This window comes from Sceloporus occidentalis, unplaced genomic scaffold (genome assembly GCF_023333645.1).
Source record: "Sceloporus occidentalis isolate IW3139 unplaced genomic scaffold, rSceOcc1.0.p SCAF_18, whole genome shotgun sequence".
In the NCBI taxonomy this organism is placed as follows: Eukaryota; Metazoa; Chordata; class Lepidosauria; order Squamata; family Phrynosomatidae; genus Sceloporus; species Sceloporus occidentalis.
Window position 1 is genome coordinate 16,119,121 of NW_028316998.1, and position 72,089 is coordinate 16,191,209.

Genomic DNA, 72,089 nt, shown 5'->3' on the forward strand with positions numbered 1-72,089 from the left:
ATGCTGTACCATTTCCAATGTCTTTTTCATTATATAACTATGCTCTAAAGTACATCATATGCTGTTCCATACAGTGGCAGAGCTGGGAGACAGAGGCCTTGCACCCCCACCGCAGGACTCCTGAAAGGTAAGTGAACTTCAAAGGGGGGAGAGGGTAGATAGTTAGGAGGGGGTAGATAGGGAGAAAGGTGTGAGATGGGGGGGTAGGGGGTAGATAGGGAGAAGGGAGTGAGAAGGGGTAGATAGGGCAGAAGGGGGTGAGAATGGGGGGAGAAAGGAGGGTAGCAAGAATATTGAAATAAAGAGTCAGAATGAGAGAGCGAAAATGAATGGATTAATGTGTGGATGAATTGTGTGAATGAGTGAGAGAATTAATGAATTTGTGAGAATGCATCAATGAATATGTGTAAATAATTTGTGTGAAAGAATAAATTTTTCACGTTTCACCATGCGCTAGCTGGACTTGTTCAAACTTGTTTTTCCATTTTCACGTTTCCTGCCACTAGTGGCCGCCCTAGCCAATCAGGACATCTCAGACTGATTATCAGGTCCAGCTGCAGTGGCTTACCTGATCAAGTCAGCCTTGATAAACCTGCCCAGCCCTGCAGTCTGGGCCTTGACATTGAAGTTGGAGGACTACCTGTTTGGTTCCTGATTTGTTCCTGTACCTGCCTTGTTCCTGTACCTGCCTTGTTCAAGGACTACCTGTTTAGTTCCTGCCTTGTTCCAGTACCTGCCTTGTTCCAGTACCTGCCTTGTTCCTGTACCTGCCTTGTTTCAGGACCTGTCAGTACCTGCCTTCTTCCAGTACCTGCCTTGTTCCAGTACCTGCCGTGTTCCAGTACCTGCCGTGTTCCTGATTTGCGGCCTGCGCCCCACTAAGTGGACTCCCAATAGGAGTGCCCTGCATCGCGACTCCCAGGATGACTGCCCACTAGCGGACTACCCTGGTTGAGTGCCCTGCAAGTGGGCAACCTGCCGTGTGCCCTGCAAGTGGGCAACCTGCCGTGTGCCCTGGAAGAGGGCTACAAGCCGTGTGCCCCGCAAGTGGGCTTATCTGCCATGTGCCTTGTTCCAGTACCTGCCTTGTTCCAGTACCTGCCTTGTTCCATTACCTGCCGTGTTCCTGAGTTGCGGCCTGCGCCCCACTAAGTGGACTCCCAAGAGGAGTGCCCTGCATCGCGACTCCCAGGATGACTGCCCACTAGCGGACTACCCTGGTTGAGTGCCCTGCAAGTGGGCAACCTGCCGTGTGCCCTGGAAGAGGGCTACAAGCCGTGTGCCCCGCAAGTGGGCTTATCTGCCATGTGCCTTGTTCCAGTACCTGCCTTGTTCCAGTACCTGCCTTGTTCCATTACCTGCCGTGTTCCTGAGTTGCGGCCTGCGCCCCACTAAGTGGACTCCCAAGAGGAGTGCCCTGCATCGCGACTCCCAGGATGACTGCCCACTAGCGGACTACCCTGGTTGAGTGCCCTGCAAGTGGGCAACCTGCCGTGTGCCCTGCAAGTGGGCAACCTGCCGTGTGCCCCGGAAGAGGGCTTCAAGTCGTGTGCCCCGCAAGTGGGCTTATCTGCCGTGTGCCCCGCAAGTGGGCTTATCTGCCGTGTGCCCCGCAAGTGGGCTTATCTGCCGTGTGCCCCGCAAGTGGGCTTATCTGCCGTGTGCCCCGCAAGTGGGCTTATCTGCCGTGTGCCCCGCAAGTGGGCTTCCTGCCAAGTCGCGTGACTCTTTATATATATTGTTGTACCACCTCATTCAATACAACTCTTGATCCAGATCTGTTGTCTGTGGTTTATTCCTGCGCCTGTCTGTAACAACCCCAGACCATAAATCATCGTGGGGTACAGACAGAGCCCCTCGTATCCCCTGCACCTGGGCTCCTTATCAACCTGTGTCCTCGGTTCGTGACAAAATTATTGTGTGAATGAAAGTGAATTAGTGAGTGACTGTAAAAGTGTTTGTGTTAATCATAGGTGTATAGTTGATTTGTCAAAAAGGCAAAGATGGTATAAGCAGGGTGTTTATGGGACAAAGATGGCACAGGTAGCGTGTTTATGGGACAAAGATGGCGTACACTCGGCTGTTTGGGAACAATGCTGACTCATGCTGGGCTGTTTGGGGGCAAAGATGGCACGTCCTATGTGTGTGTAATTTGGGTGCTGGTCAGGTTCTATGTGGGCAATGTGGACGCTGTTTTTTTTGGAGGGTTATTAACCCCTTAAGGACCAGGCTGTGTTTTACCTTTTGTACCATTGGTACCGAGGCTGTTTTAATACTTTTGCGGTGTTCGTGTTTAGATGTAATTTTCTCTTCACTCATTTAGTGAACCCACACAAATTATATGTTGTTTTTTTCAGGACAAGAAGGGCTTTCTTCAGATACCATTGTTTTAATCATATTATCTAATTTCCCATAAAAAAAGTAATAAAATATGATGAAAAATGTAAAAAAAAACCACATTTTCTGACTTTTACCCCAAAAATCTTTTACTCATCCAAAAAAGCTAATGAAAAACCCTACTAAATATATTCTACTATTTGTCCTGAGTTTAGAAATACCCAATGTTTTTGTTTTTTTGCTTTTTTCTGCACGTTATGGAGCATTAAGTACAGGTAGCGTTTTGCTATTTCAAAACCATTTTTTCCAAATCTGGTAATTCTTCCCCCCATGTGCCATTTCGGGTATCTTTGAAGCCGGCCAATGCAATTTACCCCATCAAATCATATATTTTTGAAAACTAGACACCCCAAGGTATTTCAAATGCTAGTATTTTAACCCTTTCCATGCATGAGATTCTACCACCAGCCTTTGCCACACTTTGTGTTAGTATTTTTTTGGTATTTCTTTTTTACACAAATTGTACTTTGGGTATACATTTATAGCTCCAGGTATACGTCCCTATCCAACAACACCCTAATATGTGTTCAATAACATCTCTCGAGTACAGTGATACCACCCATGCATGGGTTTGACTGCTGTTTGGGGTTAAAAGGCCACATTTGGGAAGTGCGCTTTTTTTTCCCCTATTTTGGTTAGTCTGTGCCTATGCCCTATCTTTGAGCCTGGCCACTACAATTTACCTCATAAAACCATATATTTTTGAAAACTAGACACCCCAAGGTACTTAAAATGGTAGTATTTAACCCTTTCCATGCATCAGATTCTACCACCAGCCTTTGCCACACTTTGTGGTAGTATTTTTTTTTTTTTATTTTTTTTTCACACAAATTGTATTTTGGGTATAAATTTATAGCTCCAGGTATACGTCACTATCAAACAACACCCTAATATGTGTTCAGGAACATCTCCCGAGTTCAGTCATACCCCACATGTATGGGTTTGTCTGGTGTTTGAGGTTAAAATGCCACATTTTGGAAGTGCGCTTTTTTTTTTCCCCCATTTCGGTCAGTCTGTGCCTATGCCCTATCTTTGAGCCCGGCCACTCCAATTTACCCCATCAAACCATTCATTTTTTTAAATTAGACACCCCTTGGGTATTTGAAATGCTTTTATTTAAATTTTTCCACGTCAGGATTTTTGGGAAGATACAGCGCTAATTTTAGCACTTGCTCATAATAATAAACTTTATTTTTTTATTTTATTTATTTTACTCCTTTTGGACTTTTTTTTTACATTTTGCTGGAACTGGATAGTTCCTCTAAAGCATAATAATTTTTAAATGTTACCATGTTTTTTTTAAGCTTTTTCTTTTTTTCTTATTTTTTTTTTTAAATATTTTACTAATCACATAGTGATTAGAAAGCTGGCCTCCATTGACTTGTATGGTTGAATGCAGTACCTGTATTCAACCAGCAAGTGGAGCCAGAGTTCTCTAGAAGGTCAGGAGACCGTCTAGCGAACTTTTTCAACTTTATTATTTTTTTTCCCGGGCCGCCGCCATCTTGCGGATGGTGAAGACTGCGTGCAGCTGCGGCTGTGACCGCTCTCCGGAGCGGTCACAGTCCATCAAGAGGTAAGTGTTTGGTGTCGCTGGATGCCTCCTGATCGAGGCATTCCAGCGACACCATTGAAGTTTAGGAGGTGATCGTTGATCGCCTCCTAAACGCTTTTAAAACGGGCGTCCGCCGCCATACAATGTATGGCGGCTGTTGACGCCCCGGGGAGGGGCCAGACATGGCCCATCATGCCGATCTCGGTGTTGCTGAATGCCTCGACATCGAGGCATTACAGCAACACCGTTTAAGCTTAGAAAGTGATCATTGATCACTTTCTAAGCTTGTTTAAGTCTGATGACGTGTCAGGCACGTCATAGGTCGTTAAGTGACCGTTTTGCATGACGTGCCTGACCCGGCAATGGACGTTAAGGGGTTAAAGAAAGCACGATTATATGTTCAGTAAATGTTATTTAAACGTGTTTATTTTATTTATAAGTTATTAATTTATTTTTTCAGATTTCTTGTTGTTTACAGTTGACATACAGTTTACAAATTGGTGCAATAAATATTCTTGCCAACATAATTTTGTAGATGTCTTTATATTTGGGGGGGGGGGTTCCACTTACAGGATCCGCCCCGGGTGCCAAATACTCTAGGTACGCCCCTGATATAAGGCATATGTGAGGAGGGCAGTGTGGGAAGCCTGGGCTCAAATGTGGATAACTGGAGGGGGGGGGCAGGTTGGGAAATAAAAGCAAGAAATGCATTTTTATGAAAGTTTTTATTCTGCTGTTTGTTTTTAACATCCTGTTTCTTTTTTACATTATTTTAAATAAATGAAAAAGTTACATTCATTTTTTTTATCTGATCAATCGATTAATCCAAAAAATAATCGGCCAACTCATCGATTATGAAAACAATAGTTAGTTGCAGCTCTAACTACATCTGGTGGTAAGGGCAGCTATTGCCATGAAGGCATGTCAGCAGCTGAGGGAGAAGCAGGAAAAGGCAGGTCTACCCCACCGCCATCTGCATTAGCAAGTAGTCAGCCTGGACATGATGGAGCGGATCCTAGAGCAGCAGTGGCCTCTTCACCATATCCTCTAAGCAGAACATTGGGATGTCCATACCATTAGACCGAAGGCAATTGGCAAGGGTGGCAGTCCTGAAGCCATTCAGGGTTGTGACTGAGAATTTAGTACCGTCCCTAGAGATGTAAAATTTCCGGAAATTTTGAAGCAGAGGAGAAAAAAAAACAAAAAAAACAGGTTTTTTTCCCGGAAACAATGGAAATTTTCTGAAAATTTGAGGGGAAAAAAAAAGTGGAGTAGTTTTACAAATGTAAAATTATTCTGTTACACTGGGAACATGAAATGCAGTCTATATAAAAATATCATGCTTGAATAAAATTTGCTATTTAAAAGTTTATTCTTTGTTGTAAATTGAACAAGGTCTATATACAGTATGTTAAAAACATTTTAACTATATCAAACGCAACAAATAAATGAAACTATCTCCAAACTATCTCCACAAAAAAACAAAAGATCTCCTCTAAACCTCCTACATAAATTGGACAGGGAGAGCAATCACAATCGCCCGATCAGATTTACACCTTAGCAACAATTGCAAACGAAAAAGTTAACTGGCATTATTTGTGCCTGACGGATGTGAACACATTGCATCTTTCATGCAGTGGCGTCGGCAGGGGGGGGCCAGAGGGGGCCATGGCCCCCCCCTACATCATGCTGTGCCCCCCGGTGTGCCCCCCCAATTGAAACGCCGGCTTTTTTTTTTTTTTTTAATAGACCCGGAGGAGAGAGTGAGAGGCGCCGAGCGGTTGCTGAGGAATAAGTTCTGAGCAACCGTTCGGCGCCTCTCACTCTTCTCCGCGACCGCGAGGCCTCTTCCTGGTTCGCAGTGCCGGCATTTCAAGCCGAGCGCCGGTATATGTCGTCATATCCGGCGCCCAGCAGTGAAGCCGGCAGAACCAGGGATACAGAGACCTCGCGATCTCACCGCTGGACAAGCCCAAGGTAAGTGAACTTCAAAGGGGGGGTTAGAAAGTTAGGAGGGGGTTAGAGAGAAGAGGTAGATAGGAAGTGAGAAGGGGTAGATAAGGATAGATTGGGAGGGAGAGGGGGGTGGATGGGATACATTGGGAGGGAGAGGGGATAGTTAGGATTGATTGGGAGGGAGAGGGGGTAGATAGGATAGATTGGGAGGGAGAGGGGGGTACATAGGATAGATTGGGAGGGAGAGGGGGGTATATAGGATAGATTGGGAGGCAGATGTGGTAGATAGAGAGGCAGATGTGGTAGATAGGATAGATTGGGAGGGAGAGGGGGTAGATAGGATAGATTGGGAGGGAGAGGTCTTTATGGGACAAAAACGGCGTACGTTCAGCTGTTTGGGGACAAAGTTGACATAATGTGTAACTTAGGTGCTGGTCAGGTTCTATATGGGCAGTGTGGACACCAGGGGTGTGTGACCAGTGATCTATGCCTGTAATTTAGGGGGTTTTATCTATACCTTTAATGCAGGGCTTTGGGGTGTGTGACCAGTGATCTATGCCTGTAATTTAGGGGGTTTTATCTATACCTTTAATGCAGAGTTTATATGTAATTTCCAATTGATTTATATCTGCAAAGCTGGGTTTTGTGTCATTCTGTTCATCTGTATCGGCTATATTTCCATACATTATTAATGTTTACCTGCAAATATAGGATTTGCATGTCTTATTCAGTTGATCAATACCTGGAGTGCTGTTTCCATGTGTTGATTATTTGATCTAAACCTTCAGTGCTGAGTGTACATGTGATTTCCAGTTGATATATACCTGCAATGCTGGGTTTGTGTGTTCTGTTGGTTTATACCTGCAATGCTATGTTTCCATACATTATTTATGTATACCTGCAAATACAAGGTTTTTTTTAATCTCATTCAGTTGCATGTGCTGTTTCCATGTGTTGTTTATTTGATCTATACCTGAACTACAGGGTGTAAGTAAAAGAGCGCTATGGTTTAGTGAATGAGGGGACAAAGGGACTCTGGGGATGATTACAGGGGAGAGGACCTCTCAATGTCACGGTGCAGTCAGAAGGAGGGAACACTGCACTGACTCTCACTGTCTTCCCCTGATCTGCAGTCAGTGTGGCAAATATATTGGCAGCAGGGTCTAATATTAATATATATTGGCTGCAGGGGCTAATATTAATATATATCGGAAGCTGGGACTAATGTTTATATATATCGGCTGCAGGGCCTATTATCAATAAATATTGGCTGCAGGGGCTAATATTTATATATATTGGCTGCAGGGACTAATAATATATATCGGCAGTAGGGGCTAATATTAATATATGTTGGCAGCAGGGTATAATTTCTATGTATATCGGCAGCAGGGTATAATATAAGTATGTATCCGCAGCAGGGGCTAATATTAATATATATCTGCAGCAGGGGTTAATATTTATATATATCTGCAGCAGGGTCTAATATTTCTATATATCTGCAGCAGGGTCTAATATTAAAGAATGAAAAATAACTGTCACTTTAGCTGTTATTTTGAAATCATATTTTAATCACAGTCTTTACTTCAAAGAATAAGTGCATATTATGTAGTTAAAAATGCACGTCTAACGTGTGTGTGTGTGTGTGTGTATATATATATATATATATATATATATATATATATATATATATATATATAGTGTATATGTACCGTTTTATAATTGGCCCCCCTACTTTGGTCCCTGGCCCCCCATGTGCCCCCCCTAAATATGAAACCTGGAGACGCCACTGCTTTCATGTAACATAGTTTGGACGCCATGTCATAAAAATATTTCTCTTTAGTACTTCCAATTCCCTTATTCGACCTATCCCTACTACCCCTTCCACTAACCTTAATGCCTCTGACTTTGCCACATACTTCAATAATAAAATCGGAACCTGACTTTGTGCCCTCCTACCCACTGACCTCTTCTTCCTTCACTACATTAAATCAATTCTCCGTTGTCACTGAAGAGAATGTACATGCTTTTCTTTCCTCTTGTCCAAACACATATCCCCTTGACCATCTTACCCAGTCTCTCTCATCTACTCTTGTCCCTACTCTAGCTCACATATTCTACCTCTCCCTGTCCCATCCTCCTCCATAGTTAGTTATATAGGCTGAAAAAAGACATGCGTCCATAAAGTTCAGCCTTTCCCATATCTGTTAATTGCTGTTGATCCAAAGGAAGGCAAACCCCCCACCCCAGAGAATACCACATCCTTATTATCCTTACTGTAAAAAAAAAAACCCTTTCCCTTCCCTTAGGTTAAATCTCCTTTCTTCCAGTCTAAATGCGTGACCACATGTCCTATGCATAATCCTGTTTTCGAATAGGTTTCCATACAATGGTTGGTATTTGGCCCTGGATTTATTTGTATAATACTAGGATATCCCCACCGAGGTGCCGTTTTTCTAAACTAAACAGATTTAAATTAGTTAACCTTTCTTCATAACGAAGTGTTTCTTTCCTCTTATTAATTTTGTAGCCTGCCTCTGCACCTTTTCCAGCGCTATAATATCCTCCTTTAGAACAGGTGCCCCAAATGGCACAGCATATTCAAGGTGTGGTCTTACCCTTGATTTATAAACAATTGTTGTCATCCCTAATTCACTACCATTTAGGGTGTTACTTGTGCATTCCTTACACCGAAGTGCATAACTTTGCATTTATCCCCCAATATGCCACTCTGTCCCGTGATATGCCTTTAACCCCCTATATGCCTCTGCCTCCAGAATTGCAACTCTGGCATAAAGGGGGTTAAAAGACATCATGGGAGAGTGGTATTTAGGGGTATAAGGCATTTCTGGAGCATATAGGGGGTTAAAAGGCATATGATGGGGCACTCTGCTTCCAGAAAAGTCTTATGCCCCCCCCCATGACTTACCAGTGCTTCTGACTCCCTGGTGTCTAATGGGGGCAGCGGGTGGAGGCTGGCGTTCGTTCCACCAGGGTTTCTATCACTGAGCACCGGAAGATCACGTGACGCTGGAGCTCCGTCATAGAATCCCCTGCGGAAGTGCCAGCAGCATAAGGGGTTGTCTTCGTCCATCGCTCAGACCTTCCCCTGTTGCCAGAGAATTCCCCACAGCGCTGCAGGGAATTTTCCTCTGTGGCAGTCGGGGAAGGTCTACGCTATGCACGTTCACCGGCACTCCGTGATAAAAGCCCTGGTGGAAGTGCTGGCAGCAGCTGAGGTTACCACACAGGAGGATCCAGGTGCCCTGCAGCGCTGTGGGGGCTCTGGATCTTAGTCAGACCTCTATTTGAGGTCTCGATTATAAGACGAGGGGTATTTTTCCCCAGAGCATTTGCTCTGAAAAAACCTTATAATCGAGCAAATACGGTAATATCCTGCTCACAGCCTGTTACTTTAGAGTTTAGTGTCATCTGCAGTCACGGAAACATGACTTTCAATGCCTACTGCAAGATCATTTATAAATATGTTGAATAAAACTGGTCTCAGAACAGAACCCTGAGGGACACCACTTACCACGTTTATCCAGCTTGATAATTTACCATTTATAACAACTCTCTGTTCTCTATCTCTAAGCCAATGTTCTACCCAAGAACAAGAATTTGCATCAAGACCTATTTCTTTCAGTTTGAATACTAACCTATTGTGTGGAACCGTGTCAAACTTCTAATTAAATTAGTTTTACATGACAAAGTTTTCACAAAATACCATCTCCAAATGCACAAGTAGAACCTTGAAGCAGATTGACCACAGCAGCAAAAGACCACACCAGATGCCACTCCTGTAAGCTAAGGACAGGAAACCGAGGCTACAATTCGCACAGGCTCACCAAAATTGGACAATGGAAGACTGGAAGAATGTTGCCTGCTCTGATGAGTCAATTCCAGCTGCGATATTCAGATGGCCAGGTCAGACTTTGGTGTAAACATAAAAGCATGGATCTATCCTGCCTTTTATCAAGGGTCCAGGCAGGTGGCGGTGTACTAGCGTGGCGGACGTTTTCTTGGGCACACTTTGGGTCCCTTAGTACCAACTGAGCACCATTTAAATGTGACAGCCTGAATATTGTTGCAGACTATGTCCATCCCTTTATGACCACAGTGTAACCCATTTTTTGATGGCTACTTCGAGCAGGATAATGCACCATGTCACAAAGTTTACATCTCAAACTGGTTACTTGAACGTGACAATGACTTCACTGTACTCCAATGGCCTTCAGTCACCAGATCTCAATCCAGTAGCGTACCTTTGGGATGTGGTGCAACAGGAGAGTCGTATCATGGATGTGCAGCCGACCGGGTGATGCCATCATTGTCCATGTGGACCAAACTCTGAGGAATGTTTCCAGCACCTTGTAGAAAGTGCCACTTAGAATGAAGGCAGTTCTGAAGGCAAAAGTGGGTCCCAACCCGGTACTACAGAAGAAAAGTGATGAAAACCAGTATGAAGAGGGAAATTAAGAGGAAGAAATATATATATATACTTCCCTCTCTTGTTGACCGGATACCCAGCTACAGCCCGTAAAAAACTCTCCAGGTGTTTGAAGTACACAAAAAAGACCACTAGGGGGCACTCGTGTATGCCGGTAGATAGCAATAAAATAAAAAGAAAAAAAACGAACTGATAGTGTAGTAGTACGTACAGGTAATTTAACAGTACATCTATTGTATGCACTCACAATGTTTATCCGTATATTCAAGCCTCATATGTATCAAATCATCCGGAGTGGTGTGGTATCAACGTATGCTGGAACACGCCAGGGTGGATGTGTACTTACAGTATATGTAGGTATATAGTGCCTGTGTACATTGGTGGCTCTCTCTCTGTCCTCCTCCGAATTCCCAGGATGCTTCCCGGCCTTCAGCCGGTGTGGATGCCCACCAGGTAGGTGGGCAGAGAGAAAGCCACCAATGTACACAGGCACTATATACCTACATATACTGTAAGTACACATCCACCCTGGCGTGTTCCAGCATACGTTGATACCACACCATTGTGTTTCTATGTGTTTTGTGCTTTCTCCTATATATACTCCACATACCGATGCGGATGATTTGATACATATGAGGCTTGAATATACGGATAAACATTGTGAGTGCATACAATAGATGCACTGTTAAATTACCTGTACGTACTACTACACTATCAGTTCGTTTTTTTTTCTTTTTATTTTATTGCTATCTACCGGCATACACGAGCGCCCCCTAGTGGTCTTTTTTGTGCCCAACCCGGTACTAGCAAGGTGTACTCAATAAAGTGGCCAGCGATTGTATATTTTATGTAGTCCATTTGAAGAGTAGACAATTTTACAGAATATTAATCCTATTAATAGCAGCCACTAATGAATGAACAGCGAGTCTAAGTGGAAACATAGCTTGTTTGCAATTTCCCTCACTAATCCATGAGTAAAACAAAAAAACGGAACAGCAATAACATATCCAACAAAAATGCCACAAGCCGACTGTGTTTATTAGAGAGGACCACATCAGTAGTATAACATCAATGTAAAGATGATGCTTTCACGTCAGTGTAATAGTTGTAGGAATTCCCAATCCGCTTACCCTACAAAACAAAATGGGAAAAAATGGCTTTTCTTAAACACTTCAGAGCAAAATTCTTCGTAAACTCAGATATTGGCTTCACTTAACTACCTTATTCTTTACCTCTTTAATACCAAATCTGCAACAGAGCAGCAAGTAAAAATAAGGTATACATAGTTTCCATCAATAAGGTTTGCTCACATACAATCGACAATCGCAGAGTTTGCATTTTTTACATCCGAGTTCCTTCTGAAAGATTATTTATATTGGTAAACTATTACATTGTCTACAACTTACAGTGCTTCCAGTACTTAAAATCTTTCAGAAAAGCAAAAACTTGCAGCGAGTGCACAGATGCAGAAATAGATTTGTAGTTCATGCGAATGCACAAAAGAAACTTTAGCTTTGCGACACAATAAATGGTACCTTTTAGCATAAGCACACTATAGCAACTAGATAACTATTACATTCATATTAAAGGTAATATAGCACAGTCTATAGGCAGGCCCGATGCGTATCAAGTAGCCCAAATGCTGGCTTTGTGCAGCCTATTTGTAAAGAGTAAAAAGTGTGTCTTTGGGTATTAGGTTGATCACATTGATTAATATGGAAAGTCATCAAAACCTATTAAATAAAGAATTCCATGATATATAACTCCAAAGTGTAAAAAGGTAGACACTGAAACTATGTTCCCGTTTACTACAGGGCCATGGAGTTTTTAATACATAATTTTCAGATTTCCTAAAATTAAAATTTCTGCCTTCATCAACAAATTTGAAATGCATCCATCTTACTGTAAAAGTAATGAATCCAGTATTTACAATATCGGAATTTAGTATCTAGAACTTGATCGTATCCACTTAATTGCAAGGAAATGCGCGTGTTTTGTTTTTTTCTATTTCATTAACAGAAACCTTGTTTCAGGTCTTCTTTTCATCTTCTTCTTCCAGACTCCATCTAAAACACAAAGAAATGGGTGAACCAGCAACTTTGTTCTTTCAAATGTATTTCCAAAACGCAGAGACTGCAGTTTTAGCTTTTACAATATTAGACATGGTTCCCTATGTGCCCATGGACACCTACTGTTACTCCCAGAGCTTAACTGTTTTTCCCTGTAGCAAAGAAAACCAATGAACATTACAACGCATGTCAACCTTTTCCTGTTCAGAATGGGATCTGCTTAAAATGTGAATTCAAATATTTCACTTGTAAGCACATATTTGTCAAGACAAATTTGTTTGCAGTGTTGTTGGTGAAGGAAGGAATGTCCTTTACAGTGGTCTATAGATAGTGGTACAGATCTACTTTTAGCTTGTACTTTTTGTGAGCATAGTTTTGTTTTTTTTTATTAAATGCTTATTTACACATGCTGTCAAAATGACCTTGTGAGGAAGGTGAAGTTGGTTTCTCAGCAAATCAGCTGTTGGGAGGCCTTGTCTTGCTTTCCTTTTTTCTTTCCGCACCATCAAGAGGAAAAGTGAGAGAACAGCACAAATATTAGTAAAGACCATGTCCCTTAATACATATTCTCTCTACTGTGAACTTGGGAACGGACATGTTTACTGAATACTTTTAATGTCACTAGCCACCTGTCGTAGGCCAAATAGGCACATTTTGGCAATATAGAGCACTAATTACTTACTATAGGAAATATATTCATTACATTTGTGGGTTTATCAGCTCAGAAAAAAAAATAAAAAAATCATAGAAATGGCTACAAATATCTTTTTCACAAAAGACTTTATTATCTAATGATGCATACTGAAAACATACAGATATCTGCATGGTTATCTGTACATGCAGCAGAACAATCTTCATTTTACAATAAGTGAGGCTCAACTGTTTATGCGAAAGAAATTTTTTTTAACATTTTTGTTTAAAGAAAAGATTCATTTACAAATCAAATAAAAAGGTAAAGAAGCAATTACCGCTTATAAAAAGCAGCTGCTTTTGTTCAAGAGTGGAGCGTATATGCCCTGTATTGAAAGACAACATGATCACAAGAAATGAAACAATTAACAAAATCAAAACACATTAACCAGAAACTGCAATTAGTACCAAAACATTTAAAAGCAGTTATAATCAGATGAAGGGAAATCCCCTGGTACTGACTAGATATACACAGAAATACATTTGATACATAGAATGTATATATAAAAAAAACGAAAAGAAAAAAAAAACAAGGAAAATACAAGAACTTGAAGTTTACCCAATTATAACATTAACTGCAACTTGCGCACAAAGTACTGGATTATATTACAGTGGAATCTTTTCAGAGATAAGTCAATTTAAAAAATATATAGGAAATAAAAAGTTTAAACAGTACACTGAAGGCGCTCCTTCCATCAAGTGCGCTTACTCCATCTTAACGAAATGGAGAGATGAAAAGAAAAAAAAACAAACCATGGAATTAAACTGCCACAAATATTGACCAAGTAACATTAAAGTAAAAGCGCAACAGTAGGCCACTTGTGAAACATGCAGGAGAATTACGTTGCCACAACCTGCTCTGATTTTCTGTTCGTCCGCTGACAAAGAAATGTACACACAGACTTCTTAAATGACCAAGATGTTGATGGTTAGCTTACCTTCAGTGTACTGAAAGTTGTACGCAACCTGCTTTAAAAGAGGACACCATCCCTGCAGGAAGGCTCAAGAAGAAATAGGCCCCCTTTCGGCACTGACTACACCAAGGGCATGCTGCTGAGGCCTGTGCACACAACCTAGGAAAACGTGAATATAAACAGCATTTATGCTGGTCATGTTTTCTTGCAAAACATAAAAATAAAAAATATACATCTATATATGAGCCGTGACTGCTAAAAATAAAATAACATCCACGCATTCAATTGAAATTTTGTTTTTAAACAAATATAATTTTTTTTCCTCACACAAACTGCATAAGTGACATTTTATGCAGTTTACAGACAATCACTACTGTGGCGGAAAAGTTGTACAGGTAACAAAATTTGTGTCAGACAACTTTCTTCAGGAAAAAAAAAAAAAAAAAGAAAAAAATTTCATGCTTTCAAAGTTTTCAGGGGAAATATTTATATGTTTATATACATTAACAGGCTGCTGTGAACGTGTCTTCAGTCCTGACGTGTGAACTAGCCAAACCATTTGCCAGATTTCAGATCTTTTCCTGGATAAATGGGTGTTGGAGAGCTTGGTTAATGCTTATTCGTTTGGCTGGATCTAGCATTAGAATCTGATCCAATAAGTCCTTGAGCTGATGGACTTTTTTACGCTGATCTTCTGGAAGCCGCTGGCAACCAATTAAATCTGCCAGTAGATCCTTGGTGGGGTTAATGGTACTCATAACAGTAACTTTTTCCTGAAAGGCAAAAAGAAAAGAAGCGCACATTTTTTTAAATAAAAAAATATTTGTCGTTAAGTCCTTCGCAAACATCTCAAAAGACAAATGTTACCAACCAAAATACACGGAGATTTTCAGAGCACTACAGGTAATGCAGCATTTTGTTTTTCTTTTAAAGGGGTAAAACATGTCTAATATGTACATATGAAGCTTCTGCTTTAATGCATGTCAAGAATGGCTCAATTATGGCTAAATGGGAAAAAGAAACCACCTAGTATATAAAACACACATTATAGTCAAGAAAGCTCCTGTTAAAAGATCTGAATATGGTGTACAGTGGTTCACAGTCTGTTCTCTTTTGAAGCTGACATTTAAAGCCTGCTTCTACTACTAAACAATGGTTAAAGTTTGGATGCTATCCGGTCTATAACTATTTGTTCAGGAAGAGAAAAACAAACAAAGAATATGTTGCTAACCAGCCGTCCTTAAACGAAACAGCATATTTTATTTCTGGGAAAGCCCACAAGCACACAATGGGATTAACCCAACCCTCTCCACCATGTGCTCTTACAGCCAGGGCCTTCCACATTGTCTGTGGGGTTATTTATGCTATTGTTTGCATTACCCAATGTGCAAGGCAGAACCTGTTATACAATAATGTCCCCTGGTGTACATTAAGCAGATGAAAAACTTCTGTTACTAAATGATGGATTCCCTCCCCCCCACACCCCAACTACAAAACTGCATGTTCACAGAAAAAAAAAAAAAAAAAAGATAATGAAAATATAACATACCCTTTCTGTAACTTTATCTACTTCGATGTACATGAAGTTGAGATTTGCATCAAAATGTTGATCTTTAAAGACACCTTTCCGAATCATCTATAAAACAAAATTGCTTTATTCCCCACTTCAAAGAAGCAAACACAGAATTAGCATGCACAATTGATTGTACCTAAAGAATCCATAAAAATTTAAATACATCATTTACTAAATAAATCAAAATACATAAAATCAAATCTCAATTATTAAAGCATCCCACAATACTTTTAATCAGGAGTCAGAACAGATGTTTCTATAATCATAGTAAATTGACCTGAGTGCGGTTTTACAAAATACTTTTTGATAAAATAGTTTAATAAATAACTACATAGCTGAACTGCATTTGATTGGATTATGGATTAAAAAAAAAAAAAAAAACACATCTGGACAACAAAAAAAGTTTTAGCCTTAAAATATTGTCAATTTAAGTATTCCTATTTCAATCAGATCTGGAAGCTGTTTCAAATGACAATTCCCTATTTAGTAAAAAGGGCTATAGGGATGCCACCAATCCATTGGCCGCTAAGGTTATAAGACTAATTTTCTAACTTTGCAATAGAACTAGTTTTTATACAAAACGTGCCTCAGTGGGTTTTTATTAAAGATGGAGAAAATAAGTTACCTTGTTTGGCATTTTTCCTTTAAGGTCCATTGCTAATTTTAGCATGTGATTATTGGTTTTGCCAGGAAACAAGATCTTTCCATTGTAAAGTTCATATAAGGTGCAGCCAACAGACCACATGTCTATACCATAGTCATACAGTTTTCCAATGACTAGAAGAAAAGCGTGACATTGGGGGAAAACATTAAAGAACTGTTAAAGAACAAAAAACAAATACGTAATCCAAACAGCTAATGACTTAAATGAACAGGTGTTTTTTCTCCCGTAAGTCCCTCTCTTTTGCACCCCCCCCAAAAACAAACAAATCAAGTCCTTTTGGAGCTACATTAAACCTGCTTAAATACTTTTACATAAATCACTTTAAAGTTGATAAAGAAAAGTGTTCGTGCTTACAGAGGTCAAATGACAAGTTTTCTTGTGGCAATTTGTCCATTGTAATATACCGTATTTGCTCTGAAAAACACCCTCCGTCTTATATTCAATGTCGTCTTGTTATCAGACCTCAAATAGGAGGTCTGACTAGGACATTAAAATCCAGAACCCCAGCAGTGCTGCAGGGGGCCCGGATCCTCTCTGGTAACCTCCACTGTTGCGGTGGCTTCTATAACTGAGTGCTGGCGTGACATGACCTTCCAGTGATCCATCCATAGAAGCCCCAGCAGAGGTTGTCTGGGTGCATTGTGCAGATGTTCACATGCTGCCAGAGACGAGGATCCCCCTCAGCACTGCAGGGAACCTGGCATCGCGAAGACGTCCACAGGCGCTGTGTGACATTTGGGAAGGTATACGGCAATTTTGGAGGCAGAGTGGCATATAGGTGGGCATAAGGCATTTCTGGGGGGCAGGTTGGCAAAGAAAAACAAAATTTAATTCTCATAGTTTTTACTAAATATGAAAAAATTGTTTATATTAATATTCATCAGTAAAAAAATTCTTATAGGGAAGTTTTATACTGAGGCTTTTTCCCCTAAATTATAAAAATTTTGGAGGGTCGTCTTTAATCGAGCAAATACGGTATTAAACATGCAGCAAGAAATAACATTGAAGGTAGCAAAAACAAGTACCTGTTCTTATGGAATACTTAGAAATGTACCACTGCAAACTTTTCTTGCTTTCAGGGCCGGCCCGACAATGGAGTCAAGTGGGGCAGCCGCTCCAGGCGGCACTTTTGAAGGGGCGGCACTTTGCCGCCCCAAGACTTTTTTTTTTTTTTAAAAAGCGAAAGAGAGAAAGGGGCGCCAAGTGGTTTCCGCTTACCAAGCTGTCAGTAACCGCTCGGCGCCCCTCGCTCTCTCCTCTGCGGCGAGTCTCCCTGTTCGGTCTCGGTGCCGGCTTGTAATGCTGAGTGCCGGAAGATTTCCTCAAACAGGGAGACTCGCAGCAGGACTGCTGAAAGGTAAGTACAAGGGGGGAGAGGAAGGGTAGATAATGGGGGGGGGCGGCAGGGACGGAGGGAGTGGAAGGGTAGATAAGGGGGGGGGCGGCATTTTAAAATTCGCCCCAGGCGGCATTTTGCCTTGGACCGGCCCTGCTTGCTTTACATACAGGTTTAACATTAGTAAAACGACGTATCTTACAAATTAATGACTCCTATCATAAGGATATTTTGACATTGTTAAACTTACCGATTTCGGGAGCTCGATAAAATCTACTGACAAGATATGGTGTTATATCATTATCGGCAACATGAGATGCAGAACCGAAGTCACAAAGTTTCAAAATTGTTTTGGATTCGTTTACCTTAGGAAAAAGGCACAAAAAATAAATGTAACAGTTACGTAAAAAAAACATTTTAAATTGAGAAAATTGTGTAATAAAATCAAATGGGAAATAGTCATATTTTTCGAATCTTAAATCACTTAATCATTTACAAAAAAAAAAAAAAGTCATAAAAGCAATGGATCTGCTTTTTATATGTCAAAACCGATGATCTAGATTTCATGCCCAACTGGAAACGTTTACAAACATCCTGACATTAACACTATATCAGAGCTGGAGGGACAAACTCCACAGATCCCAAAAGAAATGTTACTCCTGCTAAACCGATGACACATCCTGGAATGTAGCAGCTTAAATACACATACAGCATTACCCAAATAGCCCAGCAAGAACATTGTAATAAACAATACATCTAAAAAGGTAAGAAAAAGGTGGATCTAGGACGCTTACCAGTATGTTATCAGGCTTAATATCCGCATGAAGTATATTACATCTTTTCAGTAGTTTCAAAGCCAGAAAAAGTTGTTGACTATATGAGCGTACTGCTTTGATATGAAGACCTACATCTTTTCCATATTTCTTCAACACTTCTCGCAAATTCATACTGAAATATTAAAAAACAAATGCAAAAAAAGAAAAAAGCTAATTACTAAAATAAAGTATGCTATTTAGTATTAAGAGTACAGTCAAGAAGGCTGCATCCTATTTGTACTATTGGAATCACACGAAAAGAACGCAGTGATGTTTTTTGGACCATTTACATAAAAGCCACCATGTGACCTATTTGTGTCCACACAAACCCTCCTTCAGTGAATTAATGTTGGTACATGCACTCTAGGGCTGCAACTAACTTATTTTCCGTTTAGTTAAAATAACGATGTTAACAACAAACAGCAGAATAAAATCAAACTGAGAAAAATGCATTTCTTGTTTTTATTTCCCAACCTGCCCCCCCACCCCAGTTATGCACATCTGAGCCCAGGCTTGCCACACTGCCTCCCAGATATGCCTTATACCCCCAGATATTACATAGAGCCCTCTGCTATGCCTTATATCCCCTTATAAGCCACTGTGCCCCCCCCCCAGACTTACCCCCGTGCTCCATACTCCTAAGTGTCTAGTTGGGGCAGTAGGCGAACGTCTGTGTGATGTGCATAGATAAACTTCTGCTGCTGGCCGAAACTTTTGCTGGAGCTTCTATGAATGAGCACCTGAAGGTCATGTGATGCCGGCGCTCCATCATAGAAGCCCCAGTGGAAGTGCCAACAGTAGCGGAGGTTGTCTGTATTTTGAGATTATGATCATCATACAAAGGCCTTGCTATATTTTGTTAAAAGCATGGGGTGGCAACTCCAATATTTTAATAATGAATGCATTGATTGGTATGCATGCAGTGGAGCCCATACACAAGAAGCATATTGGAAAAAAATGCACCGTGAAAACAATTAGTACCATACAAAACAATGCAGTAATGACTTACCTGAGTGGCTCAAATACTAAACACAAGTGCTGCTTGTGATAGAAGTGCCTAAACAACCTCAAACAGTGGAACTTGTCATCTGGATCCGCATCATTCAACTTCTTCAAGAACTCTAATTCTTTGAGGCCTGTTTTTTGCCTGTGGATATTAAGAAAGAAGTCCTCATAAAATAAGACGCCAACATTTAGGCATTTCCTGGAACCTTGAACAGGATGCCGTCATTACTATACAATGTGTGTATACGTTACCCTCTACTGAAAAAACGAAGACAGAAAAGCCAGTATTTTCCCCGCTTATGTTAATAAATTCCCTTGATAGTCTTACCAGAATGCATGAGAATCTGTTTTATAAAAAAAAAAAAAAAAAAAAAACAACAGCTGAAAACTGGGGCTTACACCATTCATAAAATTGCTTTATTTGGAAATACATAGTGATATCCATATATATTATCGGCAACCTTGGAAAAGAGGAGCAAAGAAGGCTGTGAAAAATTTATATTGTTTAACCTTTGGATCTTTTCTTCCAACAATACAAAAAAAAATAAATAAAAAACTCTGCTCTTATGGATTAACAATTACAAACACAGGCCAACCATTGATATTTTACATTTTTTTAGTACACCTGGGTGACTAGGAACAGGAAATTGTTCAACTGTGACTTCCTGTTTCAGAGGAGTATAAATATTAGGTAATTAGGTATTCATGCCAATGTGTAAGACCAAGGAATATAGCTATGATGTGCGGCAAAAGGTTGTTGAGAGTCACAAAGTGGCTATAAGAAAATAGGAAAGTCACCAAAACTACAATCCAGTGTCGCCTACATCACAAGTTGTTTGGAAGTGTTTCAAGAAAAAAAAGCCCTACTCTCAAACGAAAACAAACAACTGTCTTCAGTTTGCCAGACACTACTGGAACTTCAAACCAGGTTCTATGGTCAGATGAAACCAGAGTTTGGCAATAAACACTAGATAGGTAGCCATATGGAAAAGTACCTCATATGCCAATGGTTAAATATAGTAGTAGCTCCTTAACATTTTGGGTCTGTTTATCTGCCAGGGGATCAGGACATTTCTTTTAGGATACATGGCATCGTGAACTCTATAAAATAACATATTAAATGAACACCTGACTGCCTCTGCCCGAAAGCTCAAAAAGGGCCATGGTTGGATCTTCCCTTGCCAGTATTGTATTCTCCAACCTCATCAGGCATTATAGAGGACAACTCAGTTATCTTAGCAAAGCGAGGTGGCACAAAGTATTGACTAAAGGGGTGCCAATAATTGTGCCACACATATATTGAACATTTTTGGGGGGATAAACCTGTGTTGTATCTGCAATTGATATACATTGGAGCAGAGTATTTTTCTATATTGTTTTAAGAAAAGATCAAAAGGTTAAATAATGAAGAATTTTTCAGTCGTCTTTGCTCATATTTACGTTGGGCACTGTATAGCTGCAGCACCACCATCAGGGGTAGAGTCAGCCGTAAGGGGTCCAGTTTCCCGAGACCCCCAAAATCCCACACTGGTATATTGCCCCCTGCATTTTGAATTCAGATATATAATTTGTCAGGGGTCACTATACATAACAACCCTAAATATATATGAACAAGAGATGCTCTGTGTTTAACCCCTTCGTGACAAAGGCTGATTTTACTTTTTGTACCCTTCGTGACAATGGCCTTTTTAACATTTCTGCGCTGCTTGTGTTTAGCTGTAATTTTCTTCTTTCCCGTTTACTGAACCCACACACATTAGATATTGTTTTTTTCAGGACAAGAAGGGCTTTCATTATATGACATTGTTTTGATTGTATCATATTATTTACTACTAAAAAAAAAGTATAAAATATGGTGAAACATTTAGAAAAAAATGACTGTTTCTAACTTTTAGTTGAAAAATCTTTTACTCATCTATAAAAGGTAATGAAAAAACCTGCTAAATAGATTCTACTATTTGTCCTGAGTTTAGAAATACCCAATGTTTTTATGTTTTTTTGCTTTTTTCTGCACGTTATGGAGCAATAAGTACAGGTACCGTTTTGCTATTTCAAAGCCATTTTTTCCAAATCTGGTAATTCTTCCCCCCATGTGCCATTTCGGGTATCTTTGAACCCGGCCAATGCAATTTACCCCATCAAATCATATATTTTTGAAAACTAGACAGCCCAGGGTATTCCAAATGCTAGTATTTTAACTATTTCCATGCACCATATCTACCACCAGTTTTTGTCAAACTTTGTGGTAGTCATTTTTTTGCTTTTGTTTTGTCACACACATTTTACTTCAGGTATGAATTAAAAGGTTCTCGTTTATGTCACTATCACAAAACACCCCAATGTGTTTAGCAACATCTCCTGAGTACAGCGATACCTCACATGAATGATTTTGCCTGGCTGTTTGGGGGCAAAAGGGCCACATTTGGGGCATGCGCATTTTTCAATGTTGAACTTTGGCATTTGGGGATCCACTGCCCATGCCCTATTTGGTACATCTTTGAGCCAGGCCATTTCAGTGTGCCCAACAAAACCATATATTTTTCAAAACTAGACACCACAGGGTATTTTAAATGCTGGTATTTTAACTCTTTGCATGCACACATTTTACCACCAGCATGTTTTCAAAGTTTGCAGTAGTATTTTTGTGTGTGTATTTTTCCCACACACACCTACTTTATGTATGAATTTACAGCTCCTGGTATATGCCGCTGTCACACGACACCCCATAATGTGTTCAGCAACATCTCCTGAGTACAGTGATACCCCACATGCATGGGTTTGTCATTTTTGTGGGAACTAAAAGGCCACATTTGGTACGTGTGCATTTTTCTAATTGGAAATTAGGTGTGTGGCCATCCTTCCCCCGGTGTTAATCGGGACGTTGTTGAACCCGGCCAATTCAATTTACCCCATCAAATCATACCTTTTTTAAAAGTAGACACCCCACGGGCATTTAATATGCCAGTATTTTAACTCTTTCCATGCGAGAATTGTTTTAAGCTAATATGCTAATTTTAGGACTTGCTCACAAAAATATATTTTTTTTTTTTAAAAATTAACATTTTTTTTCAACTTGGAGGTTCCCCTGATAGTGACATCAGTGGGAAATGATTTTTACATTTTACTAGTTTTTTTACTATTTTTTTTCTAATTATTATTAATTTTATTTTATTTTTTAATTTATTTTTACTAATCACACTGTGATTAGAAAGCTGGGTTCCATTGACTTGCATGGTGAATGCAGTACCTGTATTCAACCTGCAAGTGGAGCCAAAGTTCTCTAGATGGTCTGGACCATCTAGCGAACTTTTAAAATTTGTTGGTTCCTGTTACAGGGCAGCGGCCATCTTGCTTGATGGCGAAGATCATCGGGAGCTGCGGCTGTGACCGCTCTCCGGAGCGGTCACAGCCCATCGAAAGGTAAGTGTTTGGTGTCGCTGGATGCCTCCTGATCGAGGCATTCCAGCGACACCATTTAAGTTTAGGAGGCGATCGTCGATCGCCTCCTAAACGCTTTTAAAACGGGCGTCCGCCGCCATACAAAGTATGGCGGATGTCGACGCCCCGTGGAGGGGCCAGAGATGGCCCCTTCGTTCCGATCGCGGCGTTGCTGAATGCCTCGAGGTCGAGGCATTCAGCAACGTTTTTTGGGTGCAGAAAGCGAAAACAGATCGCTTTCTGCACCTGTTTAAAGACGTGCCGGTCCTGGCACGTCAATTGTCGTAAAGCACATGCTTTTCCGTGTCGTGCCAGGACCGGCAATTGTCGTTAAGGGGTTAAAAAGCCAATGAACAACGTAATAAAAAGTTTTCACGCACATAAATGTTTTAAAATCATTAATACTCACATAAGCTCATTGTTGCGGATAATTTTCACAGCAACTTCCTGGTTTGCCCTTGCCATATCTCTGGCACGTACAACATTACTGAATACACCCTGGCCAGTATATCCATACACATTGTAACGTTTCTCCAGTATCTCTCCTATGTTGACACCTATGACAGGAAAATAAATCAATTTTGCACAGAAATATAAATTAGAATTCAATTTCAATATATACATTTTAAAAGAGATAGGAATTTTACCATTTAAAAAGATAAATAAAAAAAAATAAAAAAAACTTTATTGAAGCTTTACTATACACTATACAAGTTCTCAGCCTTGCTAATTATATATATATATATATATATATATATAAAAACACACATCTGTATTTCTTTTAATGCAAGCTTAAAATGTGGCCCGCATACCCAGAAAATAGTTTCACAAAAATATTCAACATTCAAGCAAAAAAAAAAAAAAAAAAAATGCTTACGATAGTATCCTTCAGCATCAGTCCAGTTATCCCTCAGGTTGGGGTTTTCCTTGAAGTCTTTTCCAATGCCAGCAGCTCTAAATCGAGCACTCTGCAATAAAGAAGGTTTTATGCATTGAAATGAGTACAATTTTGATTTGGTGCATAAGGTTTAGAGCCAGGCACTCAAACACGCACAGCAGACAAGCGTAAAAAGATTGATAGAACATGCCACGTTGTGGATGATCAAGCCTGCTCAATGCATAGAACACACGTTCATCTATGTGAAGAACATATTTTTGATGGAATAGGGTGAACCACGTTTTACCTAATCAGCTGAGCAATGGGTCTCATAATGAACTGAAACAGCTGAAATCTTTTGAATAAAAACATTTAAAATGGCTAGAAAAATAAGAAAATACTTACATCAAAATATGCTGCAAACATATCATCAGATTCCGTGAACATGTCAGGAGCCATTATTTTCTTCTGTGCAGCTCCTTAAGGGGGAAAAAAGCACACAATGAATTATAACAAAAAGTATGGCATTATGCATTTGTAGTGTCTTGCAATATCTGAAAACGAAGGCTTGCGTTCTGAAGCACTGTGACTCATACCATTATTCTGTTCAGTCATGAGGTTGTGTTTGGCTTTCACAGAAGCCTCAAATGTGTCTACATTCTCCCTTTCATATTCCTTAACATCTGCAGCAACTCTTTCTAGAATGTCATCTGGAGAGGCTGATCGACTTCGTGAACTGCTCTGTGGGCTACTGGGCTCAGAAGGCACAGACATATTGCTGTCGTCATTCAAGTACTTGTATTTCTGCAATATATGAGAAACACAGAAATTTCATTGAAATTAAAAGGTTGTGAGTATTAAGTCGTAATAGTTATAGCAATGCTAATTAAACATCCACCAGAATGCATTTCACACAATTGTTTTAAAAAAAAAAACTAAAAAAAACAAGTATGATACCCACACAATGTGCTGTACAAGAATGATACTTTATTCTCGATGCTTTACACAAGCATGCTTATAATAGAAAACAAAAAACTCTACCTGTACAATTGCCAGCCTCTGCAGTCGTCTCTGCTCTATAAGAGCTTCTTCATCCTCTTCTTCAACATCAAAGTCCTCAAGACTAGATAAAATACATTGCAGCATTAGGAATACTATAAAAGACAGGATCCGGAAACTTCACCAGGTAAGAACAAAATACTTGCAAACATAAAATATCACAGAATTTCCAAAAAGCTAAATTATTTATATGCATAGAAATGAATACACTTTAATACAGGCTACTGCGTTAAATATAGATTTACTTCATACTTTTCATCTGAAGACTCCTGTTCCACTTTCATTCCTTCAGAAAGGCTTCCTTTAAATTTATCTTCTTTATCTTTGCTTCTGCTTCTCCTTCTTCGACCACGTCCTCCTCGAGAGTGTGACCTCCTCCTAAGACGAGATCTACTTCTTCGATTACGATCTCTGCATAAAACAAAACACGAATTTGTTTGTGCAAAGAATATTACAGCCTATTCTAGGTGTCCCACAAACAAAACCACAACAAAAGTCTCCTTTGGTGACCTTACAATTTGATTCTGCTAAATAACAGCACCTTCATATAATCTTCACAGCAAAATGAATCTCATTTGTACAATATGGCTTCTTACCGCCTATGAGGAGACCTGCTTCGTCTCCAGGGAGATCTGCTTCTCCTGAGCGGTGAGCGAGACCACCTCCTAATTGGAGACCTACTTGGCCGTCTTCTTGATGGGGACCATCTCGGTGGGCTGGAATCTTTTAATCGATCATGTCTTGCAAGAGCATCATCTCTAGATCGCGTCCTAAACATGACAGTTATTAGTAACACGTGATTAACACAATTTAGTCATACAGGCATAAAAAAAGAAAGAAAAAAAAAAGTTAGAGAAAAGTTTCAAAACAGATTAAAAAAAACAAAAAACGCAAAGGTTGACCCAGCATTGTTTTTGAAGGGCTGGGCAGGCTAAAAAGTATAGTTCAGCCTATCTAACAAAAACATTTCATGTAAAAGGATGTACAGATTGCTTATGAATAGCTGAATTGGCCCTGGAAGAAAAACATGGGTTAGCAGCTACACAGAAGCTGTATATAAGGTTGCTACAAAAATCTAAACAGAAAAACTATGAAAATGAAATATTTTGTTTGTTTACCTGCGTTCAACTGGCAGCGTATTTATAGTATTATTGGTAGTGTTTTTTATTTTAATAGCAACAGACAGCAGAAAGCCATCCAACCCCATGTAGTCTGCCCCCTTTAGAGTAAGGGTAGCTTTCTGTCAAAACCTGCATATTTCTAGAAAACTACAATTAAAGGACAAATTGTGGGGAAAAACCAGAACAAATAATCATGTATCCGTCACAATGCTTTTCCACACCATTGATCTTTTAACAACATTCAACGTGCTTTACATTACCTTGGAGATGATAGCCGCCTCCTCTCCATCTCTCTTCTTTTCCTTTCAGGTGATTTGCTTTTTGCTCTCCGGGAGGGTGACTGTATTCGAGGTGGGGATTTAGCCTTTCGATCGTGTGGAAGTGGAGATCTGCTATGCCTCAAAGTCCTATCACGTTGTTTAGGAGTTAAGCTTCTTGCTCGTGGACTGCGGACTGCCCGACGACCTGGTGAACGATTTTCTTTTCCAGAAGAGGCATCTTTGGTAGGAGATTTAAGAGGTTTCTTGTCCCTCTCTCCATCTGATCTCCTGGTTTTCTTCTCTTTTGACCTTGACCGTCTCTCTTTAGATTTACTTCTTCCAGCTGCAGGAGATTTAGACTTCCTGCTTCGATCTCGGACTCTGCTTTCACTGGCTACTGGAGATTTCTTCTTGTCTCTTATTTTTATCCTTTCATCTGGAGGAGGAGACTTTGATTTTACATTTTTTTCTGGGGACTGACGCCGCAGTACTGGTGACCTTTTCAGGTGATCTTGAGACTTATTTCTTCTGGCTGGGCTTTTGGACTTTCTCTTCTCCTTCGATTTGCTCCTAGGTACTTTTTCTTTAACAGCTTCAGAATTGGCTTTAGGCTTTTTCTTCTCCGACTTGTGTTTTGTCTTCTCGTTGGACCTACTCTTGCTCCTCCTTTTTAAACTAATTTTGGAGTCAAGCTCTTGCTTCCCCTTGGCATTTGACTTGGAAGATTTTTTCCCATTGCGGACCTTTTCATTAATTTCGCCTTCCTCCTCTGAACCAGAGTTGTAGCCTTGTAAAATTAATCCCATGCCAGACTGAACTTTACCTTCCATTAATTCATTGTCAAGCTCAGCTTTAATCATAGCTCTCTGTTTCTCCAAGTCTTCCAACAAAGCAAAGTCATCCAGTTTAGCCCTCTTTGAAGGGGAAATGTCATCTTTGTCATTACCAGTAACCTCTTTCCTTTTGTGCTTCTTGTGTTTGTGTTTATGTTTGTGTTTTTTGTCTTTATCCTTGTCTTCTTCGGATGAATGCTTGTGTTTCTTGTGCTTACTCCGATGCTTGTGTTTCTTCTTTTTGTGTTTACTGTGCTTATTCGGCTGTTGCTCTTCTTCAGAAACTTCACCATTTTCCTCCACTGCACTTCTGTCTGAAGTGTCACCATCTTCCATACTGAAAACAAAGACATATTTTGAATCTTATGTGCATTGGGCTATGAAAAGTAACAAGAAAATTTTTATTGGTTATTACTTTGCTCAAGAAAACCAGAAGGCTTTCACGAAAATTAAATGTTGGCCCACGCACTAGCATGTTGACTACTACAGCACTCAATGTACTGGAAAAGCAACTCAACATACTGGAAGAACAGCTGCAATGCATACGGATGGTTAACAGGTCCAGTGTTGGCACACAAGGCATACACAATAAGTATACAAAATATTTCGTCTAAAAATCTAGCCATTTATGTAACAAAGTTCAGAGACTGGCTTGTGAACTGTGTTTAGAAAAAGAGGAAAAAAAAAACCAAGGATTACTGGATTTTGCTATGTTATTAGAAACGTTTTATGAAATAAAATGTTCTTGAAACCTTTCCCACGATTCCCTAGCACTGAAAATCGCAGTCATGCTCTGTTCATTTAAAATTAAGACAGTATATACTGCATTGGCTATAGGATGTAAATTGAATTGGCCACGCCAAGTCATCAAAAGGAAAATAAATGCATTTCAAATTACATAAAGTACAAAACACTGGAGGTGGAAGAACGTATTAACAGTTTTAACTAATGCTGTTACTATAAGCCATTGTTAAAAGGCTGACAAGCGGGCATCACTGGTGTCATTCAAATATTCTAATAAATGCATTTGAATATTTTTTTTTCCCAAATCCATTCAATAAGTCACTGTGTTAAGTGGCACTTTTTTTTTTTTTTTTTACATCAAATCAATGTGGCTCCATCTACAAATGCCAATGATTTGTTTATGATAAAATATATTAACCTCAGGCATCAGAAAGATCCCTACGCTCAGCACACAAAAAGGGAACGTTAGATCCTTTCTAGTGCACCGCAGCATTGTGTTAATCGCACAAGTGAGTGGATTTGGGAAAACATCCAGTCCTGATCAACATCATGTCTGGTGTGTAGTTTGTATGCTTGCTTAACCTACATAGGATGGTATTCCACATTTTTAGACCTTTATATTTCTAACCTAAGAGGTTATTCGCTCTTGGTCAAGATCATTCCGCAAGCAGTTAATTAGCTAAAACACTAATTTTCCAGTTAAAACTAAACGTGAGCGGACAATTGCAAACTCCTGCCTTTAACTTGTAGGCATACAGATGAGAACCTAAACAGAAAAATAGCAAATGTTTAATCCGTGGCTCTCATAATTTGCACCACTAATTTAGTTAACGGTAGGCAATGCCTCACTGTTTACACGAAATCTAAGTGAAGATACAATAAGGTAAAGCAGGGCAATGTGCTCGTGCTGAATGAGTGAAAGCATATACATAGGAAAGTAAGCCCTTACTATATAAAACATGATACGCAAGGCCAAGGCATCCTTTATAACAGACTATGACAACATTTCGGATTATCGGTAAACAAATGATGTTCAAGCTGATGAACCCATACGGTAAACTCATCTCCACAGTAACCCCTCCTTCCTCCCCTGTCTATTGCTCAGTAAAACGATCACCTATTGTTTAGTACCGAGCCCGGAAACGTAACTGCATTGGGTAGGAACGCTAGCTACTCTGCTGTAATGGATGCCAAAAGTATTGTTTCCGCGCGTTCTCTCTTCCTCGCAACTACTCCCTCGGCCCCCACACCGATATCTATAACTTCTCGGGTCCAGGATTCACACAAATAGACTTAAACTATTACTAAATCCAGACTACGCGCCCAGTATCGCCTAAAGGAGTTTACGCCTTGCCAACGACTCTTACTCGAGATCGCGTATCTCCGACTCCAAGGCCGCCATTTCCAACTCACAGCAAAACGCTCAGGAGGAGATGAGGTTGCCGTGAGCGGAAGCGGAAACTAGACGTCAGTTCCGTCTCTGAAACGAAGCACTTCCGGTAGTGATTGGCGACTTGGTTTCCGTATGTTGGTTGGCAGTGTGTGAATTGCTTGGTTTCATTAGCCCCTGTTATCTAGCTTAGCGACCTAGTGTTGTAGTTTTGTTTTGAATCACTAATACGCGTTTAATACTAAGGGGGTGGGGTAGAAAAATGAGTTGGGTACAAAATTTGGACTCATCACCATAGGTAACCATTAAAATTGGGCAAGTGGTTTGATTGCTATGGAGGTAAGCACCAGAAATATTTCTTATACAAATACCCCAGAATTAAAGGTATATAAACACAACTAAAATATGGCTATAATAACAGGTATACTAACACAAAATCAGCTGTGGTGTATTGCTATGACTATATTAGATGCCTGTCAAATTTCCATCTTAAGAGCCAGTTTACAGCTTTTTTTAGGGTTACACATTGTCATTCGGACCTGGAGAATTAAAAAGACAAATTATCTATTTTAAAGTTCTAATGCTGAGACAAATTATATATAAATTCTCATTGTAAAAATCTAATTGACCGTCCCGTCTCTGTTACAGCGTGGATTCTTATCGCATGTGCTCTGATGCAGTATGGTGCTGTGTTTATGTTAATAAAGCTTGTTTAAATAAAAGAGTGGGAGGGAAGTGCGGCTCGTAGTACTGGAGACTGAGCACGAAGCAACAGGCAGATGGTAAGGGACGGCTCAGTGCTGCCGGAAGCACGATCATTTTTGTAGGGGAATGTGACACTACAATGACATTAGATACAGACTCTGTGCCGTTAGGTTTGTTCCATTTTTTTTCTTTACTAAATCCAACTAACGTTATACTCTGAAAACTTTTGCTTGCTGGAGTTGTATGTTTCTGCCAGTGACCTGGAAGTTGGGTCAGGAGGTGAGAGCAATGCATCTTCTGTTGCACTAGTTAAAAGATGCTAGTGAAACTATTTTTACTAATATAGTTTGATCAGAATTCATATTTTATGTCAAATTTAAACTTTATTTTGTATCATCACCGTACTAACAACTCACTCTCTTCTCTGGTTGCCTGTGTGCTTGAGTATTCACTTTAGGATCACACCTACTTGGTCCCTCTGCCTTATGTTATTCGCCCCTGCTTTAATGCCTGCTTGTCATGCTTGTATACAAGATTTCGCTGAGATTACTCCTATCTTAGCCAAGAAGCCCATTAGGACGTACAGGTATGTCCTGCGGCAGCATGGACAGCTCTCTGCCGTTACATGGGAGATCAAGCTGTCTATTGAGAGCCTTGACCATCCGCTGTCACCTGAAGCCAGCATCTCTGGCTTCCTGATGACCAATCACGTAGCATGCCTTTATACAAGGAATGTCAGATCACATGTTCGGTTATTCCCTACCAGTAGGTGACCATGCTGACACCAACCGGAATTTCATTCGTTCACAGGAGAGCCAATGCTCTCCGATTGCTCCCCCTGCTGAGAGATTGCAGCTATTGTGATCAGCACAAACGGATCAGGAGGAGAAACAAAGTTTCTCCCCTTCCAAAAAATGGGGGAAAAGTGAAATATAAATACATAAATAAAATGTAGTGGGAGCCTTTAACCCCTTAATGACAATTGCCGGTCCTGGCACGGCACGGAAAAGCATGTGCTTTACGACAATTGACGTGCCAGGACCGGCATTGCAACGCATTCAGCAACGCCGCGATCGGCACGAAGGGGCCATCTCTGGCCCCTCCACGGGGCGTCAACATCCGCCATACTTTGTATGGCGGCGGACGCCCGTTTTAAAAGCGTTTAGGAGGCGATCGACGATCGCCTCCTAAACTTAAATGGTGTCGCTGGAATACCTCGATCAGGAGGCATCCAGCGACACCAAACACTAACCTTTTGATGGGCTGTGACCGCTCCGGAGAGCGGTCACAGCCGCAGCTGCCGGCAATCTTCGCCATCAAGGAAGATGGCCGCCGTCCTGTAACAGGAACCACAAATTTTAAAAGTTCGCTAGATAGTCCAGACCATCTAGAGAACTTTGGCTCCACTTGCAGGTTGAATACAGGTACTGCATTCACCATGCAAGTCAATGGAACCCAGCTTTCTAATCACAGTGTGATTAGTAAAAATAAATTAAAAAATAAAATTAATAATAATTAGAAAAAAATAGTAAAAAAACAGTAAAATGTAAAAATCATTTCCCACTGATGTCACTATAAGGGGAACCTCCAAGTTGAAAAAAAATGTTAAATTTTTTTTTTTTTAAAATAAAAAAAAATATATATATATATAAAAAATATATTTTTGTGAGCAAGTCCTAAAATTAGCATATTAGCTTAAAACAATTCTCGCATGGAAAGAGTTAAAATACTGGCATATTAAATGCCCGTGGGGTGTCTACTTTTAAAAAATGTATGATTTGATGGGGTAAATTGAATGGGCCAGGTTCAACAACGTCCCAATTAACACGGGGGGAAGGATGGCCACACATCTAATTTCCAATTAGAAAAATGCACACGTACCAAATGTGGCCTTTTAGTTCCCACAAAAATGACACACCCATGCATGTGGGGTATCGCTGCTCCTCAGGAGATGTTGCTGAACACATTATGGGGTGTCGTGTGACAGCGGCATATACCAGGAGCTGTAAATTCATACATAAAGTAGGTGTGTGTGGGAAAAATACACACACAAAAATATTACTGCAAACTTTGAAAAAATGCTGGTGGTAAAATATGTGCATGCAAAGAGTTAAAATACCAGCATTTAAAATACCCTGTGGTGTCTAGTTTTGAAAAATATATGGTTTTGTTGGGCACACTGAAATGGCCTGGCTCAAAGATGTACCAAATAGGGCATGGGCAGTGGATCCCAAATGCCAAAGTTCAACATTGAAAAAAGCGCATGCCCCAAATGTGGCCCTTTTGCCCCAAAACAGCCAGGCAAAATCATTCATGTGAGGTATCGCTGTACTCAGGAGATGTTGCTGAACACATATTGGGGTGTTTTGTGATAGTGACATATACGAGAACATTTTAATTCATACCTGAATTAAAATGTGTGTGGAAAACCAAATGCAAAAAAATGACTACCACAAAGTTTGACAAAGACTGGTGGTAGATATGGTGCATGGAAAGAGTTAAAATACTAGCATTTGAAATACCCTGGGGTGTCTAGTTTTCAAAAATATATGGGTTTATTGGGCACACTGAAATGGCCCGGCTCAAAGATGTACCAAATAGGGCATGGGCAGTGGATCCCCAAATGCCAAAGTTCAACATTGAAAAATGCGCATGCCCCAAATGTGGCCCTTTTGCCCCCAAACAGCCAGGCAAAATCATTCATGTGGGGTATCGCTGCGCTCAGGAGATGTTGCTGAACACATATTGGGGTGTTTTGTGATAGTGACATAAACTAGAACATTTTAATTCATACCTGAAGTAAAATGTGTATGACAAAACAAATGCAAAAAAATGACTACCATAAAGTTTGACAAAGACTGGTGGTAGATATGGTGCATGGAAAGAGTTAAAATACTAGCATTTGGAATACCCTGGGCTGTCTAGTTTTCAAAAATATATGACTTGATGGGGTAAATTGCATTGGCCGGGTTCAAAGATACCCGAAATGGCACATGGGGGGAAGAATTACCAGATTTGGAAAAAATGGCTTTGAAATAGCAAAACGCTACCTGTACTTATTGCCCCATAATGGGTAGAAAAAAGCAAAAAAACATAAAAACATTGGGTATTTCTAAACTCAGGACAAATAGTAGAATCTATTTAGCAGGTTTTTTCATTACCTTTTATAGATGAGTAAAAGATTTTTCAACTAAAAGTTAGAAACAGTCATTTTTTTCTAAATTTTTCACCATATTTTATAATTTTTTTAATAGTAAATAATATGATACAATCAAAACAATGTCATCTAAAGAAAGCCCTTCTTGTCCTGAAAAAACAATATCTAATGTGTGTGGGTTCAGTAAACGGGAAAGAAGAAAATTACAGCTAAACACAAGCAGCGCAGAAATGTTAAAAAGGCCATTGTCACGAAGGGTACAAAAAGTAAAATCGGCCTTTGTCACGAAGGGGTTAAAGCTATAACAGCTTCCACTCTTCTGGGAAGAAGGTATTCCATACAGTGTAGCTGGAGGTGGGTGGGAGAGGTAAATCCAAAGGGGCGGGGGTATGCTGAATCCCTCCATCCATTTGCAACAGGGATCTCACAGGTATTTGAAGGGACCACTCATCTATCATATGCATTAAAGTGTATATGATAGCCATAGTATCCCTTGAATGTTTTAGCGGGGCACCATTTATTTTTCCTAGGCAAAGCTGGATTATACCCTGTTGGCAACTTGTGCGTAAATTTACATGTTGTTTTACAATGGATACGTAAGATGCTCTTTAGAAATTGTGCTTAATAAAATATTGTTTTAGCACTTAAAAAGTGGTAGTGAAATGAAATCCTACCAAATGTATATATTTGCTTCTCGTCTCCCAAGCCCACTGTATAGATTTGTTTAATAAGCCTCTACTGTCATACTTTTTCAGGTGACAACGATCCTTTTATTTCATTTGTTTTTGTTAGTTACAGGTAGCTATTAAATCCATATTTGTATTAATACATTTTTTTTATTACAGGTGCATGACACTTTGTGAGAAATGAGTCAACTGAAGTGTAAATACCAATGTGTCACACCTACAACTTTACATATCAATGCAGAGATTGCAAGCTCGCAGTTTCACAGTTCAACCCCTGAAGGTTTTGATGCTCAGATAGCCAATCTGGTGGAAGTGTTTTTGGTGGAGATTTATAGATGCAAGCTATGTCAGTTCACCAGCAGCCTCAAAAATAAAATGTGTCGCCATGTGTCCGACGTCCATCAGCTGGAAGAAGCGCACTTTGTTCCGGTGGAAATTGGGACCGACCAAGAGGAAAGCAGTTCATATGGGATAGATGATGAAATTGCTCAGGAAAACAAAGAGAATGAAGAGAGCCTAGAAAAAATGCCCTTCTTTTCCCCAATGTACCGGATGCTGAACACAATGAGCCCGGACTCATGTGACATCAGTCTTGAAGATCACAGCAGCACTACAAATGTGGTCAATGCCAATGAAATTAGTTCACTCTTCGAAGAGGAAGCATCTCAGTTCCAACTGGATGAACCTGTACCTGGTGACTCTGTTGCACCTTCAAGTAGAGCTAATTCTCCTATGTCCAAAACTCGTAAAGACGAGAAAGATGCCCAGTGCGAGCATCTTTTATCTCTTGGACTCTGCCGCATTTCTAACGTCCGTAAAGATTCTTCATCAGCCAAAGCAATAGATCTGAAAGGTGAAATAAAGGAACCTTATAAGGACCACTCCAGTATTGTAAAAAACAACCCCCTGGATAGTAGGTCAGTAGAGCAATATAAAGGAAAAAGTGATATTCACAAAGTACAATATTTCTGTATGTCTTGTCGGCTAGAGCTAAAAACTAAGGGTTCTTACAAAATTCACATGCAGTGCCACAAAGCAGATGGGGGATTCAAGTGTTTTTATTGCAGTTGCTTCATGAGTGAATGGAGCCTAATGGAAAAGCACATACAAAATCACAAGCACCTGAGAAAAAGCTATCGGTGCCAGGTGTGCGAGAAGCGTTTTATGACACAAAGAGCCTGGAAAGCCCACATGAAAAACCATAACCGAGAAAGCAGCGTTTTCCTCTGCACAAAGTGCCCTTCCTCCTTCGAAAGCGAACACATCAGAAATCTGCACCTGTCGTGCCATCATGACGATATCTTCAAATGTTTACAATGCGGAATAATATGTAAGTTCTTACACCTTTTTATTACTTTTTATCGAAGGTGTATTGTGTTCTCTGTGTGATTAAAATTCACGAAACACGAGTGCAGCGAGCAGCTACTTGTGGTGTAGACGAGCATTAGAATAAGGTGATTAGTTGGCATCAACTGGGGACACTCCTGGGGAAAAATGCCTAATGCGGGGCAGCAATTGCTTTAATTTGGCCCTGCAATATTCATTTTCTCTAAGCCCCCAGGTTAATCTGGTCATCCTAAAATAGATGAATTATATTATCTCAATTTATAAAGAAACTTTTCGAGATTATATATATATATATTATATATATAATTTATTTTTTTTGAGGGGGGTCAAGTTAAGTATATTTTTCACATAGAAATATCAATACGGCTTTTACATTAATATGCTTTATTTGTATATCTTTGTGTTTGTCTGTCCTTTTACACTTCCAGTTAGTATCTAGTTGGTATTACCTTTTCATCTAGCTTGGTCATTTGGTCAACTTGTGATATCTTCTGTATGATAGTACGTTTAATGGTACTTCATTTTTTAAGTTCACCCTGCTTTCTGTATGTAGAAGACACCGATATAACTTAATCTAGTCAGATTTGTAAAATAGGATAGAATAGTATACAATTTTTTTCCATAGGCTACAATATGTAACCTGTCATTTTTTTTCTGTATGTATTTTAAGACTGTTTGTAATTTAAATACAGATCATGAATGGAACAAAATGTATGAACATTTGTGCAGTCATGACAACATCCTTAAACCATACATCTGCAACATTTGCAACCAAAGATTCTTCAGAGAGTAGGTATTCGCTTCTGTCTTTGTGTTGTGCTGAATTATAGTGATTTCCGCATGTAGACATGAGACAAATACGTTTTTTATAACTATGTTTAGTTTGGAACTGTGCTGTATTTAAGTATAGTATATTTCATCTAATAGAACTGTATATCTTAACATTGTTCAGTCTTAATTTCTCTTGATTAATTACTTTGTTATGAAGCTTTTTGGAAAAAAGGATAGTATGGATGTACCAATAATTCATCATTCTTGACCAAATGATTTATTAGGTACTTTTAAGCCAGCCAAGATTGACAATTCTCTGTAGGTTTTAGAAGCCAGCCAGACGATTTTTCTAAGTCAGCTTCTTTTTTTTATTTTTATTTTTGAAACAAAGGCAAAATGAGCATCGTCAGATTCTAAGAAGGTTACCCGAAAATACATATATACTAAATGATGTCCCTTCCTAACATTAGATTCCATTAAGGATCTTGTTCTTGCCCTAATTATCTCCCGCCTTGACTATTTTAACCCTGTCTTAGCCGGTCTCCATCATACCTGTCTACAGTCCACCATGAATGCTGCTGCCAGACTTATCTTCCCCACCTATCGCCTTACTGACACCTTTCCCCTCTGTCGGTCTGTTCACTGGCTTCCTGTGTGCTTTAGGATTCATTTTACAATCGTCTTCACAAATATTACCTTCAAAGTCCTTTATAGCATTTTCCCTACTTACATCTCCTCGCTCATCTCTAAATACACTCCTAACCGGTCTCCTCGCTCATCCAATGATCTCCATTTGTCCTCTCCTGTGATTTCTAGTTCTCATGCTTGCAAGATATGTCAAGGGCTGTCCCTATCCTCTCCAATGCCGTACTCCGGCTTATCCACCTTTCCCATTGTCTTTGATCCTTCAAAAATATCCCACAAGACCCATTTCTTTAAGGACGTTTACACGTTAACCTCCCTTCTCCTATGTTCCTTTAGCTCCCCTTTCTTAGTCCCTCTCCTGCAATACTAGTGTGGCTGGTCCATCCCTAACAACGGCACTTTTACCTATTGTGTAATACACCCTAAATCCCTCTAGATTGTAAGCTCGTTTGACCAGGGCCCTCCTTGCCTGTCGTATCTCTAAGTCAAGTTGTTATGTTATCTACTACTTGTTATGTCCTGTCTACCCATGGTACAGCTCTATGGAATATAACGACGCTATATAAAATAATAAAATTAAATACAGAGCAATTAAAGTGAAATAGTATAATTAAAATAACCCTTTTACTTATTTGGAGAAATTTGTTTTGAAAATAGTTACTGCAGTGATCAGTCTCAGCTAAACACTGAATTTGCAGCCTGTGCCAAAAAATGCAGAGCGTTTGTAAAACTTAATAAAACGGCTGTGTTCTTATGTAAAGTAATTATAAATAGTAGTACAATTAAATGGGACTTAATTGAAAGGAATGTTGTAAAAATCTCTCTTGGACTCCTGACTCACGGAAAAAGAGATATATTATGTATAAGTGAAAACAGCCTTTCAATAGATGTTCCAAATTTTCAAAATCTTGTTTGGCGTTGAATTCCCAGATCTTCAGATTTGACTCACTGTAGGAACTGGTTCAAAAAGGATTGTGCGAGTCCACTAAAAATTAACCAATCATTAGTGATGGAGAGGTCCCTTAACCATTTTATTGCTGTAACCATATTAAAACTTATTGTTTTTTTATTACATTTGAAGCCAGAAACAAATCATGTCTCCATTGAAATAACATGCTGTACAGTTTCATGCATCACAATGATATGGAAGGGTTGGTAGTTTACATTTCTTTGTAAAAGCTTTGTAAATGTTGTTTGTTTTTTTTTTAATTAAATGTATTTACAGTTAAAGAAAAATTGAGTACCATATGAACCATTGTCCTTTATGTTTCTAGAGCTCAACTGAAAGCTCACTCTTCAAAACACAGATCACTTGAATGTCCGCCATGTGATATGAGATTGAAGACAAAACGTCAAGCGGTCAGACGTGGAAAACTTTTCCACCACAAACCAAATAATGGTGATGGTGAAAGAAAGAAAAGGAAGAAAAAATCAAAAAAACAGATGTCCGTCATAGAGCCTAACGCTTCCGCAATGCTGTCAACCAATACAAAAAGAGAATTCATCTGTGAACTGTGCCGCAGGTAATTTTTTTTTCTTTTGTCCAAAATCAATTATTTTCTTTTGGTGCAAATCTGAGTGACACAGGTCACTACCGCCTTAGCACTGTGCTAAGAACTACCGCCTTAGAACTTCAACTACTTTTAGAAAGAGCCTCTTGCACTAGATTGATTAGGGTGACCTTCCCCAGATATTCATATGAATATTTTCTTCTGTTGTCATCATGGTTAATCATCTATTGAGAAGTTAGCTGATGTATATTTATGTTAGTGATTAATTAAATGTTAACCCTTATCGTGTCAACCACATGTGGGATATGTGGTTGGCTGAGTGGTCCCAGGGCACCAACCATATATCCCATGCAGTGGCACTCTGAAGCCATCTCTCGGTGATTGATAAAAGTGAATGTAGAGGGACGCTTTCTGTAATGCGGTGAAGCTGATAACATCTAATCGCTGTGCGCTGGCAGCTGATTTATTTTTTAGATCCGCTTTTCAGCGTGCAGGATTATTAAAGGAACATTGAAATTGTGACATAATGTGCACCCATTTCATTAACCCCTTAATGACAATTGCCGGTTCTGGCACGACACGGAAAAACTAGTCGTTTACGACAAATGACGTGCCAGAACCGGCACGTCTTTAAACGGGTGCAGAGAGCGATCTACGTTCGCTTTCTGCACCCAAACGGCGTTGCTGTAATGCCTCGACCTCGAGGCATTCAGCAACGCCACGATCGGCACCAGGGGCCATCTCTGGCCCCTCCCCGGGGCGTCAACAACCGCCATACATTGACGCCCGTTTTAAAAGCGTTTAGGAGGCGATCAACGATCACCTCCTAAACTTAAATGGTGTCGTTGGAATGCCTCGATCAGGAGACATCCAGCGACACCAAACGCTTACCTCTCGATGGGCTGTGACCGCTCCGTTTTTTGCGAGGAAATCTTGGCGTTTTTCTCCAATAGAAGTCTATGGGAGAGAAAAAACGCCATGAAAAAGCCATGTGGGTTTTGCCTTGGCGTTTTTTATGGCGTTTTTTTTCCACAGTTACAATGCAGAGGATGGACCCAGTATCTGTGTGTCCTACGAGAAATAGGCTGGAAACAAACAGTTTCACACAAAACAAAGTTCATATTGAATTTTACACCATTTGGAACAAACATGCCATTACAAACAAACATACCCGACGCATCAACTGGATCCTGCGTGCCAAAAGCAGCAGCAAACAATTTGCACCATTTGGGGCCAATCTTCTAGAGGAGCAGACATTCGGAATAAAGCATGCCTTACAAACCACAGAAAACAGACAAAAGGGTCCGCTGGGGCGTGTTTAAGTAGAACTCTACCAAGAAAATGACATCAGGAAGGGGCAGATACTTGCCGTTTATCCTAATCCCTTTTAGCTGGGTGAAAATTCCTACGTGAAAAGGCTGGAAAAACTGCCTAAGGTCAAAAAAGCAATTTCCACAGAAAGGCTAAAACGCCAGAAAAAACACCAAAACGCAGGTGAATGCAGTGGCAGTTTTTCCTGGCGTTTTTCATCAAGAAAAAAACGCAGGACAAAAACCCAAGTGGAAACCTAGCCTTAAAATTGCAGTTCGTACAAATACGGATGTATGAGTCTTTGGAGCAGGGCATCAATGTTTACATCAATCCTTCAGCAGCACTTATGGAATCATAATGTCCATTGGTGTAATGGACCACAACATATTGTTTTTGTTATTTACATGTCATACAGATTCCAGTAGGTGTCAGTAAAACAGCTAAGCGTCTTCTTTCTATCCTCTGAAATGTTTATGAGTTCATTTTGCCAATCACTGCTTGTGTATCTTTTTATTCTGCTATATGGTTACCGTATTTCCCCCATGTATAAGACGCTCCAATCCATGTATAAGACGCACCTTAATTTTGGGGCCCGAAATTTGAAAAAAAAAATATCATAAAATTCATACTCATCATCCTCATCACTCCCATCCATTAACTGCCCCTAAATTAACCCTAAAGACCCCATCAACCATAACCGCCCCTAAATTTACCCTAAAGACCCCATCAACCATAACTGCCCCTAAATTAAGGTGCGTCTTATACATGGGGAAATACTGTATTTAGAATTTAACGCTAATCCACAAAATAGCATTTTTATTATGTAAATCACATTTTATTGCATGCATTCTGTAGTTATTGAAGTTAGAAAATGAGAATTATGTGTCATTTGGACTCCTCCCTGGCTTTCTCTACTGTAATCAGGAAGCATTAGTATAGTCACTTCTTCCACGCGCTCAGTAGCTTTGGTATAAGCAGCCAATTGCTTGTATGTGCTACATATGTACAAGAATTGTACATACAAATGGGCAGACGTTTCTTTTTCTTCATTACCTGCACCGATTTGCATGTAGTAAAATACAATATGGACTCCAATAAGACCGGGGTTTCCTTTAACATGATGGGGGCCAGCATTAATGAACCTGGTGCCTATATAGGATATGATTTTGAACCCATTAACACATAACAATGTAAAGGGCAAACATTTGTTATGAAGCTGCTAAATCTGAATCGCACGTAGTTGGCCAACTTAAACACCAGCCTGTTTCCTGCTGACAATTAGGATGCTGTAACCCTCTAGATTGTAAGCTCGTTTGAGCAGGGCCTCCTCACCTGTTGTCTCTGTAAATCAAATTGTTATGTTACATACTACTTGTTATGTCCTGTCTACCCATTGTACAGTGTTATGGAATTTGATGGCGCTATATAAAAAAATAATAATAATGTCTGTTTTGGTTTACCAGATAACGCAAAACAGTGTTATTTGCATGCTTGAGATGTCTGGATTGGAAAGGCAGGGCTTTATTTTGTGCGTTTGCCATTTGATTTGTTATTTCCTAATTGTGAGTCTGTTTGACGTACTGGCTCGGGTAATATTTCTTCGTCTCTGTGTTAATGGAGTTTGGCTAAGTAGTCAATGATTTGTTTATTTTGGTATGTACCCGAGAAATGTGTAGCATCCGCGTAATGTGCAAATAAAGGACATGCATGTTTGGAACCCTTTGCCACTGATTACAAACACAGCAGTATACATTTAAAAGCTAAAATGTTTTCTAGTAAATATGAGCTATTTTAATTATATTGTTTGACATTTTAAAACGTTAGATGAATTTTAAAATTTTTCAGTGGGTTATAAGTTAAATACTAGATACATGTATGGATGTCTGACTGAACTAACCTCAGACTATGTGACTCTACATCTTTAATTGTAGCCTTTGTGTGCTGAGTAATATCACATGCCATATAATATGACATCATGTCTTGGATTATTCCTCGATCGCCTGCAGCCACGCATACAGCTTTTAGGAGATGTATGGAGGGTCACGGGCAGCAGGAAACAAAGGGGAGTAGATCATATACAGCATGCTTAGGTATTTGCTGTTTTGTTTGCTATGGTCAGCAAAAACTAATATTATAGTTTTATAGGAGGCTTAATATTATTTTACACCAAATGGCGTAATATACATTCTGCAGGTCGAGTTTTTATCTCCAAATGAATCTAAATATAGGTGTTTAATGTCCTCTTTCTCTGTCACTCCTTTACCTAAGGACTAAGTGTGTGTATATATATATATATCATACCGTATTTGCTCGATTATAAGACGACCTCCCAAAAGCTGAATATTAATTTAGGGAAAAAAAAGAAAAAACCTGAATATAAAACGACCCTATAGGAAATTTTTTTTTACCAGTAAATGTTAATTTATGTGAACTATTTTTTATTTTTTTTTATTAAAAGCTATGATTGAGAAAAATATTTTGTTTTTATTTCCTTTTATTTTCCAACCTGGCCCCCCAGTTATGCACATCTGCCCCCAGAATTGCCTTATACCCCTATATGCCACTGTGCTCCATGATATGCCTTTTAACCCTCTAAATGCCACTGTGCCCCATGATATGCCTTTTGACCCCCTATGTGCCACTCTGCCTCCAGAAATGCCTTATACCCCTATATGCCACTCTGGCAGGGGGTTAAAAGGCATATTATGGGACAGAGTGGCATATAGGGAGGTATAAGGCATTTCAGGAGGCAGAGTGGCGTATAGAGGGTTAAAAGGCTTTTCATAGAGCACTCGCCTACAGAAATGCCTTATGCCCCCCATTTAACACTCCCCTGCCCCCCCCAACTTACTGATGCTTCTGACTCCCCGGTCACGTAGCCGGGCAGCGTGTAGATGTCTACGCGATTCTCGTAGGCAACTTCCGCTGCAGCGGGAAGGAGGTGCGGTTAGCAGCGGGGGTTGTCTGCGTCCATCGCGCAGACCTTCCCAGACTGTCAGAGAGAATTCCCTGCACCGATGCGGGGAATTCTCTCTGACAGTCGGGTAAGGTCTGCGCAATGGACGCAGACAATCCCCGCTGCTAACCGCACCTCCTTCTGGCTGCAGCAGAAGTTGTCTACGCGAATCACGTAGACTTCTACACGCTGCCCCGGCTACATGACCGGGGAGTCAGAAGCACCCATAAGTTGGGGGGGTGCTAAATGGGGGGCATAAGACAGGAGGATCCAGGTCCCCTGCAGACCTGCGGGGGATCTGGATCTTAGTCTCATAGTCAGACCTATTTGAGGTCTGATTATGAGACAGGGAGTATTTTTCAGAGCATTTGCTCTGAAAAAACCTCGTCTTCTAATCGAGCAAAAACTGTAAATCTTACTCCTATTGTGCCCAGGCAACCAATACATACCGGAATCTGGGTATGCCTGGGCATGATGGAAGTGTGATTGCTGTTAGCAATCCTATATATTTAATATAGCAACCACTCACCTAGCAATCGTGCACAAGCGGCCAATACATGCTGAAACCTGGCTAGCCGATATGTTTTGGCCACTGATATTTAGGTGCATCTCTATTAAGGACTAAAGGTTTTGCTAACTTGTTTATAAGCATAATTTCCCCATCTCTCATTTAGTTAAACTGCACAACTACATATTTGTCCTAAACACAGTCATAAACACCTTTTCAGTATATTCAATACACTACTATGCCCAGTCTCTACAACCCCCATCCACTTGCCTTTCAGTCTCTGACCACCACCTGACCTCTTGATCCTGTCCCCTCTCATCTTACCTGGTATCTTAGTCACTCCTGTCCCTACCCTAATTAACATCTTCAATCTCCTCTTCTACACTGGATGCTTCCCATCCTCCTGGTAGCTTGCTATCGTAACTCCCATCCCATATCTCTCCTCCTAACTTCTCCAGGCTTCTTGAAATGCTGTACATAACCGGCTAACTAACTTTTTTGATTCTCTCTTCAATGTTAATTATGCTTTTGGCACTCTACCGAGGCACCTGTTGCTAAAGTGACCAACAATGAACTCACTGCTAAATCCTTTGAGTTAAAGTACTACCTGTGTGCTGATGAAAACTAAATCTACCCTTTTTTCCCCTCGAATCATAATGAAACCCAGTCTCTCTAAAACTGAACTTATAATCTTCCTTTCCTCTCCTAACATTCCTTTAACAATCTTTCTCAATGTCAGTGGTGAAACCACCATCGCTACTCCACACACTTACTGCATCACTGTCACCATTGAGTCCAACATATCTTTCAACTCTTATATTAAATTTCCAAAAACTGCTGAGTACATCTTAAATCACTGCTTGTATTAACTCCTTACTGACACAAGATGCAACTAAAGCTCTTGCTTTTGCACTAATTATATCCTGTCTTGAAGATCGCAACTCAGTCTTTGCTGGCCTCCTTTATACCACCCTGCCCCTTTATAATCCATCATGAATGCTGGCTCTAGGCTTATCTTCCTTACCTTTTGCTCCACTAACATCTCTCTCTACCTTAACACTTTAGGGTTCAATTTAAAAATGACTCTCACCTATGAAGCCCTTCATAGCAGTTTCCATATTTTCATCTCCTCGCCAAATATACTCTTACCATGTCTCTCCTCTCACCTTATGATCTCTCCCTGTCCTGTACATTTCTTTCTCAATCAGTAAATTAACAGCGAGAAGTAAGGCCAACACCGTATGTATTTAAGTCTTTGTTTCCTATGACATTTACTGGCTCTTTAATTTGGGAGCCATATTCCTGTACTCAAACCTCATGAGTTGCAACATCACAAAGTATTTTATTTTACAGAATTTTACGGTGGCATTTAAAGAAACGTTTACTTAGTAAGTTTGTCATATGTGCTGTTTACATAATGTCTTTTAGGTCTAGACATAGGCTTGCAGAAGCGTGAAAGTTTCTGCAATCGCAGCAGGGAGTTACTGCTATATAATAAGGAAAACAATATTTTTTCGCCCCAGTGGTTTTTGCCTCTTCATTTTTTTCCTTTTGTACTTTCAATACACTCTGAATCCAAATGCATTAGTGTGTTTCTTTATTTGCCTCAAGCTGATCCCATCCCTCGGTGATCTTTGTATTTCAGAAGCACATTGCCTTTGTGCCTCATCCTTCTGTAAGCATGTTAACTCCCTGCTAATTGCAGCTCACAGTAAATGTATTCTGTTTATCCTAACAGCATCTTAATACGTGGTGCTTTGGAGCAGATCCATGCGCGAGAGAGTGGAAATTTATACTACAAACTGATTGTAAATGCAAGTACTATAAAGGGGTAGCAACGAAATTACAAAATATGTACAAGTTTCAATATTTTGTTGGAATCAAAGAATTACTATGCTCGCTCTGCAAGATATTTATTCAGCGGTATTCAACACGGTATTATACGCTGTAGTTCACACTGAAAGTAGAACAATAACAATGAGAACCAAAGGAATTTCCCCGATTAGCTTCACGTTTAGCGCTTTTCATCAGGATTCTTCTTTATGAATATACATTATTACATTCATTTGGTTAATTCTCTCGCTTAGAAAGTGAGAAAGCTAGCGGTTCAAAGTGTCTGTGTGACAAAAAACGTATAGCTTTCTTTTTCACTTAGTCTGTTCACAACATGTCTAGTAATTTTAACTGCTGCAACTTTAATATTGCTGCTAATTGTTAGGCATATCCAACAACTGAAGCCTGACTGCATGCACAGAGGCTGCAAGCTCCAGAGCTGGCGTATCATTTCATCTTTGTTTTTTAGACTGAGTAGCCACTAAGTCAGGGGCGTCCAACCTGCGGCCCTCCAGCTGCTGCAGGACTACATCTCCCATCCTCCTCAGCCAGCCTCTTAGCTCAAAGAGCATTATGGGAGATGTAGTCCTGCAGCAGCTGGAGGGCCGCAGGTTGGACGCCCCTGCACTAAGTAATGATCTCCTACGCTCTGGCTTTAAAGGAGAACCCTTTCCCTACCGTGGGATTTTAGTACCCTAAATACTATTAAAAAAAAAAATTGTCACTTTTAACATATGTTGGTTTAATCAAGATTCCTCTTTTCGGGGTTTGATGTATCCACACAAATTAGACATACTGCAATAAGTTGTCGTTTTACACAGTAGAATGTGTCTTGTACACAGTAGGGTGCCACTGCTGAACAGTGAACTCATTTATGTTCGGAAACATTCCCTGATTACAGTAATAAACCACATATATATATAGATAGTGTTATGTTCTAGAGGGCCACATCCACCCCTTAAGCATTACCCTATATTGTACTGTTTTGAATACTACTGTTTTAACAGGTTATGGGTAGTGAAGGTTTTTATTAGTATTATTGTTTTTACATGTAGTTTTAGGGCAATAGAGTGTCACTTTTTATAATTAAAAAAAAAAAAATCATTTTTATTTTTTTGCATTGTTCTCAGTGCCATATGGATAGATCTATGCATTTGGGAAACTCTAATATATCGTATGAAAGCCAATTATGTCAGTGTCATCACTGAGCTCCCTGTATAGGTTTTTGATTTTTTGTGTTTTCATTTTGATTATATTTTATTTAAAAAAAAAAGTTTTTTTTTCCTCTTTTGGATCTCCCCTGCACTAATCACACTGTGATCAGCAAGCATGGCTCCATAGACAATGACAGCCTCTGGGTTTGCAGATAAAGGAAGATTATTGTAACAAAATGCAATAAAAAGCGGGTTTATGTTGATGCTAACACGCATAGCTGTATACATCACCGGATTTTTTTCATGGGAACGTTCCCTTTAATAAGCTAAACTCTAGTGTGTGCCTGTCTCTTCCATCTTGTCACCTAATCTTTTAGTTCAGTTGATAAATGTTATATGTAATGTTGTTTTGCTAAATAGGGGGGAAAAAAAATCTCCTGACTGCCCTTCTAATAACTTGGCATCACTCTTTCAGAAAAATACGTGGCAATAAAATCTTTAGGTGATCAATAACTCCAGTCATAATGAGCTCACACTCAAGACAAAAAGAGTTTCTTGGGGTTTTTTGTTTTGTTTCTTTTTTTGTGACTATTTCATTTCTGCTTACACAGGAAATGTTCCTCTAAACTGGCTCTACAGAGGCACATGGGAGTACATGCCGGAGAAAAACCTTTTCACTGCCAAAGCTGCGAGTATAAAACCAGACTGAAGGCTTCATTAATACAACATATGAGAATTCATACTGGTAAGATTAACCTGAATAGATATTACTGAAGGAGAAAGACCTCTCTAGCAGATGCAACACCTTAACGCAGAATGCGCTTGGCACAGAAAAAGCACCTTGTTGAGTTAGCTACGCAAACGTGTAAGCATATACCCGTGACCAATGACCATAGATCTATAGGGCTCAAACCAACTAAACCTTAACTGGTTAAAAGTGGCTAAAAATGCATAGTTTGCAATTATCTAAACTCAAGGATGAATTATTGAATTAAATTGAATGTATAAAGCAGTTACCTTTTCAATGTGTCGTTTTCATCATAGTGAACTGAAAGTGTTAAAGTAGACATGTCACAAAACCAACACATCCGTCAATAAGGCATGAACATATTTTTTTGTGTTATTCTATGTAGCATAGTCGACCTGCAGCCCCCTTCCTAGTAGAAGTCTGCCATGTCTAACTGCATGCAAGGTTTTTGTTAAAGAGGAAAGTCTTGCATTTACAGTTATACATGGAGGCTTCTTCAGAGGGACTAATGGGGGGGGTTTGTTGGCGGACGGGTTTTTATTTTGTACTTTTGACGTTATATCTTATGACTAATTTGTTATTGGTTAAATTGCACACCTGAAACATATATATATATTTTCCGGGGACTCAAAGGGTTAACACAGATTTTTGGTCATCTTACCTTACATGAGCGCTTGAAAAGTCTTGTTTTCTTCTCCGACTCTTGCTGCCTTTGTAGGTTGGTAAAACTGAATTGGAATTGCCAACGTTCGTGACTTGCATACTGTGCTTCCTGCTTCCTTATTTTTGTTTTTTAGGTGAGAAACCTTTTAAATGTGAGCTGTGTTCCTATGCTTCAATAGATGCCAGTTCTCTGCGTCGCCATACCAGAACACACACAAGCGAGAGGCCTTATAAGTGCCAAAGCTGTTCTTATAGCTGGTGAGTATACCTCTCACTTGCCTTACATGGTAGAAAATAAATACAATAGAACTTAAAATAAGTTTAGGAATCTCTAGTCAGTTAACCAGACTTCCGCAGAGATTCAGATAATACCTGAACATTGAAAATAATGGTGTTATTTCTTCCTCTTTGTCATGTTATGGCTGTATTCAGCTTATCTATGACAGGGTCAGCTTTGAGATTGGCTTCATGCTCTTCCCTGACACACTTCTGTTCTATAGGTTTCCATGCGGTCTTCAAGGTAGAAATAGCGTTAATTTTCTAAACACAGAAACCAGGATGATACATTGCAAGAATTGCACATGCAAGCCTCCCACCTGAGAAATGACAAGGGAAAAGGTCCATGCAAGAAAAAATAGTATTATTCCTCTAAGCACACAAGCAGTTCATCAGTTTCATATATTACATATATAGTATAATTTTAAAATAAAAAATATATCAAAGTATATATATGAATTGTGTCACTATATCATAGTGGGTTTGGTGATTTTACCAAGCATTACATTTTGCAGTCCATTATACTAAATAAACCAGAGGAATGGTGTTCACAAGTTAAAATACACAATATAGATTTATTTACTCATTTTATATGTATACAATGGGAGCAGCCATCTTAATTACCTGCTTTCTGGGTTTGTTCCCTCCTATAATTATTCCTCCACTTTTGTTAAGTTATTGTCCCTCTTTGGTGACGGCTGGTTCAGGAAGCCTTTATAAGGGCTGTGTCAGGAGAAGGACCCGGACTTCAAGGAGTTCATTGATTATGCTACTACTACTGCCAACAAGGTTCTCAAACAGATCTTGGTAAAATATTCCTATGTTATTATTTTTGAACCCACTCCAAAACAAGTAAAAATACAAGCAATAGGTAGTTTTAATAAATGAACTTACTAAAAAAAACGTGAAGGTGGCAGTTCCACTTTAAGACAATGTGATCTCCTTTTTAAATGATGCCCTTGGTAACAGCTGGTTCTGTGTTCTTGTTATTGTGCAGTCAAATCCCACAACCTTTCAGAAGTCCTCGTAAAGTGTTCTCACTGTGACAACTATCCCTTTCTTTGCAGTATTCAGAAGAAGAGCCTTGACCTGCACATTCGCCGCCATCACACTGGCGAGATGTTCAAGTGCAGCGTTTGTGAATATTCTTCTCCTGACAAGCAGCTGTTGCATAAGCATGTAAAAAAGTACCATACCACGGAGAACTCAAACAGCTAGTGTCAATTTGCCCCTTACGTGTTATTACATTGCCATTTATTGCACGACTTTGGATGCTTAAGGGAACTGTTTTAAATTAAATGTCAAACCTGCCATTACCATTGTCTTCTTCTGATAGGTGAAATTTGGTTCATTGAATGGTTAATTCATGAAACTGGTGGTCCTGTTTTCTGGCTTTTTCATGAAGCCTTTGGGGTTGTAGCTGAAATTCAATCTAGTGATTTGCAGCCGTGGAGTCCATCACTAGCAGTAATTTATTCTATTTATGTCTCATGGGTGGTTTTTGTAATATTGATGGCAGAGCAGAACATAATAAAAGATCAATTTAAGATGTGGGATTTATATGATGTAATATTACAACCAAAAGTCAAAATTAACAAACGGCTTCATTTTCAGCTGATGGCTAGACATTATATTTAAACCAACTGATTTTTATAGCTGTATTTGTAGACACACACACACGCACACACACATATATATATATATATATATATATATATATATATATCTATATATATATCTATATATCCGTAGTAGTCTTGGGATGATATAGATTTTGTGTATGTGTATATGTATATATATATATATATATTTGCTGGAAGCTGCAGTTATTCTTTCAAACTAGCAGAGTTGTGGAGGGATCTGAGTTCATGGCTGGTGTGCAAGTAAATACATAGTATCATCTGCACAAGATATGTCTGTTGAAATGAACTATTCTCCGGTAACTAATATCACAATTGGTAGTCTGAAATAATGCAGTGCAACCTATAGACACTTTATGAAGTTAAATGAAAAGTGGTCAGTGCTGTGTTTGCTTAGCAGTACATTGCTTGCTTCTCTAGAACTAAAATATTTAATTCATAGAGCTCAATTAGATTATATTGCTTTTATGAGCTGATCTGTTGGTTTATTAGTATTATTATTATTTTACTCTTTATTGGGAAATAATTTAATTTTAAAGCACTGGTGACAGGGGAAGCACAAAACAATGCCCGAGGAACATTCAAGGATGGAAGATTTCAGGGGACTTAGGTTTGTCAGCTCACATACTGGTTAAGCTTCATCAAACCACACAACACCTTTCATGTTCATTTGATAAAGGTTTAAGCCACCCATGCCTAATTAAACCACGTTCCGGACTTAATGTACTCATTTGCTGAACTAGAGTAAACTTGTACTTGATGTTCTCAATCCAATAAAATGCTTGAAAAGAAATCCAAGATAAAAATTCCTTTTGCATGAATTCCTTTAGTGTTGGTAAAGGATATAGAGTTGTACCGTACTACCCATAGACAGTAAAAGAGCAAATATGATAAAGATGATTGCAAGCTTTTAAGACTATCTAGGTTCCTTTTTCATTATACATACATTGCTCATACATTTTTACAGCAACATACAGACAGTCACAGCAGAAATCTAGATTACATTAGTGCCAAAGGGTCCTCTTGAGTCTTGGTCTATTTTTTTCATTTCCTGCCTATTCGTTTTGGACGGAAATCTGGGCTTTTTATATTTTATTTTGGAAAAAAATTCTCGTGCTCTCTGTCTCATTAGCTATCTCTCTCTCAGGATATCTCCCGACTTAATTTTCTTGTCTCTGTGCCGCACAGCCCATCTTCTTACCTTGCATCTTCTTGTTCTTCTCTCTTCTTCTGCTGTTCCAGAAAGTCAATGTCCACTTCTCTGTGGCCAACAGAATGGGGGCACGACCTCCGTTGAAATTCCACAAAATGGCAGAGCTTCCAGGCACATCCTCTCCCCTGATCCTCCAATTGTGGGAGAGGAGGTTCATGGGGTGGTTATGTCCCTGTTCTGTTGTCCACGGAGAAGCAGACGAAGAACAAAGACTTTGAGCAGCCGAAGAAGACAGAAGAGAGAAAAAAGAAGGCAAAGGAAGATGCAAGATCAGAAGCGGAGCTGCGCCACACGGAGACAGGGACACGGAAGCAGTCGACAGAAGGTAGGGAGACATTCCGAGAGTAATTGAGAGTGGGTGAGTGAAAGAAAGAAACAACAAAATGTTAACTTTTTGCTTCATTTTCTTTTGCAATCTGATTGGCCTCAAATTTATTCTACAGCATGACACCGACCCCAAACATACACTTAAATTCATTAAGAACCATCTTCAACATAAAGTAAAACAAGGAGTCCTGGAATTGATGTATGGTCCCCACAGAGCTCTGATCTCAACAGTGTCAAGTCTGTCTGGGATTACATGAACAAGTTACCTGCTTCGTTCCTTAAAAAACTGCAAGTGTATCTAGAAGAATTGATGCTGTTTTGAAGGCAAAGGCTAGTCACGCCTAAGTACTAATTTTGTTTAACCCAATGTGATTAAGATACATATGTATAGCTTTACAATTATGGATACATGTAGACTGTTTTTTCTTGAAATGCCCATCATATTTGCATTTCTCACAGGTTTCCTGTTTTCACATTCAGATTATAGTCTTCTTGGAGTTCCAGCTCTTATTTCGTCACTAAAATATTGAAAGTTATTTTGGTAATTCTTTCCAGATGACTCAGTTCTTCATTCTTGACTTGTTTTCTTGGGCATTGGTTCTCAGCTTTTATGATGCTAAGGTTGCATATTAGTCTCTCAAGCTTTTGAGGCCTGGTGATTATTGCAAGAGAATTGCTTTCTGCACCATCTTAATTTCCAGTTGTCGCTTCTAATAGTCAAATAAATGAGCCTATTACAACAGATTAGAACAGAAACTGAGGTTGTACTCTATAGTTTTTTTAATTACTTTTAGCTAATATCTTCATGATGAGCTGTTCCACTTCGTTTGTCAAGTAGCTATACTCATTTTGCAAAAGCCAATTTGTTCTTTGCATTATTGATGTGATCAGATTGTAAGCTTGAGCAGGGCCCTCCTCACCTGTTTCAGTAAGTCTAATTGTTATGTTATTTATTACTTGTCATATCCCATTTGTACAAAATTATAACTAATAACAATAATCCTAGCTGTAGTGTGTGAACCATTAAACAATCAGCCCATCACCTGTATAAGGCTAGTAGGAGCAGACGAAGCCACTAGGGCAAAAATCAGCATGGGTTTCCAAACAGAGGGGCAGAAAGGAAGAAGGCATTATGAAATACATTTATGGTTGTTTGAAGCAGCCAATTGGAGGAAGGAAAGAGCTCCTATTACAATCAATTGGAGTGGTTGCCATGCAGTTGCACTGGGATCTAAATGGCGTTTGCAAGCCAGTACTGGTCCTGAATGTGTTCAGCCAAACAAATGTACTGCATTTAAAGGGCAAGGAAGCAGCGAATGCATATGGTGGAGATTCTGCAGAATCCCCTCATACGTTTGTATATTACATTACATTTATTTATATAGTGCCAACAGTTTCTGTAGCGCTGTTATAATCAATGGAATAACTTAAAGTCACACACATAAACAAACCGGTACAAAAGGGGAAGCGGGCCCTGCTCTTGCAATGCTACAATAATAGTGCATTATGATTTAGAGTGCCTCTTTAACCCCTTCACTACAAAGCCCGTACATGTACTGGGCCGCGATCGGCGGCTTTTCAGGATTCAAAAAATCAACATGTTTTAGTTTTTGTAGTAAATTAGATGATATGTTAAAAATAATGGTATCTAAGGAAAGCCCCGCTTGTCCTGAATAAAAACAATATACTGTATAATGTGTGTGGGTGCACAAAATAAGAGTGAAGAAAATTACAGCCAAACAGCAACACTGAAAAATGTTAAGAGCCGTTTTCCCAAAGTGTACTACGAAAAAGAAACCGTCTTGTCATTAAGGGGTTAAACAGATAATTATTTGTCTATTCTTTTCACCCAGACAATGACAAAATGAACTCCCGAGCCCAAAATGTTGGTATCATATCCTCAAAAGAAGTATGCATAAAGGCTAGTAATTCTCTTTAAACATATCATTATGCATCAGTTCTAATGCGCTTGTGGTAGCTTTATAAATCATCCCTAATGGTTCTAAAAAAAAAAGGATTCCAATGGCAACAGGATACTTTTGGCTTCTAACATAATTTACTACATTTGTGGGTTCATTTTATTACAAAGTATAGTTTGAGTTAGAAATAACAATATTCATTAATTATTGATCTTTTATCAATAAACTCGTTTTAATTGCATTGATTCCGCAACCTTCCACACCGCACAGCTGTTAGGCAGCCCATTTTCTATACCGCTAGCTAAGAACAGAAAGCTATATTGAGAGAATGTTTATAGGGCACTGAATAACTGCACATGGATTTTCATTTATTTCTAGTTTATAGTGATTTAACTTTAAATTAATAGGGAACATATTTGCTTCCTCTGTGTCTTCAGTTTCCAAAGTATATGTGCAATAAATGTTTGAAGTTGCAATTAAAGATTAATAGAGGCTATTAAACGGACTACTTAAAATTTTAATTTGATCCCACAGAAGGGATGCAACATTTTCTGACACAATTGCCTGATTCCTGGAAAATGTGTACGGTGAAAGTGGAGCATATATCATTCTGGAGTGTTACAGTCAGCAAAAACAAGTCCTTCATTTAAAAAGAAGTATAAAACTAAGCTTTTTCACTTTGCATGTCACTTAAAGCAATGTTGATTTGTTCCACGCCTTACATATGGACAATAAAGGTTCTGTATACTACACCAAGCCTCATAGAGACATTCTATAACAATCCTGGTAAGATCAAGTGCCTCGGCAGAGACTTCCCAAGCAGGGGTAAGTATGACATGGAAGGGATAAATCCAAGTCTCTGTAAAATCTCCATTTATTCAAAAATATATTAAAATAAAGTAAATATAGAAAGTGGTGGGTAATTGGTCTGATTGCAGGGACAATCCGATTTTGCAGTGTTTCCTATATTTACGATTTTCATATATTTTTGAATAAATGGAGATTTTAAGTATTTTTTCTATTTTGTTATTTTTTTGTATGATTGATAGGGATTTAGTTCCCACACTGTATATATTCATATTTTACACGGGGAAAGGGTCAAGCCATCAGAGGCTAAAAATGTTATCAATTGGGTTGTCTCAGAGGGGGAAATAAAAGGTAGAATACCACTATTTGCTCTACATGGGCATACAAGTGAAGTAAATAACCTTATATGTAGATTTACTGTAAGTTGTATACATCTCCTGGTTTAGTGTAACAAACGTATAACACAAGGTCCATTGTGTTCAGTTTGAGACGTTGTTTAGTAATATGTTTGTTGCTGACATTTAATCACGCTAATATCTCTGTGTGACTTGAGCAATGAATCAAGTCCTATCATGAAGTTACTGTATGTCTGCTGGGTTTGTTGCCTGAAGATTACTGACCCTGTGCTTAGAGAAAAGCAGAAGGAGTAGCTTGGGTTGAGAAAGGAAGCATTACAGATCATAATAATAATTAAAAAAAATGACGGCAAAGGGAATGTAGAATAACTTCAAAAAGCTAAATTGTTTTTCCACTACAGAGCAGGAAAATAAATATAATTTAAGGCTTTGTTCTACAGGCTAAACATCATGAATTAAAATATCTAATTATATGTTGTTTATAGCACAGTTACTGAACACCAGATTTCTGTTGTATCCAGATTTTACAAAACCAGTCTTTTTAGGGAGATTTGAAAACAAACAAAAAATAATGTTTGTTTTCAGTTATGGAAGCAGTTTGAAAGTAAAAATCTGCTGGCATGTATGTGGGTGCTAAAATGTTGTGTGTATTAATGGGATACAAAACAAAGGAACCATACAATCATAAATGTGTGACCTACAGTGGCATTTTAAAGATGGAAACCCCAAATAAATGATGTTCTTACAGCCTATAGTTATCTAAAAGACAATGCTTTAAAATGACAGAATTTACAGAGCACATCCATTATTATACAACTTGATGAGGTTATTTAAATGAAAAGCAATATGGGTCGTTGAGTGATCAAAAACAATAATGAGGACGCAGCATGATGTAAATCTGAGTCGGCTCTGATAAATTACCCTGCCAAATAATGGAGGCCAGATAGAAGAGAGAAGTGCTGTAAACATTAAAATTCCATTGGTATTAAGAGGCATCCAACAGATTTTCTTTTTCCTCTGGAAAATTTCTGCACCATTAAAAGCCAATCTAGTCATAGCTTTTATAAACATATTGGATATTACCGTATTGGCTCGGATATAGGCCGCACCCGAATATAGGCCGCACCCTAAAAGTTTGGTGCTTTTTTGGTGCTCTGTCCCCCCCCTAGAGATATGCTGCCACTCTGTCCTCGCCCCGACTTACCAAAACAGACTCCCGATTGTCTTGCGGGGCCAGCGGGGGACATCTACGTAATGCGCATATACAATTTCCGATGCCGGCACTCAGCGGAAGTGCCGGCACCTGAAGTTGAATACGCGTATAGCGTAGATGTCCCCCGCCGGCCCCGCAAGACACCCGGGAGTCTGCTCTGGTAAGTCTTGGGGGCAGAGGTAAAACGCATCGTGCGGACGGTCACCGGCTGCAGCAATGCGCGTAAACAACCTTCGCTGCCGGCACGTCTGCACGATGTGCTTTAACAATCTCCCTTGCCGGGACTCCCCTCGTGGGAATTCCCGGCAAGGGAGATTGTTAAAGCACATCGTGCAGCGGAGGCTGTTTACGCTCGCATCGCCACTGCCGGTGAACGTCTGCGCGATGCGCTTAGACAACCTCCCGTGCGCCGCTGCGGGGGATCTGTATCCTAACCCTGCTGCCTGCCTGGCGCCCGGAACTGCATGTCCCGGGCATCGGGCGCTAGACCCTGAATTTAGGCCGCACCCCCAGTTTAAAGACTTAAAGTGGGGGGAAAAAAGTGCAGCCTATATTCGGGCAAATACGGTATTTAAATGGTCACCAGCTATCATATGCACTTTAATGCATATGATACGTGGTTCTTTTATATTTTCGTGATGCCTCCTTTATTGTGGGATTCTGCAGGATGCCCCCATATGCGTTTGTGCCTTTCCCCATCCCCCCATCTATTTTCTATCCAGGAAATGTGTTCATTTGTACGCATCGCCATGAACATGTTATTTCACTCCAGTTTCCTACAGCAGCTTGGACTGTTGGGGAGGTGGTGGAATGCTCACGTGGGATATAGATAATGAGTTGGGGACAGTAGTTCAGTCATTGAGCTTCAGGTAGTGCAATTCCATGCTTGCTGCTTTTTCAGAGAGACAGTTGTGAGTCGAGCTAGAAGAGAGGTTGAGAGGTCAGGACAGAAAAGGAAGGTTAGCATGCCATCATTATATATGTGGTACTGGTGCTAGCTACACTAAAAGATGGAGGTGTAGATAGAGAAAGGCAGAGGCCCCAGAACTGAACCCTGATGCACACCAAATGAGAGAGGTAGGGGAGATCAACAAGTAATAGAGAATGATACACTAAAGGCATGGTTAAAGCAGTAAGATTTGGGCCAAGAGAAAGAGCTGTGTCGCTAATAGCATAGGAATTAAGGATTTGCAGGTGGATGGTGTGGTGAACAGCACCGAATGTTGATCCAAGATGTGACCTTTTGTTCTGTCAGTGATTGTTAATATCAATTATTTTATTCTCACTCTATATACACTAGGTAACGTGTGTCAAGCCCCACTCATCAGTGAGGAAAAGTAAGTCCCCTTAGAAAAAAAAAAGGCCAGCTTTTTATTACGGCCTCAGACCACGCTGAGCACTACGATCAATGTGTGGCTCGCTTTATAAAAGCCATATAAAAATATGAGTTGTTTTGCTGGAATCCAGCATGGACAAGGGAATTTTAAATTGAGAAAGAACTATTCTACTGATTTAAAATGTGTAATAAATAAATAAATAACCATATTGTATTGAACAAACCTGTCCAAATTGGTTTACTCTGCTTATGATACTGCTACATGATTACATTTTTATTTTGTATCACTTAACTAGACATAACCAGCCAAAGAATATCCTATCCTAAAATTACAAAGCTTATAACATTTACTGTTCAACTGAATATTAACATTCCCAGTGAAAAATGTTTCTTTCCAATGATTCATTCGTAGCCTTATCTGTTTCCTTAATGTGTCCCTGAACTTTTAGCACAATGTTGCTTTTTTTCTATCCCCTCATATTTGAAGGCCGTTTCCTATCAATCAATCATTGTTGCCGAGGGCTTACGACGTTGCCATGTAGTGTGCATCATGAGCTGTATGTGTAATCTATTGTTTAAGCTGTATCCTACCCCCAGTACATGTGGCCAGACATTGCATCTGTGCACAGCTGTTGTAGCTGTCCTGGGATTTAAATGTTATTGAGGTAGAAGCAGGCAGATGCACTTCTTGGAAAACTGGTTCTGTAGCTTCTAATGCACTGATCCAAAACAAAGAACTAATCCACCAAGAGCAATTGTAGAGCCAAAGAGTGGGATTCATAATAATGAATATGTATTTACATCTTCACCATAAACTCTCACTTCACCTATTGTATTATACCACAGCTGGTATATTTGATGTGTTGTATTGTGAATTATTATCATACCATCTAGAAATGTTGTTTACGCAAAGTGTCCCATTGTGGTATTCACCCTAGTGTGCATGTAATGATTAACATATTTTAGTTATATTTTTTTGACTTTTTAGATTTGCGCCTAAATGTTACACTACGATCTTGTGCAATGTATTTTTTTATTGTTTTACTTTTGGTTGTTTGGTAAACTCTGATTATTTCACACATTGTCTCCCAGGTTTAAAGATAAAATGGGTCTACACATGTATAATAATAAAATATGTTAAATGTTCATGGGGCAGCACATATACAAATATGCAGCTTGTGATTTAAAACTTGCATTTCATCCTATGACTCTACATACTCTTGTCATAAGACTACCTAAACTGGTGGCTCCACTTGAATAAATAATAACAATTGATTAGATGATATTTTATGCTATACCTACCTTTTTCCAATACTACTGTTTGAATACACATCGGAGTCACTGAATATGCAATTGGCTATGGTATTACATTACATAACACCTTAGCTGCCTGTCTCATCTTTTTATAAATTATACAAATCACGCAGTTACTAATGCAGCTGCAGTAATCTTTCATGGGTTAAGAAGAATGTGAAAAATGTTATTGTTCACAGACTCCTAGCTAAACGGTTGGTTGTGAGAAAAATATTAACCATATGTTAGAAGAGGTAGTACTATATGTGTAACGTTATTGGAATGTGCTGGCACTTATCCAGTTTGACGTATGGTTTCCCACATCTTTTGGAGTATTCTGGAAATCATTGAAAACACCTGGTTGAAGTGAACTTTATAGCTATAACAGACGTAAATTGAGTATTGAACAGCATAATGTAATACTGACAGCTGTTCCAGATATATCCATCAAAGCTCCTATACTACTCAAAAAACAGACTATGCTGTCCGGCATATAGAGGTAAATTATGCTAGGAATGTTAAGGGAGAATATAAGTATGCTCTTCTACCACTCAAAAAAATATGATTTCTTTTTTGTATATATTTTTAATTATGATAAAGGGCTGTTGGAAGTGGTTAAAAGGCCATCTGGAAATGAATATATCATTTACCAAAGCCCTAATACCAGCTTATTCTGCCCGATTTTACCATTGGCTTTTTTTTTTTTTGCTACTCCGTTCTGCACATCTGTATTTTAATTGTACACTTTAGCTACATTAGCGATCCTAGCTCATATAAGCCGTGCATTCTAGTAAAATTAAATATCTCCCATGTTAGTGATAATTTCTCTTTTAATAAAACATTGAAATGGTCCTTGATTCAACTTCATCTAGACTAGAAAAACCAAGATTATATTTTGTGAACCTACAACCTACTCATCTTAAGGTTCAAATCAATGCAAGGTATTTAAGTGCCTTGTTAAGCTGAGTAAAAAGGAATGTCATAAATTAGGTCTCTGCGAACTGTAAGTTCCAGATTCCAGTGTATGAAAAAAATGGGGCAACACTTATGAAATAACATTTCAGCCTGCTATTTTCTATCTCTACAAAGCTTGGTTTTTCTAATGATTATGTTGTGGCGTTGAACAAGACATTTTCTTTAATGTGTTCCTATCTTTTAATAGTAAATAAAATGTTTATGTATCCCTGCATATCCAGGGAATTATTAATTATATGGACCTACAACTAAGCTATGGAAAATTTCTCGGCTTTTTCTAAAAAATATAAAGCAAGCATATTATTTCTACCAATGCTTGAATTACTACCCTACTTGCTGATTAAAAGTAAAAGTGTAAATTATTTATTTGAATGTACTTTCGGACGTGTATCTCTTGAGCTCTCAGTCCATATGTTTAACATAAGCAAAAATAAATCATATTGGCACGTGATGCCAGTTGGATTTTAAATAGGCTCAAAGATTGTTAGTGGGTCATAGTAAATAAATTAATATGATCTTATCTGACAATGAAGTTACATTACATTAAAAGCATAAAATATTTTAACTTATATGGTCAAGCTAAGTTACAAGTCTTTAAAGTGGGGGTGCGGCCTATATTCGCTGAGTCCCGGCACCAGAAGTTATATACGCGTATTGTTTAGATGTCCCCCGCCGGCCCCGCAAGACACCCGGGAGTCTGCCCTGGTAAGTCGGGGGGGGGGAGACAGAGTGGCAGCATGTCTATTAAAAAATGTTTTTCTTTAAAAAAGCACCAAACTTTTAGGGTGCGGCCTATATCCGAGCCAATACGGTATATTAAATATGTGGTTAGAGAAAATTAGCACTCCGTTTGGTGTGCATGGTCATAAAAATAGTGTTGCCTTGTGAAAAGGTTTTATGATACAAACTATTAACTTATAGTCACGTTACAGTCTGACGTGCAGGATGATCCACGTGTCTGTGTGTGTGTGTGTGTGTGTATGTGTATATATATATATTTTAAACTACTACATCTATAAAGGTAAAAAACATACTTATATGCAAGATATAATACACACATTCTATAAATTCCATGCTCTGTAGGCTTTCATCTCTACTTCTTGCATTCTCTGTCTATCTATCTAAAAGCCAGTTAGCAGTTGAAAGGCTATGTGGTTTAATTTCTACATTCAACATCTCAAACTATAAATCAATGACTTTACAGAACCCAGAAGAGATACCTACTGTTATCATGAGACTTGGATGAATTACTGTGGCAGTAATAACTAGACTTGTGCATTCGTCTTCGGGCGAACATGAAAACGAGCACGAAGAGGCCGGTTTTTTGTTCGTTCCGAAGGAACGTAGAACAGAATACAGTGCCGGCAAACCGTAGGCGAAGACGAAGACTCACAATCACGAAGAATCGAAGATTCTTCGTGATCGTCTTCGTTTTTGCCGCGCAACCGCCAAAATTTCAAACAGGAGTGAGCTGATCCTCGTCTGTCCAATCAGCTCACTCTTGTGACGTAACGCTAAGGGTCTCGTCCAATGCCTGTGCTGCTGTTTTTTGAATTCTGAAGGCGCCTTTATAAGACCAGAGCTTGCCTGAGAGATCCATTCATTTTTCGCTGTGACTGCTTTGGCAACACTGCTGTGCTGCATCCGAGCGTTACAGAGAGAGATTGTTCTGTTCTGTGTGAGACTGGTAAGCCTTAGCCTGCCATTTCTCACTGTGTACTTCATCCTCACTTCAGTGCTACTTAATTAATATATTTAATAATAATAATTTGATTAATTTAATTTTTTTAAAATTAATTTGTCATCAACTTTAGTGTAAGTGCTGTTGAGTTGACAGTGCACCCAGTGCCTCAGTGGCACTGGGGTGCCCTTGCCCTGGGCTGGCACTAGTGCCTATTGCCTGTCCTGCTTAAATAAATTAAATAGAATTTATAAATTACAATTTAATAGAATCTATAATTTAATAGTTCATTATAATATTATATATATATATATATATTTGTCAGTCATATATATATATATACTATAGTATACTAGTGTAGAGTGTACTGTAGACATTCATCTACTAGTGTCTAATTTAAAATCAGTAATATTAATTAATATAATTAATAATTGAATTCATTATAAAATTATATATATATTTGTCAGTTATAGTTAGTAATAGTATACTAGTGTAGAGTGTACTGTAGACATTCAGAACATCTACTAGTGTCTAATCTAAAATCAGTAATATCAATAATTCTCTAATTCTTTCTTATCTTAATAGTTAATTAAATTAGCTATAAATAAAAGTAATAATATTAATTAATTACTACTAGCGTATAGTTCAGCTAATCTTATTAGTACTGGTGCTGCAGCTCTATAGTTTGTGCTTTGTTTTAGCAACAGTAAGAGACCAAGTCAATTTTTCTTAATTAATCTTTCATTTTATTTCATTTGTTTTGCTCACCTCAGTCCATCAGTGAAGTGAACTTGTTGGGCTAGTGAGTGCAGCCGCATAAGTGCTGTGTTTTTTTTTGATCAGCAAGCAGTGACGTTAACTGTTTTGCAAAGATTTTCTAATTTATTTTACATTTTATTTCAATTTTATTAAAAGTACCCTTAGTGTTTTGCTCACCTCAGTCCATCAGTGAAGTGAACTTGTTGGGCTAGTGAGTGCAGCAAGCAGTGAAGATAACCGTTTTGCTGTGACATTTTATTTTATTTCTAATTCTTTTCAAGAAAAATTGACTGTGACGAGCTGTACTAAGCAAAGCTTCAAGCTACTAGCTGTAGTACTAAAATAATTCTAATCTTCTTTAATCTTAATCTATAATATATTATAAATAATAATATTCTAATTCATAATCTATAATATAAGTAATTCTAATTCTAAATTCTAATTCATAATCTATATTCTTCTATCTATAATACATAATATATAAGTAAATTAGTTCTAATCTATTAATATTATATAACTTAATATTAATTAATAAATCATATACTGAATCTGATTTAACCTCACTTTAGCTTAGTGGGTTTGAGAGCGTCTGCCTAGAGGTAGACTTATAGTAAGGAAATATAGCTTTAGGCTAGCATAGTGGTAGGCTAAGCTCTTAGGCCCGTGTAAATTCAAATTAAAAATAAAATACTGCTAGTTATTAAATAGTTAATCTTGAGTTAATAATTTCAATAACTTTAGGATTTTGGCAGATTGCACACAGCACAGTGCAGTAGTGCATAGTTTTACTTTTTAAGCAGTAGCACTGAAGAGAACTTCCTCTAATTTTTTTGTCTTTAATTCGTTTTTCCTTTTTTTTATTTTTTTTTTTTTATTTTTTTTTTTATAGTTTTTTAAACACTACACTACACTACACTACACTACACTACACTACACACACAACACAAAATTTGAAATGGATCCTCCTTTTGGGACTAAGGAGGGACAAGCTCCATCTACCACCACCACCACCACCACCAGCACCACCACCAGCACCACCACCAGCTCTAAGATGCAGCCTTTGCGTCAGTCTAGTCGGCCAAGTAGGCCAAGCTCTCGCTTATCATTTGGGGAAGCATTGCTTGAAGGATCATCAAGTAAAGGAAAGGCACCAAAAGCAGGCAGTAGTAGTGCGGCTAGGCCCACAAGCTCTATGGTTTTTTACGGAAAGCCTAAAGCACCAGAAGCACGTTCAAAGTTAAAGGGTAGCACAAGTAGTACCAGCCCAGTGACTAAAAAGAAGTGCCTTTTGCCCCAAGCAGCATCTTCCCCATCCACCAGCAGCATGCAAGGTACCAAGCAGAGCCAAATTAGCAGCAAGACTCAGAGGGGTCCCAAACCAAAGCGATCTCATTCCTTTGTAGGGAAAACCACCACCACCACCACCCCCGCCTCTACCACCACTAGTGCTGCGCCTACTGTTCCCACTGGTACCGCCACGCCATGTCCTCCTAGTACCTCTAGCAAGCCACCAAGTCCTTACAAAATTTTTGTAAAGACAGTTAGAGAGAGGGCTACACATAGTGGAACTCCACCTAGCGAGGTAGCAGAGGAGCCTGAGACTGAGAGGCCAAGTGCAGAGTCTATTCTTCCTGCTCGCACTACTACTAGTCACGAGTCTCACGACGATATCAGTCTTAGCTCCAGCCTAGCAGGAATTCCATTCGATCTGGCTAATGAAGAGCTAGACTATGAGCCAGAGGAAGTAGAGGAGATGAGTGGTCAGGAATCAGATTCCTCAGGGAGCAGTGTCCAAATGACTAGTGCACAATTTTCCCCTGAGCCTCCACCTTCTCCGCTACGATCATCACCATCACCACCACCAGCAGCAGCAGCAAAACCTAGCAAATCTAAAGCAATTAGCAGTCCCACTATGGCCAGTACTGTTACCACCAGTCCCACCACCACTAGTTCTGCCTCTGTTCATCCACCCCGAGCAGTAAGAGCAGCACCCAAGGCACACTCCAAGGCTATGCGCGCCCCAATTTGGGAGCACTTTGAAAATGTTGAAGAAGGGCGCTATGGAAAGTGCAAATATTGTGGGAAGCTAATAAGCAGAGGGAAAGTGTCTGGCCATTTTACCAGTGCTAGCATGAAGCATCACCTCAGCACTCAACACAATGCTGTGCTATTGGGGAAAGATGCAGAGGTAAAACTTAGTGCAGGCAGCATAGCTGGTGGCCGTGGAAAAACCCCAACAGCTTCTTCTTCTGAGCCAATAGCAGCAGCAGCAGCAACTAGTGCTGGCAGCCAGAGACCAAGGCAGGTTGGAGCACTGCATGCCCAGCCCACCCTGGAAGAATTTGGGGCATTCCACTCCAAGAGAACGATGCCCAAACAGCAGGCCAATAAAGTAACGCGACTTATTGGTCAGTTCATTGCTGTTGGAGGGGCATCCTTCTCCATGATTGAAGGGGAGCCTTTCAAACAATTGATGGCGGCTGTGGCTCCACAATACACAGTTCCGTCACGTTCCACTTTCAGCAGGAACATTGTCCCCTCGCTGTATCGGTCCTGTGTTGCAGCAGTGAAAGAGGAGCTTTCCAAGGCTGCTGGTCAGTGTGTTCATTTCACTACAGATTTGTGGAGTGCACCTAGCGCCCAGCATGCCTTTCTTTCTTTGACAGCACACTGGTGGCAGCCCGGTGTGTCTAAGGAAGTTGCTGCAGCAGGCTACCGATCATTCCTTCTCCATGCAGAAGTGATGGATGAAAAGCACACTTCCCAAAATATTCTGCATGCGATTAGGAAAATGTTTAGCCTTTGGGTGGGAGCAGAGGCGGGCACCAATGTTGAAGTTGGTTTTGTGGTAACTGACGGAGGTGCCAATATGGTGAAAGCGCTGCGAGATGGTCATATTGTTGGTGTGCGCTGTGCAGCCCACATCATCCATCTTGTAGTGAAGGCAGCAATGTCAGAAGGAACTAATGTGGCAGCAGTAGTTCTGTCCCGCTGCAGAAAGATCGCTGGGCACTTTCACCATAGTGTTAAGGCTAGCCAACTTTTGAGGGAAGAGCAAGAGAGGTCAGGTCTTCCCGTACACTGCCTACGTCAGGATGTCAGTACACGGTGGAACTCCACGTTAGACATGCTAGAGAGGATTTTGGAGCAGCAGAGGGCAATCCATAATCTTGCCTCAGAGCACAATATTGGGATTACCTCTCCATTGAATAGGGAGGATTGGACAGTGATCGCCCAGCTAGTGGCAGTCCTTAAACCATTCAGGGATGCCACAGAAAATTTAAGCTCAAACACTGCCAGTCTGGCCCAGGTAATCCCAGTGTTCTCCCATCTAGGCAGCAAGATGGATGTGTTCCTTGGAAACCGTGAGGCTGTTCAAGGTGGCACTCTACATCCTGACGTAGCAGCCATAGTCAGGAAGCTGAAGGATCTGCTAAAAGTACACCTTCGCAAGCGAATGGAAGAGAGTCCCGAAATGATGCTAGCGTGCCTTTGTGATCCAAGAATTAAGGGAAAGCTAGCTTTGAAATTCAATGTTCTCAGTAGCTACCGGGAGCAATTGGTCAACAAGGTGCGTGACTGGCAGCGTAAAATGGGAATGCTGTCCGAGGAGGGTGAGGTGCAGGAGGAGGAAGAGATGATGTGGTCTGCTACCCCTAGCAGCAGCATCAGCAGCAGTGCCACAAGCAGCACAACACAGCTGAGTGGAGCAGCTGCGTTTTGGGAAGAGGCACTTGGCAGTATAGTTGGACCATCTGACAGAGCTAGCAGCAGAAAGGAGAGTAGTGCTGCTGAAATGGTCAAACTTTACCTCTGTGAAGTTCCTTCTGCTCCTAATGTTGATCCTCTTAGCTACTGGGATGAAAAGAAGAGTGTGTGGCCTGCACTCTCATGGGTTGCGCAGCAGCTTCTATCATGTCCGCCAACCACTGTTCAAAGTGAGCGCGTGTTTTCTATGACTGGAAACATACTGAGTCCACAGCGCTCACGCATGGCACCTCATCTGATGGAGCAGATTGCCTTTCTTAAATTCAATCTGCCCAAATTGGGTTACCCAGCTCTTAGCTTGGAAAGTTAAATTTTTTCTCTCTAATGTTTAAGGTAGTTTCTCCCCCTGGTTGCACTTGCTGCGGTGTGGCAATGCCTGCTACCTCCGCTGGTGTAGCCAATTTACGCTAGGGCCTAGTGTCTGAGCTCTGTAAGTCCGCTCCCAAACGCCTAGGACTGACAGTCTTTGGATGCTTTGCCCTGGGGTGAAACAGGTGAGTGGGTCGTCAATTGCCCACTCATTCACCTTTTTCCGTTTCCAACGCTGCTGCTGGTGGTGGTGCCAGTATCTTTTGCCAGTTCGCTTCCTGGCTGAAATCATGCCTCAGATGTCCCTAATGGAAAGGGTAGTTTCTCCCCCCTGGTTGCACTTGCTGCGGTGTGGCAACGCCTGCTACCTCCGCCGGTGTAGCTAGCTTATGCTAGGGCCTTGTGTCTGAGTTCTGTAGGTCTGCTCCCAAACGCCAAGGACTGACAGTGCTTGGATGCTTTGCCCTGGGGTGAAACAGGTGAGCGGGTCGTCAATTGCCCACTCATTCGCCTTTCCCAATTCTGCTGCTGCTGGTGGTGGTGCCAGTGTCTCTCTTCAATGCCAGTTCGCTTCCTGGCTAGTGTCATGCCTCGAATGTCCCTGATGGTAAGGGTAGTTTCTCCCCCCTGGTTGCACTTGCTGCGGTGTGGCAACGCCTGCTACCTCCGCCGGTGTAGCCAGCTTACGCTAGGGCCTTGTGTCTGAGTTCTGTAGGTCTGCTCCCAAACGCCAAGGACTGACAGTGCTTGGATGCTTTGCTCTGGGGTGAAACAGGTGAGTGGGTCGCCAATTGCCCACTCATTCGCCTTTCCCAATTCTGCTGCTGCTGCTGCTGGTGGTGGTGCCAGTGTCTCTTCGATGCCAGTTCGCTTCCTGGCTAGTGTCATGAATCAAATGTCCCTAATGGTAAGGGCAGTTTCTCCCCCCTGGCTGCCTCTGTCTGCGGTGTGGCAACGCCTGCTACCTCCGCCGGAGTGGCCAGCTTACGCTAGGGCCTTGTGTCTGAGCTCTGGAAGTCTGCTGCCAAACGTTTAAGACTGACAGTGTTTGGGTGCTTTGCCCTGGGGTGAAACAGGTGAGTGGGTCGCCAATTGCCCACTCATTCGCCTTTCCCATTTTTCAATGCTGCTGCTGGTGGTGGTGGTGGTGCCAGCATCTCTTCTCTGCCAGTTCGCTTCCTGGCTAGAGTCATGCCCAAAATGTCCCTAGTGGTAAGGGCAGTTTCTCCCCTCTGGCTGCGTCTGTTTGCGGTGTGGCAACGCCTGCTACCTCCGCCGGAGTGGCCAGCTTACGCTAGGGCCTTGTGTCTGAGCTCTGGAAGTCTGCTGCCAAACGTCTAAGACTGACAGTGTTTGGGTGCTTTGCCCTGGGGTGAAACAGGTGAGCGGGTCGCCAATTGCCCTCTCATTCGCCTTTCCAATTTTTCAATGCTGCTGGTGGTGGTGGTGGTGGTGGTGGTGGTGCCAGCATCTCTTCTCTGCCAGTTCGCTTCCTGGCTAGAGTCATGCCCAAAATGTCCCTAATTGTAAGGGCAGTTTCTCCTCCCTGGCTGCCTCTGTCTGCGGTGTGGCAACGCCTGCTACCTCCGCCGGAGTGGCCAGCTTACGCTAGGGCCTTGTGTCTGAGCTCTGGAAGTCTGCTGCCAAACGTCTAAGACTGACAGTGTTTGGGTGCTTTGCCCTGGGGTGAAACAGGTGAGTGGGTCGCCAATTGCCCACTCATTCGCCTTTTCAATGCTGCTGCTGGTGGTGGTGCCAGCATCTCTTCTCTGCCAGTTCGCTTCCTGGCTAGAGTCATGCCCAAAATGTCCCTAATGGTAAGGGCAGTTTCTCCCCCCTGGCTGCCTCTGTTTGCGGTGTGGCAACGCCTGCTACCTCCGCCGGAGTGGCCAGCTTACGCTAGGGCCTTGTGTCTGAGCTCTGGAAGTCTGCTGCCAAACGTCTAAGACTGACAGTGTTTGGGTGCTTTGCCCTGGGGTGAAACAGGTGAGTGGGTCGCCAATTGCCCACTCATTCGCCTTTTCAATGCTGCTGCTGGTGGTGGTGCCAGCATCTCTTCTCTGCCAGTTCGCTTCCTGGCTAGTGTCATGCCTCAAATGTCCCTAATTGTAAGGGCAGTTTCTCCCCCCTGGCTGCCTCTGTCTGCGGTGTGGCAACGCCTGCTACCTCCGCCGGAGTGGCCAGCTTACGCTAGGGCCTTGTGTCTGAGCTCTGGAAGTCTGCTGCCAAACGTCTAAGACTGACAGTGTTTGGGTGCTTTGCCCTGGGGTGAAACAGGTGAGCGGGTCGCCAATTGCCCTCTCATTCGCCTTTCCAATTTTTCAATGCTGCTGGTGGTGGTGGTGGTGGTGGTGGTGCCAGCATCTCTTCTCTGCCAGTTCGCTTCCTGGCTAGAGTCATGCCCAAAATGTCCCTAATTGTAAGGGCAGTTTCTCCCCCCTGGCTGCCTCTGTCTGCGGTGTGGCAACGCCTGCTACCTCCGCCGGAGTGGCCAGCTTACGCTAGGGCCTTGTGTCTGAGCTCTGGAAGTCTGCTGCCAAACGTCTAAGACTGACAGTGTTTGGGTGCTTTGCCCTGGGGTGAAACAGGTGAGTGGGTCGCCAATTGCCCACTCATTCGCCTTTTCAATGCTGCTGCTGGTGGTGGTGCCAGCATCTCTTCTCTGCCAGTTCGCTTCCTGGCTAGAGTCATGCCCAAAATGTCCCTAATGGTAAGGGCAGTTTCTCCCCCCTGGCTGCCTCTGTTTGCGGTGTGGCAACGCCTGCTACCTCCGCCGGAGTGGCCAGCTTACGCTAGGGCCTTGTGTCTGAGCTCTGGAAGTCTGCTTCCAAACGTCTAAGACTGACAGTGTTTGGGTGCTTTGCCCTGGGGTGAAACAGGTGAGCGGGTCGCCAATTGCCCACTCATTTGCCTTTCCCATTTCCTTTTCCATTTCATTATTTTCCTTCTGATACACAACCAACCAAACATAACACACACAATAACACATATAACACATATAACACACAGTGACATCACACATAACACACATACACACACACTTACAATGCACAAAACACAAGGACCTTTTCCTTGTTATTTGCCCTGGCCTTCACTCACTAATAGCATTACATTAACACTATAACTCACACTTCACCCTATAACATTTTTCCATCCACATACCTGCCAACAGACCCAACTTTTTCAGGGACAGTCCTGCTTTTTTCCAGTCCTGTCCCATCTAATTTAGCTAAACTAGGTATGCAAAATGCAAATACACATAGGTAGTTATAGCTCGGTAGGTAACGCTACTATAAACATTTAATAAATATAATCAAGTACTAAATAATAAATCTAACTTTAAAATACATTTAAATAAACCCCTATTTTTTTTTAAAAAAAACCATTAAAATTAAATTATTATTATTTAGACATAATCCATCTTTAACCAAACCAGTGCACTGCTACTAATCTTAAACATAACCGTACATTAACCCTAAGCTATTTTTTAGTTCTTGTCCAACATTTTTCCATCAGCATTCCTGCCAACACACCCAAGATTTTGGTGGACAGTCCTGCTATTTTCCAGTCCTGTCCAATAAGTAAGTTGGGTTGTTGCAAAGTATGCCATTGTAAATAGGTAGCAAATGTTAGGCATGTAAAGTGGTCCAAAATCAATTTAAAAATGTAAAATATTCCCTATTCTTTTATTAAACATCTATGGACAGTACACCTCGGTATGTGTGTGCAACTCTATTGGTCGTTTCGGCAGGGGGCTCGCCTGCCATCAACGAATGAAGTGCATTCTGCAGTTCTGCAATTCACTCGTTGATGCCAGACCAGCCCCCTGCCGAAACGACCAATAGAGCTGCACACACGTACCTTCACGGCAGCTGCTGCTGCTGTGATGTGTTATTAACCCCGTATTAACCCCTGCTAGGCAACCAGGAGGAAAACGAAGATTAAACGAGCACGAAGAATGTCCGCGAATATTCGCCCGAAGAGAAGACAGGAACGGGCGAATATTCGCGGAATACGAAGATTTTTTTTCCCCGAAGACGAGCACGAAGACGAACACGAAGAGCCCCCTGGTGCCCAAGTCTAGTAATAACTACAGCATTCTTTGGAAGTTCATGAAGTCATTTTTTTCCTGGACCTAATAAAAGATCTCGTACTGATGCACATGTGGCATGTACATCCATTCCTAGAGGATTACTCTAGACTACATCACAAAGGAAATCACTACAAAAAATTAATGTTTCCAAGAAACACGGTTCCTTATAACAATGCTGAGATTACTGTTTCGCATGGATCAAGTGCTTGCACATATCCATGTAAATGATTCGCCTAGATACAATGCAAAGTGGTAAGATGGTATTTTAACCTTAGCAAGTAATAGGGTATTCCTGGTGATTAATGAGTGTGCAGCAATTCTTTTATGAATTGTCACCACTGGGTATTGAATGGAACATTCTTATGATCTTATTTTTTTGAGTGGCTTCTGATTAGATATTCAGTACAACACATACACTGTTCAGATTTTAGTGATGCATATAAGGATTGAAAATGCCAAGAACTAGAAGGAAGCAAATGTTTAGGTGCTGATGGCTTAAGCAGCTGTCTAATATGAGGGCATGATCCAGGTGTGAATACACTCAGAGAGCATGCAAATCTGCAAGAAATAATCTTTCCAATAATATAATTGGGGATACCTGGGGCATGAATAATTTGCAGGTGTCCTAAGGGGCAAGCAAGGCTGCTACTTTCCCTCATGCTCATTTTCTCCGCAGGTCTAAAATATGTAGTGTCAGAGGAAAGTTGCCACACTTTGACCCCAAGGCATGCAAAGCCAAATGGCCCATGCCCCCCTCATTTACATAAACTGCTCTGTACATTTTCCCACCATCCCCAACAGTTGGCCAGGCCTGTTCAAAGAATGTTGCTATTATATGACATTATATTTCAGTGCTCTGATTTACTCACATCTGGAGACGCAACATTATAGACCCTTAATTTGTTTTACATGCACACATATTGCACATAAGGTCATGAGGGTGTGTTCTATTAAAATGTTTTGTGCAGTTGTGGACACTGGATGGAACTTAGCAGGTACAAGGTCTTACCAGAGCAGAAAAAAGGGCAAGTGCGGGGAAATCCGATCACAAAGCACCTTGCCAGTACACCCAAACGAAGTACCGGTGGATGAGAATGAGGAGGCCATTGCCAAATTCATGATACTTGATTAAGTGCACATGGCTCTCAGAGAACAAGAAACAATAAGCTTTGTATAATATGCAGGGAATTGTCGATGAATTGGTGCTTGGTTTAATCCAATAACAATGGTAAAATGTTTTTCCATTAAAGGAAAAATATCAAGAGAGAAGTCTATCAAGCTTATATTGACTTTGAGGGAGACATGGATGAAATTATGATATCTATGTGCTGAGTATACAGACGAACCAACAATAAGAGCAATCCATCAAATTAAAAGAAGTCAACTTATGATACTTTTGTTAAAGAATCCAATGAGAAAAGTTCTTAACAACAGAAAAGACATGTCTGTAGACAATCTTTAAGTAATAACCTGTGTGTGCCTCTCTGAAAGACACTTGAGATACTTCAGTTCCTGTGGTGTTAATGCTGGAGTCGTGCAATGAGGAAGAGTTCATAAGAATCCAAGAGAGACTAAAGAATCAACCTTTCTTTCATAGTTTAATCCAATATGTTTTTTTCTCTTTTATACCATCTTGTTTGATTTCAATACTCCTCTTGTTAACTGTTGCAATAAATAAAAGTTCTCTACATTGTCCTAAAAAGAAAAAAACACAACTTGTTATAACTTGATTATTAGAAGTAAACATTTGAGTTTATGAATAGCTCTTCTCAGTGTAGAACAACCATTTGTGAATTGCAAAAGTGACCCATGATGTTTCGTAATGAGTTACACACTACTAAGACTAAGTACTGATTTGTTCATAGAAAATGTTAACAGAAGCAAAGTTGAAAAGTGAAAGTTTATGCAATTTTGTTAAGTGTTATGGTTCTGTAGACCAAATGTAGCTATAAAACTTAAAGCTACATTGGCACATGCTGGTTAAAAGTAGTAGGGGTTGTTTCATTGTGGTTAAAAACCATATACATGAAGCCAAACTTGCTTACCATCTTAATTCTTTTTGAGCCCAATTGGTAATTTCTTGCAACAGTAAACCATCTTATTTTTTGTAGTGTGTCTTTTATATAATTTTATTATATATATATATATATATATATATATATATATATATATATATATATATATATATATATAATGTTTGAACTCCTATATTGCAGAATACAAAGTCATCCTTTAAATCCCATACTAGGAATGAGATTTGTCTGAGGAGGAGGAAATATAGCCAGGATGACCTCATTTGGCACTCATCTAAAGCCTGGAATGATGCCATCCTAACAACTTTAGAGTTTGTCTCAAAAACTGATGGTGTCTGTTTCAGTTTGGCAAAGTTCCCTTGTTTTCACTACACAGGACTTTTGATTTCTCAGCCTTGTATCTATGAAATGTGTATATAATAGGCTTTTTAGACTTTTTGGAGAGATTGCATATTTTGCCACAACTCACCCTTTTATTTCAGTACGCTGCAGACCAGGTTCTACAAATGTGTGTGACATGATGTATAGCTGTAGCAGACATCTGAGACAGAGCATAAAGAGAAGCCCTGAAGGGGTTAAAAATTCCCAGGAAGGCAACATGACTGCATGACAACAATGATCCCAGGCACACCAGCAAATCCAGGGCCGGCCCAAGACATAATGCCGCCTGGGGCGAAGTTTAAAATGCCGACGCAACCGATTCCCCCCCCCCCCGACGACGCCAGGGGTCATTATCTACTCTTCCCCCTTTGTACTTACCTTTCAGCAGTCCTGCGGCGAGTCTCCCTGCTCTGCCACGGTGCGGGCTGCTTTACTGCTGAGCACCGTAAATTACATCATATTCCGGCGTTTAGCATTACAAGCTGGCACCGAGACCGAGCGAGAGGGCTCGCAGAGGAGAGAGAGGGGCGCCGAGCGGGTACTAACAACTTGGTAAGCGAAAACCACTCGCC

General features: G+C 40.2%; 1 protein-coding gene across 1 annotated transcript; it reads right to left on the reverse strand.

Annotated features, from left to right (window-relative positions):
* Positions 1-14,597: 14,597 nt before the first annotated feature.
* On the reverse strand, positions 14,598-29,155 carry LOC149302709 (serine/threonine-protein kinase PRP4 homolog). Its single transcript, XM_089482328.1, has 15 exons — positions 29,121-29,155; positions 26,177-27,346; positions 25,392-25,565; positions 25,048-25,206; positions 24,778-24,859; positions 24,333-24,540; positions 24,142-24,215; positions 23,737-23,827; positions 23,269-23,416; positions 19,426-19,563; positions 18,396-18,549; positions 17,852-17,966; positions 16,227-16,378; positions 15,578-15,664; positions 14,598-14,801 (listed from the first exon to the last, which is right to left on the reverse strand). Exons 1-15 carry the CDS (start codon positions 29,153-29,155, stop codon positions 14,598-14,600), a joined length of 2,991 nt encoding a protein of 996 aa, XP_089338454.1.
* Between the last annotated feature and the right edge of the window lie 42,934 nt (positions 29,156-72,089).

Coding starts and splice junctions, on each gene's coding strand:
- LOC149302709 (XM_089482328.1), bottom strand. CDS start 29,155: ATGGCGGCCTTGGAGTCGGAGATACGCGATCTCGA. Junction 24,216..24,332: donor CATGACTGAACAGAATAATG/GTATGAGTCACA, acceptor TTCCCCCTTAAG/GAGCTGCACAGAAGAAAATA. Junction 18,550..19,425: donor TTAGTATTTGAGCCACTCAG/GTAAGTCATTAC, acceptor TTAATATTTCAG/TATGAATTTGCGAGAAGTGT.